Raw genomic sequence first — 72,089 nt, 5'->3', positions numbered from 1 at the left:
GAAGCCTGGCTCTACTCAACAGAGTAGATGTGGGATTGATGTGGGATTGATTCTGATTGATGTGGGAACCTGTCATTGGAGACAGCAGTTGGTATTGATGAAAGTTGCTTTAAGAGTGGTTTTTGACATCCACCTCCCTCTTGGGATTTTAATTTTGGTTGTCATTGGCTGCTGGAGAAGGGGTGAGAAACCCAGAACCATTGGGAGTGAAGTCTACTAGTATGAATCTGGAGGTGGAAGCACTAGAGAACACCATACTCCCACAAATATCTGTACTTGTTTGGAAATCTGTTCCCCAAGGTGAGTGGGTGAAGTTTGTTCAGCTTGGTTTAGGCAGGTGTTCTGAACTATAAAATAAAAAATATTATGTAACTGGATGTTGAGTTAGACATTTATGTAGTCTATTTGTGGGGGATAGTTTAATGTTGTTCCTTTCTATGATTTGTATACATAGCATTTAACCGATGATATAGGATTATAGAATCAAGAATTCAGGGTTAAAAGGGCTCCTAGGAGCTATTTAATCATCAGCCAATTAACATGAAGAGCCTTTTACATGCCCACACACTATTTGAAGTGCTGGGGATACTTATACAAAAAGCAAAGACAGTCTCTGCCCTCAAGAAACTTGCAATCCCATGAGAGAAGACAACACACAAAAAGAAAGTTGAAAGGGTTAAGGTATGATAAAGTCCTAACAACTTGAGGCATGTGAGAGATGGAGAAATCGTTCAACACCCTTTCTTAAATGGAAACTTTGAAAACAGCTTCTTTTCTCTGCTCTCTTCAGAGAGGAAGAGATCTGAGTACTAAGGCTGATGCAGTGTGGTAATTATTGTTAAGTGACAGAGCTAATATTTGGACCCCAGTCCTCTGACTCTAGAATTAATACTTTATCCACTGACTGAATAATAGCTTTGAAAAGTGGCAAGTAAAAGAGACTGAGATGATTATTTTGTCAAGACATGGATGTCTGGGATGAACTCTCTCCTTAAATGGAGGTTTAGGTAAGGTTGATAAGTCCATTCTTTAAACAGAGAGGCAGAAGTAGTGATGAAGTTGTCCAAACAAAGGTTGCTGAGACCTACAGGATGTTGAGTTTGTCCCAATAAGGACTTATTGGGACTTAGTTCCTTAAGTGATGTCAGACCAAAGATTTTGCATCCCATCCAACAACCAAAAGGAAGCTACTTAAGATTTTAGAGTACAAGAGTAACATGATCAGACCTAAGTCTTAAGAAATCATTTTTTTTTTGGCAGCTTTGCAGATAATGAATTGGGGAAAAGAGAAATTAAAGGAACGGAAACCAGTAGATAATCATTCAAATGCACTAGGCAAAAAGGCCCTTGAACAGTATGATAAGAAGGGAAAGGGAGGCAAAGAAATAAATATTTTATATAGTATTTACAACGTGCTGTATTACAAAATGCAAGCAAACAACAGCAGAAAGAGTGAAAATGCTGCGTTGTGGTCTACACTCAGTTCCCACAGTCCCAATTGCTGTGGGAACCTGTCATTAGAGACAGAGGTTGGTAATGATGAAACTTGCTTTAACAGTAGTCTTTGCCATGCATCTCCCTTTTGCGATTTCAATTTTGACTGTCTTTGGCTGCCAGGGAAGGGGTGAGAAACCCAGAGCCATTTGCATGTCATAGCATTACCTCCCTCATGTCATGGTCCTCTTTGAGAATGAAGGACAAACAACATCAGTGAGTAGATGCAGGAGCTGCCCCACTGAGGACCCAATTAGAAGTCTTCTTTTCTCTTCTCTTCTTTTTTCTCTTCTCTTCTCTCTTTTCTCTCTTTTTTCCTTTCCTTTCTTCTTTTCTCTTCTGTTCTTTTTCCTATTCTCTTCTCTCTCCTCTCCTCTCCTCTCTTCTTTTCCTTTCTCTTCTTTTTCCTATTCTCTTCTCTTCTCTTCTTTCTTTCCTTTCCCATCCTTTCCCTCTGTTCACATAGTATACCATACTCTTACTTGCAGTTGCTCTATCTAAAGGAATATAAATTTTTGATTGCTGAAACCTCACAAGATATCTTAGGATTTATGGGCTAAGAGCAGGCCCTAAATTCAAATCAGGCTCTCTTTGATTGGTCAACAATAGATTCCAGGTCAAGCCCTACTTGGTCATTGTTTAGACCCGGGTTGGTTTAGAGTAAATACAAATAGTAAATGTTTCTAAGGTGCCCAGAAACCTTGAGGGTTTTCCCCTCTCAGATTGATTGATTTGGTTGATTGATTTTTTTTAATCTGCTTCTCCAATAATCTTGTGATGAAGAGAGCCATCTACACCCAGAGAGAAGAGTGTAGGAACTGAGTGTGGATCACAACATAGCATTTTCATTCTTTCTGTTGTTGTTTACTTACATTTTGTTTTCTTTCTCAGTTTTTTTCCTTCTTGATTCAATTTTTCTTGTGCAGCAAGATAACTGTATAAATATGTATACATAAAGTGGATTTAACATATTTTAAAACATATTTAACATGTTTTGGATTATTTACCATCTAGGGGAGTGAGTGGGGGGAAAGGAGGGAAAAATTTGCAACACAAGGTTTTGCAAGGGTACATGTTGAAAAATTACCTATGTATATGTTTGGTAAATAAAAAACTTTAATAAAAAATAATAAACCACAATCAGGAAAAAAAAAATCTCCTCCTCATTTCTTAGTTAGCCTTAATCACTGATTGAACATTATCTCAGAAAAACTAAGACTTATTAGAAACCTTAGCTTAATGAGGGAAGTGAAAAGAACCAGGAAAACATTGTACACAGTAACAAAATTATGTGATGACCAACTGTGATGGGCTTTGCTCTTCTCAGCATTGTGGTGATTCAAGACAATTCCAGTAGATTGGGATTGAAAATGTCAATCACATCCAGAGAGAGAATTATGGAGACTGAATGTGGATTAAAGCATAGTATTTTCATTTTTTTTCTTTCTCTTTTTTTTTTTAACTTTTGGTCTGATTTTTCTTGCACAACATGACAAACATTTATGTTTTAAAAGATAGCATATAGTTAACTTAGATTGTTTGCTGTCTTTAGGAGGAGGTGGTTTGAAAGAGAGAAAATTTGGAACACAAAGTTTCACAAAAAGGAATGTTGAAAATTATCTTTATATGTATTTAGAAAAATAAAATACTATTAAGAAAAAAAGAAAAACAAATAAAAAACTTAGCTTAAAAATGCCAAGACATCCCATTGCATTTGTGCATCCTGATCTATCTCTGGCCACTGGACCCAGATGGTTCTGGAGGGAAAAGTGAGACAGGTGACTTTTCACAGCTCTCCCTCACTTAAATCCAACTTACTTGCACTTCATAGCATCACCTTCCTGATGTCATGGTCCTCTTCTAGAATGAAGGACAAACAACTATATGCCAGGCACTGTGATAAGTGCTTTACAAATATTTGTTCCTTAAAGGTTTGGCAATTGTCAGTGCTATAAAATTATCCATGCATATAATTTGCAAATAAAAATCTATAATTAAAAAAATAAAAACAAACAAACAAAAACCAAATATTTGTTCCTTTAATTCTCACAACAATGCCATGAGAGATGGAGGTTATTATCTCTAATTTACAGTTGAGAACACTGAGGTAAACAGAGGTAAAGTGACTTTCCAGTCACACAGCTAGTGTCTAAAGTGGAATTTAAAACCAAGTCCTCCTGATTCAGGCCCTTGGCTCTATTCACTGGAGGCTATGATGGGAGAAAGGGGGGTGGAGTGAAGCTAGAGCAGTTGTGGGGGTAGAAGCTATACCATTTAGTTATTGTTTGGATATGAGCTGAAGATGAAAAAGAAGAAAGAGTCAAGAGTAGTTCAATGGTCAATGAAGAGTGCCAGGCCTGAAATCAGGAAGACTCATCATCCTGAGTTTACATCTGGTCTCAGACACATACTAACTGTGTGACCCTGGGAAAGTCATTTAATCTTATTTGCCTCAGTTGCCTTACCTGTAAAATGGGTGAGAGAAGAAAATTGCAAATATTCTAGTATCTCAGCCATAAAAAAACTAAAATGAAGACTTGGGCATGACTGACAGATAACAAAACAATATAATACACATCTACAATGTCAAGATGCAACAGCTGATAAAGTACTGGACCTAGAATCAAGTACTGGGCCAAGACCTCACTTCAAAGAGGACCTCTTATTAGTTTACTCACTGTGTGATACCTACTAATTAAGTAACCATGACTAAGTCATTTAACTTATGTTTGACTCAGTTTCCCCATCTCTAAAATGAGGATAATAATAGCACCTACTTTTAGTGTTGTGAGGATAATATGAGATAATAATTATAAAATACTTAGAAAGTCCCTGGCACATAGGAAGCACTGTCTAAATGTTAGTAATGATGATAATGATGATGAAAATGATGATAATAAGCAAGGAAGGCAATGTGCTACGTTCTGGAAATTCAAAGGCAAACAAGTCTTAATGGGTTCATAGTGTAGTGAGGGGGGAAATATACAGACAATTATGTACAAATATGTATAAAATAAACTGGAGATAATTAATAAAAGAACAGAGCTAGCATTGGGGAGACTGGGAAGGGTTTCTTGTAGAAGATGAGATTTTAGCCGGAACTCGAAGGAAACAAGTAAATCCAGGAGATAGAGATTAGAATGGAGAGCATTCCATAGATGGGAGACAATAAAGAAAATGCTCAGAATTGGGAGATGGAGTGTCTTGTGTGAGGAACAGCAGTGAGACCATAAATGTCACTAGATCTCAGTGTATGTGGAGATAAGTAAGATATAAGAAGTTGGTGGGGGCAAACTGATGGTACGTGAAGAAGATCATTGTACACAGCAACAACAAGATTATACGATGATCAATTCTGATGGACGTGGCTCTTTTCAACATTGAGATGATTCAGGCTAGTTGCAATGGAACTGGGACGAAGAGAGCCATCCACACCCAGAGAGAGGATCGTGGGTACTGAGTGTGGACCACAACATAGTATTTTCACTCTTTTTGTTGTTGCTTGTTTGCATTTTAATTTCTTTCTCATTTTTTTTCCTTTTTGATTTGATTTTTTTTTCTGTGCAGCACGATAATTGTAGAAATATATAGAGAAGAATTGCACTTGTTTAACATATATTGGATTACTTGCCACCTAGGGGAGAAGGTAGGAGAAGGAGGCAAAATTTGGAACACAAGTTAATGTTGGAAAATTATACATGTAAATGCTTTGAAAATAAAAAGCCTTAATAAAGAAAAAAAAGGAAAAAAAGAAGTTGGTGGGGGAGAACAGGACACTTAACAAAGGCTTTTCTATTTGATCCTGGTAATGATGGAGAACCATTGCAGATTGTTGAATAGGAGAGTGCCATGATCTGTACTTAAGGAAAATTACTTTGGTAGCCAAGCGAAAGGTGGTAGTACTCTCAAAAGAAATAGTGAGATTTACAAGAAGGATAGATTTATGGTAAAAGATAATCATTCTATTTTGGAATTGCTGAGCTTGAGATTCCCGGGACCTAAAAGAAGAAACATCTGGCAGAATTTCACAATGCATGAATAGTTTTGCAATGAGATTGGAACTGAAGATACAGATGAGGGAGTTAGATCCATAGAGATGATAATTGAGAACTCAAGAGTTGATGAGATTCTCAAGAGTGTGTGGAGAAAAGGGCCGAAGAGCTAGGACAAATCTCTGGGAAACACTGATAAGTGGATGAGAGAATGATAATTCAGAAAAGGAGAGTCTTTCCTGGAAGTGATAAACAGCATCAGAATTTTCAGAGAAGTCAAGTATGATGAGAAAAGTCCATGATGTTGATCAGTTAAGAGATGGTTGGTAGCTTTGGGATGCCAGATTTTAAATTGGGACTTCAAGAGTCTTTTAGTCCAATGTCCTTGTTTTTTTAAGATAAAGAAACTAAGACCACAATACAGAACCAGGGGCCAAACTTGTGGGGAAAGTTGGAATTTTTTCCACTGAACCACAGCAGTTTCCAGTGATCAGTGGGTTCAAGAGCCAGATTGCAAGCAGTGGGAAATAAGTGGGTAGTGAGGAGATAGACAGTGAATGTAGATGATTCTTTCTAGGAGTCTGTCAGTAAAACATATGGGATAATAGTTTGAAAGGGTTGAAATGATTACTTGATAATGCAAGGATTTTCTGTCCCAGTCTTGCCCAATACTCATCAAAGAGTCTAAGAAAGAATGCCCAAAGACCACCCAGAGTCATCTTTGGTGGGAACCTCAAGCAGGTCTTTCTCTTTTTTCAATAAAACCTCACCTGTTCTGTAAATTATGCAAAGGACACAAAACCTTGAGGTAATAAGTTGGGTGATGGAGGTGGGATCCAATAGGATCTCAACAACCAAGTACAATCGATTCAATTTAAAAGGAGAAAATTTAATGAGAATGACATGAAACTCTAGGTTTCAAAATTGGCTATTGCACAAGTACCAAATGATGGTAGTATCCTTTGATCATATTTCATTTGAGAAAAAGGTCTGTGGATTTTCCTGGGCTGTGAGTTCAATATAAATCAACAGTATGACATGGAATTCAACAAAGTGAATGCCCTAGTTTGCATTGGGAACTATAGTATCCAGAATAAGAGAGGTTCACCATCACCTGTTATGGTAAGAACATTTTCAGATTATTGTGTTCAATTCTGGTTACTATATTTTAGGAAGCTCATTTCTTATTTAGCCTTAATCACTGATTGAACATTATCTCAGAAAAACTAAGACTTATTAGAAACCTTAGCTTAATGAGGGAAGTGAAAAGAACCAGGAAAACATTGTACACAGTAACAAAATTATGTGATGACCAACTGTGATGGGAGAAGTGAGACATCCTAGAAATATGTCTTATATGGATTTGGTCAAAGCAACTGATGTTTAGCTTGGAGAACAGAAGAGTGAAGGGTGTCTGTAAATATTTCGTGGCTTTTTTGTGGAAAGCAAATAAGATTTGTTCTTTCTGACCCCAAAGGGCAGAAGAGTAAAACATCTGGGTATAGAAACATATTTCCATATAGATATAAACATATTTCCAAATAGATCCTGGGTATATGTCAGGAGAAAAAAAAAACCTAAAACTAAAAACTTCCTAACAATTACTGTTACCCCAAAATGGAAGAATTTTTCCAGAGATATAGTGGTCTCTCCTTCACTGCAGGCTTTGAAGTGGATGATCCCTTAATAAAGAGGTTAAGGAAGGATGGAATTCTTCTTCAAATAAAGGTTGGATGTGATTGCCTTTGAGGTTCTTTTTGATCTCAAAATTCTGTGTGTGTTTTCCTCTGAGTCAGCTTCTCAGTTAATTTCTTCTTTAAAAAGCTATCTTATAGAAGTGTTCTATATCTAAATATAAAATACTTTTCATCAGGGAAATACAAATTAAAATAACTCTATCTCTTATCTAACAGATTGTCCAATTTGACAAAAAAAAAAAGAAAGTGATAAATGTTGGAGCAGATGTGGGAAAATTGGAACACTGGTGCAGTGGTGTAGTTGTGAACTGATCCAACCATTCTGGAGAGCAATTTGGGACTATACCCAAAGGGCAACTAAATTATGCATACTCTTTGACCCAAAATATCAATAATAGGTCTGTATCCCAAAGAGATCAATCCTTTCTGTGATGGGACAAATATTGGAAATTAGAGGGATACTCATCAATTGAGGAATGACTGAATAAGCTGTGGCATATGAATATAATAGAATACTATTGTGCAATAAAAAAATTATGTATAGGCAGATTTCAGAAAAACCTGGAAAGACTTGTATGAACTAATACGAAGTAAAAGGAGCAGAAACAGGTAAACATTATACACAGGTTCAGCAATACTGTGCAATGATCAATTATGATGACTCAGCTCTTCTCAACAACACAATGATCCAAGACAAGTATAAAAGACTCACAAAGGAAAATGTTATCCATAGCAGAAAAAGAATAGATGGACTCTGAATAGAGATTGAAGCCTATCTTTTTTCCTACTTTATTCTTGCTCGGTTTTTTCCCTTTTAATCTGTTTTTCTTCACAACTGTGATTAATAAGGAAATGTTTTACTTGATAGGATATGTATAAACTATATTAAAGTGTCTACATATTTAAAAGAGGAGAGGAAGAGGAGAAAAGTGAAAAACTGAAACTCAAGATCTTATAAAAATGAATGCTAAAATTTTTCCTAACTTGGAACTGGGGAGAAAGTGAAATACTATTAAAAATAAAATAAAATAAAAAGCTACCTTATAACTAATTCATACTTGAGTGTTAACTGCTAATGACCTGAAATAAATTGAAAGTTATATAATCATTCATTGGACTAGATTCTATACTCCAGTCCCATAATACATGATGCTTTAACCCAAAGGAAGAAATCTTGAATGATGGGAATATCACACACTTTGATAATTTTAAAGGACACATAGTTTTGTTTCCATGCTGGTGACTATTACACATGAGACTAGCTCTGATCATAGTTAATACTCATCAGCAAAATGTCTTTGGCTGTGGTCACCTTCACTGTCACTACCAATTTTATCACTATCTTCCCCATAATTCTCTACCATCATTAATGTCATCACTTTTGCCATATTGTTGCCATCACTGTTTCTTCTGTCATTACCACTGTCATCATTACCATAGCTGCTACCACTATAATTATCACCATTATCATTAGCACCTTGAGCAACACTCATTCCATGGAGCTAAAAGTAGATTATTTGATTTTGGACCAAATACTTAGGAGTTTTATGGAAGAAATGACTTTAATTAAGCCTTGAGAAAAGTGGTCTCTGAAAGGTCCTATTTTAGAATCTACAAAACAGCAACCTCAAAACATTACTGACTACAAACCTTTAAACCAAGAAAACTTTCCACCAACCAAGTGACTATTTGCACTGATATCCCCAAGATGCAGAGAGGCATCTTTATTAATCAGCCATTACAACAAGTCAGCAGTTGAAAAAAATATGCCTTTGATCGTCCCTTCTGGCAGGCTGTCAGGGATCATTCCCCATATTACACATTTATTTTTCCCAAACAAGGTCTTATTTCTTTCTAACATTATTTCCAACCCCAAAAGTTTTACATCTGGAGGTCTTAGGGACTAGTTGTTTAAAAAAATGTTTTCCATTTGAATGTCTTTTGGTTCAATTCAAACCTGCTGTGACCCAACACCCAATGACTAAACACCAGCAGCCAAGTGCCAGCTGTGGTTAGAATTCTCTTTTGCTGACTCTGTAGCAAAGGAAAGTGGGAAAATCAATAGACTTTTATGGTTAAACTGGCCTTGTCAGCTCAGCCCTGTTGTGCCAGTATTAAGCCAAGGAACCATAAGTAGAAATCTATCTCATAAAACATTTCTTTTTTAAAAAGATAAATTATCTTTAAGCCATTACGACAGGATTGTCCTGAATCATTTTTCCATGAAGATTTCTCAGCTGAAGAAAATTAATTCTTAGAATACCACACTTATTGTAAGCTATAGTCCCCACCAAACAGTTCATTTTTGTTTCACAGTCATAGGTGTTCTGCAGTGGGTAGAGTACTGGTCTTGGAACTGGGAAAATTCATCTTCTTAAGTTCAAATCTGGCCATAGACATTTACTAGCTGTGGGATCCTGGGCAAATCACTTAATCCTATTTGCCTCAGTTTCCTAATCTGTAAAATGAGCTGGAAAAGGAAATGGCAAACCACTTCAGGGTTTCTGCCAAGAAAACATCAAATGGGGTCACAAGTAACAGGACAGGATTGAAATGACTTAACTGTAAACTTTCTTTAAGTCTTCTGAATGTTGGAGTCTCTCTCCAACCTCTCTTCAGACTAAGAATTCTTAAGATTCTCCAACTCTTTAGCCATAGCTCCAAGAGCTTTTGCTTTCATTTTTCTTGCCTTGCCTGGGGATTTATCACATTTATTAGCTATCTAATAGATGTGATAAATCACATATCAGAAAGTGTCACCAGCAGCCACCATGTAACACATGATTTATTCTACTATGAACATTCTTTTTTTTTTTTTAATTTGGAAACTCCTATTTCCATCTAATAAATGAACTATCTCTTTGCCAATACTAATAAATTCATTATTCCCTTTACAAAACTTACTTTAAGAAATTTTATTGATGTCTTTTTTGTTAGATCAAATTTATTTGAAATTATATTCTTTGGGGGCAGCTAGATGGTGAAGTGGGTAAAGCATTTGTCCTGAAGTCAGGAAGGCCTGAATTGGAAGTTGTCCTCAGTGTAATTCTGGGCAAATCACATAACCTCAATTGCCTCAAAAATATATATTATTTCCTTATTCTTTATATCAAGTTTCCTTGAATTGAGGATACTTTTATAATTCAACTTTCATTACTCCATCAGGATAAAATAATAGAAAAGAACTCCATAAATGTTTATCAGACTAATGGGCCTACTGCCCATGGATTCTCTACATTATGTTCATGTGAATAACTATTTGATTAGTAACTCATCAGACTTTTTCAAATCCATAGATAACTTTAAAAGATTAGAAAGCATTTTCTCATACAGTGGGCCTGTTGAGGTAGACAGATCAAATATTATTAACCAATTGTTCAGAAGGGGAAAAAATGAACAAACCCAAACTCATAGAAGATAAACGAATTGCTAAAGATCATATAGCCAGTAAGGGGCAGAACCAGCATTCAAATCTGAGTCTTCTTATGACAAGTCCTGCCCTCTTTTCTCTATTCTGTCACTTCTCATGTTGAAGCAACATAGAAAAGTGCACGTCCAAAATGAGAATACTCATCCACAATGGCAAGATCCAAAATGGCATCCAGCTATGCAGCTTGTTATTCTGTAGCCAGTCACTAAATGTTTACTAAGCACCTACTATGCGTCAGGCACTGTGCTTGGGTTACAGAGCTCTCTGTCAGACTCTGGCTCTTCATTTCCTGGCTATTTTAGTACTGTTGGTCCCTAGCCCACATCAAAGAAATTGGAGCTCTGTTTGGAATCAAGCACACCAAAACCAGAAATAATCTAACAAATGAAAAGTTGAGAGAAACTCGTCTATCCCAGCAAACCCTCAGTTCTCAGGAGCTCAAGAAGGTGATAAAAATGTGAATTGGAGAAGCAGGAAGTGCTGATATTAAGAGTCCCGATTAGATAAAGATCCCATGTGGCAAAAGCTATGATACTTGAGGTTGAGTTCCAAGCCCTTCCATTTTCTCCAGCTCCTTTTCTGAAAATAAGTAATTTCTATATCTATTTGACACTGCAGAGACCCCCAGATGTAAAGAATACAATAATTTTCCTTTACTGCTAATGACTTCTTCTGATCTTGAGTTTTTGCTATGCCACAGCAACTGGCAAACACTTAGAATCTTGATCCTTTGTGAGGAGGAACACTGAGCTCCATTTGCAACAAATGAAAAACATTCACAAGCATACTTAATGGGTAAAATTATAATTACCATCTTCAATCTATAGCCAACACCATCATGTCTGAACAAAAAAAAGTACAAGTAATCCACTTTTATGTCTCCAGCCTAACAAAGTGACTTTACATCTGTAAATAGTACTAAAAGTATACTCACCATTTCTCGTTTGGATATTTCCCTTGCCCCCAGGATTAGGGGCAGCCCCTTTTATGGCATAAAAGATTTTGGATTTTTTTTCATATCACACTCATGCTGAAAAAGTCTTGAACATGGCTCCAAATCCTATCTCTGACACTTCTTATGTGTGACTACTATGCTCCAGTAACCAAATTTTCTTGAGCTTGAGTTTCCTCATCTATAAAATGGGATAATAATAGCATGTGGGAGACAGTGTGTACAGTAGTTGGAAGTGTTGCAGCATATTGGAACCATATGTAAGAAAAACTGATTGCTAAATTTTCAATGCTAAATTTTCAATGTAAGCATCTACACCATGGAAATCAGTAGATAGTATAATTAAGGGTTTAATTTTTAGTTCTGTTGATTGTCTAGACTAAGGACGTGATGAATAAAATGTTAATAATGCAGATTTAATTTAAAAGAATGTTGTGGCTACTTTTGGTTTCCCCCCACCTCAAGAGCTGGTTAAATATTTACATTGCATCCCTAATGAAAAGCCAGTCTTGGAGTCAAAAAGACTTGGATTCAAATTCAGTCTCTGACACATACTGGCTGGCTGTGAAACCATGAATAAGTCATTTGACTTCTCAATACCCCCAGTCAGTTTTCTTAGACAGGAAGTTATAGACAACTTGTAATTGTAAGTTTCTGCACAGACAGAGAAAATTTCCACATAGGTAGTTCCCCATGGTAATAAAAGTATAGAACCAGATTTCTAAAATATATTGTATAAGGGTTGTGTGGATCAAGGGAGATGACATATATGAAGGTCTTTTTAAAACTTTAAAACACTAAATAAGCATCAATTATTATGCTAGATCCTCAAAAAAATGAAAAAAAAAATTAAAAGAAAACATTGCTTTGGATGACCCATTGTCCCAAATGAACTTATAGTACTCTTATCAGGTCAAACAATCCCTCCTTCTGACTTCTCATTTTTGTTAATGACCCAGTCACTCTTTAAGAGCCAAAACCATAGTTGGCTGTTTTCTTTCCCTCACATCCCATGGCCAATCCAGATGATTCTACCACTCCAATGTCTCAGACATCCGTTCCATATTTTCCATTCCCATTGCCAGAACTCTCAATCAGGTCCTTCTTACCTCTTCTTAGCTTAGTGTGTCAAGCCTCCAACTGATCTCCTTACTTATGATGTCATCTTTCTTTTCCAAATGTAATATCAACAGAACCAGCATTTATTTATAGAGCACTTTGAGATCTGCAAAGTCTTTTAAAAATATTATCCATCTCATTTTATACTCACAGCAACTCTAGGAGGTAGGTGCTATTATTATTCCCATTTTGTGAATGTAGTGAGGCAAAAGCAAAGTAACTTACCCAACATCACACAGCTAAGAATAAATGTCAAAGCTAGACTTGAACTCCAGGTACTACTGTGCTCTGTCCACTGAACCACTTTGCTGCCACTAGTATATTATAAAAATATCACTGGACTTGTAGTCAGAAGATTTGGGTTGAAATCCTGGTTCAGCTACTTGGACATGATCTTGGACATGTTGTTTGGGCTCTCTAGTAAGTCAGTTTACTCCTCCATAATGTGTGTGTGCACGTGTGCACATGTTGTAGCTGGAAATATGATTTGTTTCTTCTGTTTCATCCTACACACCCTTCCAGATGTCTTCATAAAACAAAACTCTTGTCATGTTACTCCCTTTCTCAAAAACATTCAAGTGCTCTTCATCTCCTTAATCTAGTGTTCAAGGCTCTTTATAACTTGGCTTCAGTCCACCTTTTTCACTCCTTTCACATGTCCTTGCACAGATATCATGGGCAGCACCACAAAACTCTGGGAAATGGTTCTGTCAGCACAGGGAAGTTCTATCCTTCCCTTTGAAGCGGGGGCCAGCTGGACGAGTTGTGTATGCATGAACTCCCAGGTTACTGAACTCATCTTCCCACCATAGTGACTCATGGCTGACAATAGTGAATCACACAGAATAGCGTTTGCAGAAAATTTATCACTGGAGACAAACCAAGAATGTCTTTCCCCTCCATGGACCCCCATCCTAAATCTGGCCATTATTCTCACAGACAGCCTTTGGCAAGAATTGTTTCCTCCCATATCCGTCTCTACCTTTCAGCCAAGAGCACCAACTTTGGGAAGGCAGAGAACATACCATGTCTCCTACAATCTGATCCTCTGAGATCCAGACATCATCTCTCTAACCACTTCATAACCGTGGTCCAGTACGTCTAATAGGGCATGTCCAGTGGACACCTTGGAATTGGCTTTACAGTTAAGACCTGGGGATAGAAGGTTATCCCATCATTTGGATTAGTAGAGAATAAGGTGAATGTTAAGAACACAAATCTATCTAATCCTGTCCAAATCTCTCCTTATAAAGAGGATCTTTGAAAGTCTGTACAAGAAAAATGGTGGAGTCATCTTTGAATCAGAATTTCTATTTCCATTCCTTGTCAGCTATGACTTTGAATAGTGAGCTGAAACTTGAGTAAGAAAATGTAGGTTCAAATCCCACCCAGGAGATCATAATCAAGTCATTTAAATTTTGACCTTCAGTTTTCCCATTTGAAAAATGTGTGAGGGGCAGCTAGATGGCACAAGGAATAGAACACTAGCCCAAAAGTAAGGAGGACCTGAGTCTAAATTTGGATTCAGACACTTTACACTGACAAGCAAGTCACTTAACTCCAACTGCCTCATCAAATAGTAATAATAATAAGGGATTACACCTATTAATATGGATAAGATGCAGCAAAGATTATCAAACTTATGGTTAAGTGGCCCAAGCTGGCCAAGTGTTGCCCAAACAAGACTAAAATGTAATTGGGAAATATTTAGCAAAATGAAAAATACAATATAAAATAGATAATGTCAATTTGTGGTATTCTAAGTAATATATGACTCACCCTTTTATATTTGAATCTGACATGGCTGAGATATAAGCTCCCCATGGATCATAGGATCCACATAGTTTAGACACGGATCAATGGTTTCTTCTACAAAATGAGAGGCCTGAACCTGACAGTAATATTCCTAGGTTTATAAAGCCTTCTCCCTACAATGACTTAGTGAAGAAAGAGGTGCATTAACCTTACAGAGTATCTCTAAGGTTCTTCCCATTTTCTAGGATCCAATCTGATGATTTCATGATGCAGAATAAATGTGCAACCACAGCAATTAATCAGCAAACATTTATTAAACTATATCTCAATGCCTTAAAGGGACTGGAGATGCAAATACAGAAGTGACACAGTCTCAGCCCTCAAAGAGCTTACTCTTTACTAGACATAGGACCATCTGGCTCAAATACGGTGCTGTGTAGATTAACACTAAGGGCAATTTCCAAGCAAGGGTGAGCTCAAATAGGACACCTCCCTTTACTCCCCATCCCTGCTATTTGTTGACTCTGCAATTTTAGGTGAAGTTAGACCTCACCCAAGGGACCCAACAGTCACGTCTGGCACTGAGAAGGTGGATTATTGGAGCTAAAAAGAGTAACGTTAATAAGGTAGCTATTCCCAAGAACAGGACTAAGGAGCAAAAATTGGGCACAACTGCTACCTCCTCCTTCCCATTCCTTCCAGTGTCCTTTCTCCCCAGCCAGAGGTACTAGAGGTTTACAAGCTACATGCCAGATACTACAGACTTCTATGGAATAGCAGGAATCTGGGGACTACTTGCCCAGAGGATTAGGCATCTGTAAGGAAAAGGCAAAACACCATTCCGCCCCACCCCCCAGAATAATACAAAGCAGCCAGGATCAGCTGAAATTATTTTACTGATTTCCAAAAGTGACAGAAACAAGTTAACCACAAAGACAATTCCCACTCTCCCCACCCCATCTATGAAAGACAAGATGGTGCTAGCGTCGCATTTTAGCTTTATATAAATAATCTTATAAAAAATAACAAAAACTCATCAAGTACCACGAATCTGACAAATCTAGAAAACAAATTAACAGGTCTCAAAGTGCATTGTATATGGCCAAAGTGGGGAGCGAGGAAGTGAGGGATTAGGGGAGTGGGCAGGTACCAGTTGGTGCCCAAAGTCCCTCCTGCATGATAGGAGCAGGAGTCTCTGGAAACCTGGTGCACTTCTGGCCAGCTGTCCACAAGGGATCCTATCATCACAAGCAGAAAAAACTAAGTAACCCTTTTATTTATGTTATTAAAAATAATACCTTACATTTAAATAGTGCTTTCTTGTTTTTCAAAGTGCTTTTAAAATATTATTACTATTTAATTTGCTTCTTGAGACACCCCTGCAAAGTAATTAGAGCAGGTATTATTATCCTCATTTGACAGATGAGGAAACTGAGGCTCAAATAGAATTAAGTGCATTACCCAAGGTTACATGGTGAGTTAGTGGAAGAGATTTCCAAATTTCTTGACAGGCAGCAATACCAGAATCTTATTTAAGAACTAGTGCAACCCTCTCTTTTTGCAGAAGAGGAAACTGAGGTCATGGGAGTATAAATGACTCTTCCAAGATCACATAGTCCTACAGTGACCACGGTAGGGCTGGAGCTAGGATCTCTGGATTTTCACTACCATGTGTTCCTTACCTCAGGATGGGCAGTCTCTCAAATCAAAGCAGGTGCTCTCCTTTATTTAAATAACAGCCATTCACTGGGTAAAGTCATACTTAAAAGCTGCCAAAATCAAGTCCTCAAGGAATTCTCCAGTGAATGGTGATAAGGAGATAGCTTAGAGTATCCCCTCATGACCAATCTGCCTTCAAATGCCCTCATTTATGTTGAGGGAATGTCATAGTATCACAAATCTAGAACTTAGATGAATCTCAGAGACCATTTGTCATTTGGCAGTTGAGGAAACTGAGGCCCTGGAAAGCAGCATGGTTTGTCCAGTTTCATCTTTTCTAGATGCCTCAGTGTAATAGCTTCTACATTCTCCTCAAGTAAATACCCATCAAAGACAACAGATAATGGGATCTTGGGCTCTTATGGGTCCTTTTTCTGGATCTGTTTCCCCATTTGTAAAATGATTACTTAACTGGATGACCTCCAAGGTCCCTTCTAGTTCTGACATTCTATAGTCTAAGTTCTCCTCTATCCTGAACTTTCTAAGGTTGTTGATGAAGTCCCAGGTACATGCCCTATGAGCACATTAGAAAGGAAATTGGAGCCAATTTCCAAGACCCTTTCAGAGGAAATACTTCTCCATCAGTGAGCCGAAATTTTTCCTTCTTAATAGCCAATAAATGTGTCTCTGGTACTCTAGTAAGAAATCAGAGGTCCAGAGTTGCCTTAACCTTGAGCTTCTTTCTCATCCAGAGAACATGCCAAAATAAGGCCCTATTCCAGAACCACTTTTCCGGTCTTTAGAGAGAAGATTTTTAGCCATGGTATAAATCCCATAATGTACATTCTTTTCCAAAAAAGAAAAAAACAACCATTCCCCTCACCTTGGATAGGCGAGAATATATTGGAGAGTAATGCCTTTACATTCTCTCTCTCTCTCTCTCTCTCTCTCTCTCTCTCTCTCTCTCTCTCTCTCTCTCTCTCTTTCTCTCTCTCTCTTTCTCTCTCTCTCTCCCTCCTTCCCTCTTTCACCTCTGCTATAGCTAAATACATAAGGCTGTAGAGTGTTTTTACCTCGAGCCTTGCCTAAGATTTAACAGGAAGTTTGTAGGAGTCACATTTTAACGTTCTCTTTGGTTCACTTTGGGGGGGGGCAGCCCAATGCCCTCACAACTATCTCTTGATTCAAGAACAAAGTCCCAGCCCAAACAGGTATCCAATGGACAGTTAGAACCTCATGTTAGTCCTGAAAACAGGACATAAAATCCAGGGGTTCTGAGATTGTGACCAGACCCCATAACTTCAGTTTGCTTTCTCTAGTGTCTGCAATCATAGAAGGGAGGCTTGTCCAAAATAGGAGAGACTGAGATCTTCAAGCTTTTTCTCTACATTGGGAAATACCTCAGTTTTACCCCTTCCTTCCTCAAAAAAACAAAAACAAAAAACAAAACCTTAATTCTCTTCTTTCATCAGAAGAGTTGATGAGACAAAAATGGGGGTGGGGAGAAAGAAAAGGAAAGAAAGAGATAAGGACAACCAAAGAAGGAAAAAGTAGGAAATGAGGGAGGAAAGAAGTAGGGGAAATAAAAAGGAAGTGCAGATTGGAGGAAGACAGAAAGAAGAGAGGGAAGGAGATCACTGATAAAAAGGGGCCTTTTCCCCACTACCAGTGGTCTCCTAATTCAGGCTTCACAGAAAATTAGAACCCTATTCCTTTCTATATCTCACTTTGCCCCTGCCCTTCATGACCTCCACATCTTTCCTCACTACTTACCCATGACTCATCTGCAAGCCTGATCTTGGACTGTTCCCTCCACACACCTTTCCTTTATTCCCTCATGTAGTTTCCAAAAATCTAAAATGGGAACTTACCCCACTGTCACTGTCCATTTGAGGATTCTCTGGCAAAGGCCTTGCTCTCTTTTTCTTATCCTCTCCACCTTCCCTCTCATCACAATCTCCTCCCTCTCTCCACAGTCAGCTCATGCAGCAATCACCCTGCCTTCCAAGTAAGGGATTTTGCCACAGGCCAAGAGAAAGTTGGGAGTTCCCTTGTCCTTCCCCCAAAACCTCAGACAAGATTCACGCTCAGAACAAGATGAAGATCTACATGGAAACAGATCATCAAGAACAGGTCCTTCCCCTTCTGTTGTCTTTGAAATGGCAAAAAAAAAAAATGAATCTTACAGGGCCCTAGCTTCAGATCTGTTGTATTGCAGCTGACCCTGACACCAGTCTCAGGTTAAAGTATTGCCTGTTGCATCTGATTTTTAGAAAAAAAAAATTTTCCGGGAGAGGGATGGCAAAGGCTGCCTGTTAGATGGTCACAGTCATTTACACAGTGCACTGGGCTCTTCAGTCTGCATCAGTATGGTCAATGAGGCCCAAGTTGAACAGGTTGAGGATGGAGTCAGCTATGATCCGTGCTGACTCTTTCTGGTAGCCTCCTGAGGTCACCATGAGGATAGGGATATTATGCTTTCGGGCAGCCTGGAACACCAGTTCATCCCTCTTCACGATGCCCTGGAAGGGAATGGGTAGGAGAAAGTCTGACATTATTTGAGAGAGGGGACTCTTGACTTAGGAGAAAGGTCAGAAAGATTAGACAGATGAAGAATACTTATTCTGGAAATAGCTGGATTGCAACTAAGGAGAGTCATTAACTCTGCCCTTCCTTTCCCACCAAAGACCCTCAAAAGTGTATACTCCTTTGAGGTCTCATTTGTTTAACTCTGGGTTTATTTTTCTTGTGCAAAAGGAAGCAGTTGGATGAGATGGTACTGAAATTTCTTTGAAGTTCTAAGATTTACAGTCACATGGGCAAAGCCTCCACTGCCACAGGCTCCCTAAGAATACACCCTCCATTCCAAGTGCCTTCAGGCCAAGGACACTGTCCTTTCCAGCATGAAATAAATATCACTTCACTCCCCAATGATCTCCTTGTCAGTAATCACCGAGGTCAAATTCTCTGGTTGCCTCTGTCATCCACTCCATCTAGGTCTGGATCCAATCACATTTCACTGGATGGCTATCTCTTTACCAGACACTATGTTCTCCACCCCCACCCTCTTTCTAATTCTGAAACCATATACAAATCAACTCTATCATTACCCTTATGGAGAGTCAATTTACTTCCTCCCAGCTTCACACACCATCTCAGTAACTTTCCAAATCAAAATACCACTCCTGACCTTATGGGTGCTGTCTCCCCCATAAGAATGTCAGTCAATAATCAGGCAATCAATCAACATTTATTAAGCACCTACTATGTGCTGGGCATTGTGCTAAGTGTGAGGGATACAAAAAGAGGTGAAAGATAGTTCCTGCTCTCTGGGAAAACGACATATAAGTAACTATGCATCTACAATATATATGCAGTATAAAGGGAAAGTCCTCTCAGAGGGAAAGTACTGGGATGGAAGTTATCTTAGAGAGGTGAAGGCTGCTTAGGATAAGTAAGATTTGAACTAGTTCTTGAAAAAGGGTCAGGGAAAAGCTATTAGTCAGAGGGGAAGAGAGAGAACATTCCACTATGGGGCATAAGTGAAAATATATGGTGTGTCACTGGCAAGGAAGAGCAAATAGACCAGGGCAGCTGGACTGCCAAGAATTTGGAGGGAAGCGATGTGTAAGAAGTTCAAAAAGGTGGGGTTTTGGGGGCCAAACAGATTTTAAATTTCATCCTGCAAGGAACAGGATGTCAATAGAGTTTACTGAGGACAATCTCTTTGGCAGCTGAGTGGAGGAGAGGATGGATCGTGTAGAAGGACATTAGTTCTCTGAGGAAATGAGTGTTTTTTACTTTTGTATTTGTATTCTCACCATTCAGTACAATGAACAGCACATTAAGTGTTTCACAAATGCTTCATTCATTCATTCATTCCTCCCTCCGTAGGAGTTAAGATCTTTAAAGTTAACTCAGAATACTCCACTGTTACTTAAGTCAGTTATTTCCTCCTAATCCTCAGGGGAAATATGACTGCTTTTCAGAGACCTCTGAAACCTTCTGGAATAAGCCCTGAGGGCTGGGACTCACCCTGGCAGAAACCGAGAGTCCTCCCAGAGGGTCACCCTCCAGGACGTCTGTGCCCGCATTGTAGATCACCACATCAGGCTTGTGCTCTTTTAGCGCCTCTTCCACGTGTTGAGTCACTTTCTGCAGGTACTCTCTGTCTCCTGTTCCCCACTCCAGCTCAATCTTCCGTTTGATGGCACCTAAAAATCAGGGACAGCTAAGAGAAGCTTTAGCAGAGGCAGGGGCCGCATGTCGTCAACACAGTCATCTCCACAAGGTGGACTCCTAGCAGAGACAACAAATAAACCAGGGGCTTGCTGACCAGTTTCATCCTACTGGCAGCAAAATGTCAAGTAGGAAAGATGTGCCTCTGGCACCTTTTCCCTCCTACCTCAACTCCAGGTGCCCATGCTTCCTTTCCTTGCACCTCCACTCAGCAAAACTTACCTATCTGATCCCCCATCCCCTTGGGACTCTGTCTTCTGATAGAGGAAAGGAAGGGAGGAGGTGCCCCAAAGAGGCACCAAGAAGTCAGAAGGAGTAGTACAGCACAAAGAGAATTGGGTTTGTATCTAAAGGTGGGGACCCAGCTTGGCCATTTAAGCACTTTTCAAAGATTCATTTTCCTTCTCTTTAAAATGAGGGACTGGATAATCTCTAAGATTTCTCCTAGACCTGATATTTACTGTGTCAAAAGCAGCAGGGAAAATAGGAAGGAAATAAGCATTTATATAGCACCTACTTTGTGACAGGTTCTATGCAAAATACTTTTTACAAATTTGATCTCATTTGATCTTCACAACAACCCTGGGGAGATAGGTCCTATTATAATCCCCATTTTACAGTTGAATAAACTTAGACAAGTAGAGGATAAGTGTCATACAACTGAGGAGTGTCTGAAGATTTGAAGTCAGGTATTCCTGACTCCAGGCACAGCACTCTAACCACTGTGCCATCAGCTGCCTAAGCAGGGGGAAAAGCAGCTTAGTATAATGGATAGCGGAGATTTGGGAGTCAGGAAATTTGGCTTCAAATCCTTCCTCACTTATTGTGGTCCTGCACAAGGCACTTAATCTTTTTGCCTCAGGTTCCTCATATGTAAAATGAAGCTAATCAGAGCATGTACCTCAGAGAGCTGCTATAAAGATCAATAATATATGTAGTTGAAGTGTGCCAGAAAGAACACTGGATTTTAAATCAGAGGACCCAGGTTCCAATACCAGCTCTACTACTTGCTACCATGTGGTACTGGGCAAGTCTCTTCTCCCTCCAGACACATCTATAAAGTGAGGATAATGAACTAAAGGATTTCTACGGTCTTTCCCAACTCCAGATCCTATATCCTCATAGATGGTAAACCTATAAAGTCAGGCCCAGCCAGCACTACCAATCTGAGCTATATCAGCTGGAATTGTTCCCAGTTCACTGTCCCAAAAGAAGGTCCTGCACAGCATGAGGAGGAGGGGAGGCAATAGTACCTCTTCTCATCAGGGAGTCGGGAAATGCCATAAATTATCCAAAAACTAAGGCTGGGTAATAAATACAGACCATTCCTAAGATGTAAATATCTTCTTTATAAATACTTCTTCCCTACAATATGCTCACATGCAAATGAAAAGGGAATGATCCAGAGCAGGGGATGGGAAAAAGATTTTCTTCTGAGATGTAGCTACAATGGAGGGGCAAGTACACTTCCTGCTTCCCAAATTCCCAGCTGGGACTTAAGATATATTCTCCCACAGAAACAATGAGAAGCTCTAATAGCAACAGTCAAGTATTTCATTTATAGTGGGGACTAGATGTCTCTAGGGGACCAGGTGGGGACCTGAATAGCCCCTCCATCATTATTCCCATGGGAAAATGAATTCAAAGTTGCAAACAACTGGCCTACAAATGACCTTTCACAACCCAACCCAGATGGGTACATGTGTTTGTGGGAGCATAAGGGAGAGGGTCCCTATACATTTGTTTTTATGAATTTTAAAAATATACATTGGTCTTTTTTCCCCAATCCCATTTTGATATTGCTACCTTATGCCAGTGCCACAACACCTCATTCACAAAGAAATCACACTCCAGGACCACCAGTTCAACAATTTAGCAGACTTACGTTTAGCAAAACTATCTCCTGGATAAATGTTGCGATTATAGATATCCATGATGTACACCCGACTGTCGTCCATGAAATCCCTCTCATGGCCATTCCCCTAGGGGAAAACACACCACTAGTGAGCTTCGTCATATCAACAAGTCAGCAATGCCAAGGCCAAAATGAAGAATACCAAAATTAATGTATACTGTGTCAATCTTCTAGGTTTGTTGTGAGAATCAGATGGAAAAAATGGGTATAAAGTACCTCACAAATGCTAAAGTTCTGTTCAAAGAGGAGAAGTTATCACCATCATTGTTATCATATCATTATTATTATGTATAGGGATTGGAGCTGCAATTTCATGGGCATAGGGCAAAATTTCTTAAACCCTCATATGGGGTCATGTAACTGAATGTGGGGGGTGTGAAATTATGATTTATTACTCATAAGTGTTTAGCTTATATACCTATTTTAATACCCGGGGGACTGTGAAAGATTTCTTGGATGAAAAAGGGTTGCAAGTAGAAAAGTTAAGAAGCCCTGGCATAGGGCATGAGCAGTACTTTCAATCCAGTATTGACCTTGACTGTTGCCAGAAGGGAACGCCACCCTTGGATGTAGATGGTGACCAAAGATGGTGACCCCAAGCCTTTCTCCAGCTCTCCCTATGACATTCAGCAATATCTTATCCCTGGATAACTCGATGCCTTCTGATACTGTGTAGGTGTATGGATAGGAGTGTGTTTGTGTAGAAGTTGTACTCTCCTGATGGTGCATGTTGATGGGGAGAAAGGATCATGGGAAAGCATGAACTGTGGAGACAGGGATAGGGGACCCACCTGGTGTGCATCCAGGTCAATAATGGTGGCTTTTGAGACTCCTTCCACTCGTTCAAATAGAAACTGCCCAGGACAGAGGAGGGAGAGAAAGGGTAAGCAGAGAAATAAAACACTCACCAGGCAAATAACTGAGTAGATGATCATTTAAAATCCCCAATAGTTTAGGGAACGCTCTGGACATTACATCCTTGACCTTGTAAGGTTTTTACCTAAGAATCGAATGGCCAACACATTTCAGTGAAATATTCAATCTGTCAGTGGTCCTTTGGAAGCTGTGAGACGCAGTTGGGGAAAGACCCTCTACTAATAGTTCACTGACAAAATTCAGAGTTGGATGTTTCAAAGCCTTGTGTTCATAGCAGGTGCTTTATACATACCAGTTAGTATTATTATTTTCCCCTCTAGCCCAGAACCTAGTGAAGACTCAGATCCTAAATTTTGGCTCTCATCAGCTTCCAGCTATACCCAGCGTAACAGTGAGAGTATTTTTTACCCAAAGATATGTTCTCTATCTCACAACTTATGATCAAATTCAGAGTTTCAAAGAATTAAGAAGAGTCCATTCTTTCTAGACTTTTTTTTTTGGGGGGGGGAAGGTCAGATTTGCTTTATAGCCTCTTTCCTGTATTTTTACCTCTTCTTGAGAATACACTCCAATTTCCTCTAAGTCAGTTTATTCCCACTACTTCCCAAGGCCTGGCCTCTGATACTTCAGAGAACTGGATGCTACTACTATGACCTCTAGGCCTATTTCAATCACTGTTGGATTAGATGCTTAGGTCCCTTTAGCCTTCTGATCCAGATAGTCCCCTTCCCTGTGGCTTTCATTGAAAGGCATCGTGTCTCCACAGGCCTTACCTTGATAGAGAGTGAAATATCAGCATAGGCACAAAATCCCCCTCCCCTGTCACTGGAGCAGTGATGGAACCCACCACCTACAGGAAAAAAAAACACATCACTTAATTGGTGGTTCTCTTTGGTGCCTTTGTCTCCTGCTGCCAGAAAACATCCCTCCCTCTCCTACCAGCTCTAACTCCCTAGTATCTCAGCTTCAGAGAAGGGTCCTAGGAAAGGAGTAAAGGCTCTTCTAGTTACACTCTTGCCATATTCTCACCCCTTTCTAAGATCCTCTCTTCTCTAAATGGCACTGACAAGTTCCATTGACAGATCTTCCATGAAATGAATGATCCATGCAGAAGAAAACTAGAATAAGGTCATAGCAAATAGACCTCTCATAACCTGGTTTCCCTAAGTTATCTCAACAGTCAGTCAATAAGCATTGATTAGGCACCTGCTTTGTTCCAGACACTCTGGTGAACATCGAGGTCACAAAGAAAAGCGAAAGAAAAGCTCTCAAGGAGTTCACATTCAAAGTGGGGTGAGATAAATGCAAAACTATGTACTATGCACTGTACACGCAAAATACAGAGCTATAAATAGACATGGATTATGAGTATATGAGTATATACACACATGTATATGTGTGTGTATGTATATGTATGCATAGTGCAAATGGAAAGGAATGTCAAAGGAAGAAAAGGCATTAAGCAGTGACTAGGAATGGGGGGAATCCTCACTTTTGGCTGTTTTCCACTGAAGACTACCCCATCCAGGCCAACCTTTCTCCTTATGCCATCTTTTCTACCTCTCGCCCTTTTGCACACTGTTCCTCACTTGCCCTTTCCCCAAGTGACTATTCATAACATTTCTTATTTCTAATTTCACATATAATAAAGTATTAGAACTGGCGGGCACAGGCAAATTTATTAAAAGCTAGAAGGGGCCTTAGGAACTACCTAGTCCAACTTCTTCCCATTACAAATCAGTAACTTGATAAAGGATGGTGACCCACTAAGGTCACATAGTCATTCACATGCTTCCACTCTTCAAAGCCTAGCTCAAGTAGCGCTTTCTGCAAAAGGCAGCACCCACTGAGCTTTCTCTTCCTTTACTTCCCATCACATTCATAGCCTATATCTTGTGATCCAGCCCTGGCATTGTCTGTGGATCTCATCTGTCTGACAGATAAGCTCTTCAAAGGCAGGGTTTGTGGCTTCTCCATTCCCCATGATACAGGTGAACAAAAGATTGACTATCCAGCAAGTGCTCCAAAAACACTTGCTTAGATACCATTCTTTCTATGACTGGGCCCCTTTACACATTCTACAATCTGGGCAAATTATCCTTGCTGATGATACTCAAACGGGACACTCCCGCTGCCATCAATTCCCCACTCCCATGTCCTTGCCTTTGCACTAGCTTTCCTACAAACCTGAAATGTCCTTCTACCTCGTCAACACCTCTTGGAATCTCTAGCTTCCAAATGAATTCCAAGATTCAATGTAAGATATCCTAAAGGAAAGCTTTCTTTATCCCACCAATTTTTTGTGCCTTCTTCACCAAATTTTCCTTTTATCTATTTTTGTCTGTGCCTATATATATGTATATATAAATGCTGTTGATTGTAAGTTCTGTAAGGAAAGGGGCTGTCTTATCTTTGCCTTTGGATTCTTAGATCCACAGTATCTAACACAATATCCAGCACATAGTAGTTACTTAAGAAATGTTGTTGGTTGAGTAGCTAATGAGGCAGATAGCCCATCCCTTGATATAATTGGAGTAGAAGGGCTAGGGGACATCTTGGCATCTAGGGGTAGAGGGATTTCCTCATGTCTGAATCCTCCACCCAATCACTGTGACAAGGATGGAGGAGAAGGATTCTCACTCAGGCACTGCTGCTGCGAATCCAGATTTCAAGTTTGCAGCCCAAGCTCTCGGGACCTAATCAGGTCAATAATGGGCAGACAAAGTGCACCCTCTGGTGGTCTCACTGATCTACAGCAGCATGGCAAGCCATTTAGTTTAGAAGGGAGCTTGTGTATGCACAGGAGACCAGAGTCACCTTCACTTCCTACCTTTCTGACCAAGGCCAGAATAAAAGAATCAAACCAACCAAAATCTCCATTCCTCCCCATCTCCGTTTTGCCCAGTGCAAGTGATAACAACAATAATAATAACTTCATATTTATATATTTACATATATATACATATTTATATAGTGTTTCACATTTACAAAAAGCAGTCGGTGAAGACTCTAACATTCACTTTATCGCTCTCTAAACCTCAATTTCTGCACCTGTAAAATGGTAATATCTGCATCATCTACTTTACAAAAGTATTCTATGGAAACTCCATAGAAGTACTGTAAGTCCAGCACATGTCCTGGAAAAACTCCAGTAAACAGCTACATAAATTGAGCTTAGTAGTAGTTGTTGTACTAGTAGTAACATTCAAGATAACAAAAGACAACCAACCCATTGCGTCCTCATTTTAATGACTGAATAATGGGATGAATCATCAAAGAAATCCCCCTACACAGACCTTGAGGAGGAATAGCAAAAATATATCCAGTCAACCTGCCAATGACACTCTGTGGCTCCATTTGGGTTTTCTTGGCAAAGATAACTGAAGATAACAAACTGAAATTTGCCATTTCCTTCTCCAGCTCATTTTACAGATGAGGAAACTGAGGCAAACAGGATTAAATAACTTATCCAGTCATAGAGCTAGTAAGTATCTGAAGCCAGATTTTAAAAAGTATTAATGTGGGGGCGGTGAAAGGGAAGAGGAAAAATGCTTATATGAATATTTCACAAGGAGGCATTCCTTGAGCACTTACTCAGTATTATTGTATGAAGTGTAAATACAGAAAAGACACTGAGTGGAAATCAGAAATATGAGATGCAATTCATTATCTTCCATTTGCTTCTTGCGTGACCCTTGGCTAAGAGATGAAGCATCCATCTCTCTAGATCCTAGCTTCCAAATCTGGAAATGAAGGGATGGACAAGTGCTCTCTAAGATCCAGGTCTAAACCCCATATCCTAAACAAAGTACAAAGCCAGACATTGGGGAACTGGTTTAGTTCTGAGTGCTGAATTTGGACTCAAGAAGCCCTAAGTTCCAAACCTGCCTCACTTATTAGCTCTAGCAATTTTGGGAAAGTCACTTAACTTCTCTCAGGGTTCAGTGACCATACATACATACATACATATAATGAATCAAACAAGAAAATATGTAAAGCATTTTTCAATCCTTAAAATGTTACATAAATGCTATTTTTATTATATTAATAATCTCATAATCTGTTGCAGTGCTGCCACATTAAAGTTAGCTCTGAACTCTATACTTTTTAAAAATACTGTAGTTTTCTCATTTGTTCAAAATGTGGTATAGTAAAAAGTTCTTTATTACCCTAAAATGTGTTATTCTAATGACTGACCCAAGATAGGCCAAAGAGAAGATGCCAATAGTTTTGGCATGGAAAGTGCCATCCATATCCAGAATGAGAACTATGGAGACCAAAAGTGGATCAAAGCATATGATTTTCACCTTTGTTTGTTTGCTTGGTTTTTTTTTTTCTTTCTCAGTCTTCCCCCCTTTGATCTGATTTTTTTTTGCCCAAAATGACAAATATGAAAATGTTGAGAAGAATTAAACATGCTTAACCTATATCAGAATGCTTGCTGTTTGGGGGAGGAGGCTAGAGGGGAAGGGAGGGAGAAAAATTTGGAACACAAAGCTTTGCAAAGGTGAATGTTGAAAACTATCTTTGCACAATATTTGGAACAATAAAATACTATTAAAAAAAAACAGCAACAAAGAGGAGTTATCTCTCCTGGGCATAAACAAAGACAGAGAAGTTGATAACAGTGATTGTATGGGGAAATCCTCCCAACCTTGCAGGGAGCTCAAGAAACAACCCAGAAATGTGGTTAGGATTTAATCCTCTCCAAGGTCTTGTTTCCTACTGATGACAACAGAGTCTTCCCCAAATATAGTTCCAGTTGATGAGAAATAAAGATAAGAGAACTCTAAAGGACACACTCTCAAGATATGATAATAATTAGTTAGCTTAGCCTGACCCCACAATTCATCTTCTCTGCCTGCTTATGCAACCTGATGAATTCTTTCCAGAGCCACAGATCAACCTGAATGTCCAAATAAGAAAGAAACAGGAGTTTCAGGCTCTTTAAAAAGGAAATTTCAAGTAAGTCAGTGACAACAGATGAGTACAGCTTCCCTGTGGCGAAGACCTGACCTTAAAACAAGAGGCCAGCCCAAGCTCCAGACCAGATCACCAGAGCTCCTGCTGGCTCTGCAAGCTGGAATGATGGCTTTCACTGGAGAGAGACTGTAGCTGACAACAAGGGCAGGCTTCTCTGTGACAGCTGCTACCAAGAGCACTCATGTACGTGTGCATCCTTGGCAACCACCTGCATCATTAGCCCCTCTGGAGTTGGTGTGCCTTCCCCGCATCCCTAAAGTCTCTGCTACACTTCCAGAAGTCAGACAATTATTAAGTATTTAAGTGGTTACTTAATATGCCAGGCAACATACTAACAAGCATTGTAGAGACATGAAAATAACTATTTACATATTAGATACATTGTATAAGTGGAAGGTCATGTTAGAGGGAAGAGATGAAGGCTGGGAAAGGCTCCTACAATATGAGATGAGTTTGGAATGAAGTGAGGAACTGGAGGTGAGGAAATGGTGCATTCTAGGCATGGGGGGGGGCAGCCAATGAAAAGGCATGGGGTCATACCTACATTAGATCAATATAGTTGAACTATTCAGTATGTGGAGAGGAAGGTATGAGAAGACTGAAGGATAGGAGGGGTCCAGATTGTAAAGAGGTTTAAAAGTCAAATTTTATATTTACATATTATATATGAATCTAGAAGTAATAGGGATCCACATGAGTTTATTGAAAGGGAACAGAGAAAAGGTAACATGGTCAAACCACTTTAGGAAAATCACTTTGACAGCCAAGGGAAGAATGGATTAGAGAGAAACCAGACTTCAAGCAGAGAGAGCAAGCAGCAGGCTGCTGTAACTATTACAAGAGGTCAGCCAGGAGAGAGTGAGGGCCTGAAGCAGGATGGTGGCTCTGGAGCTGACGAGAAGGGGACATACTCAGAGATGTTGTGAGGGTGGAAATGAAGAGCTGAGTGTAAGGGAGGAGAAGAGGATGGTATTGAGGACCCTTGATAGAACAGGAGGGGCTTCAGCAAATTAGAGAATATTGTGGTTTCAAATCTGAGAAGGGGAGAATTTCATCCTTCTCCACCTGGTTGTGTGGCCATGGCTTGTGTGTGTGTGTGTGTGTATGTGTGTCCTCCTACCTAACAGAACATATAACCCTGGGAGGATCCTAGCTCCAGAAAGCTTTTAAGAAATGACAGTAAGAGGAGGCATTTTAGATTTCATAACAAACTAATGGGGGAAGAGATTTTTGGGCACAAGGATCTTGCTGGACCCCACAAATTATACCTAGGTGGTGGCTCATTCCTCCCACATATGAAGCCAAACCCAGTGACAAGAGTCATCCATGAGCATTTGGGGAACAATACTATTTATGGGAAAGAAGCTTAGGCTGGAATCAGAGGGCCCCAGTTTGATTCCTGGAGCTGTGTGACCCTACCTCTCTGGACCTGTAAACTATAAAATGAACAGGTTAGATCAGACCTCCCCTAGTACTGGGATTCTGTGGATTTTTGCAAAGGGACAACTCCAACAAAAGCTCCAAATTGTAACCTCTCTAGAGTCCTAAAAGTCAACTAACTGAAGAAGGAGAGACAGGTTCAGACATTCTCTCTCTCTCTCTCTCTCTCTCTCTCTCTCTCTCTCTCACTCTCTCTCTCTCCCCTTCTCTCCACCTTCTCTCCTCTCTCTCCCTGTCTGTCTTTCTCTATGTCTCTGTGTCTGTCTGTCTGTCTGTCTCTCTCACATACACACACACAACACACACACACACACACAGTGAGTCCCACAATGAATTCCCTATTGTACTTACCTATATTGATGGCCCAGCCTCGTTCAATAGCCAGTTTCCCAGCCTTTAGAAAGAAGCACAGAGAAAGAATGAATATCAAGACATTTTACCAGGTCTGCAGGCACCTCTCCTCCTTTACCCAACAATCCAGAAATGGCAATACTCTAAGCCTCCTGGGCAATATTCTTGGCCCATTGGGTAGAGAGCTATGGTGCAGAAAGAGGGGAGGTCTAGAAGCAGCTCTGGATTGGGTATCATCACAGCTAGTTTTCAAACCCCGATCTCCTACTGATTAGCTATGAGTTGGGGGCAAATCAGTTTTGCTCTTATTAACCTCCTTTCTTTGTCTTGTATTGCCTTCCTTACAGGATTACTGTGAAGAAAGCTCTTTGAAAGCCACCACCCCCTAACATGATGGTAAATTATTATAATATTTTAAGGAGGAGAGGGAGGGAAGGAACAGAAGACCAGCCAAAGAAAGGAGCCACCATTGTTCATTCCAAATCCTTCAAAGAGAGAGAAATGACTATTCATTACTATCTGCCTCTATTGGGCACTACCTTGTTCTCCACTTTCCTTAGGATAAATCTACTGAATTTACCTAATCCTGAAAACTATATAACCCTTTTATGATTCAATTAAATAGATATTAATTGAAGACCTATTAGTACAAGTACTGGGCCAGATACCACAAGAGACAAAAAGCTATATAAAACATAGTCCCACCCGGAACAGGGCTTGCAGACTAGTAGGGAGAGATAAGGCATCTTATCTTTGATGTACCAACAGCTTGGTCTTTGGAAATCATGCTATCCCATCTATGACTCTCATGAAAAATGAGAATACCTAATCCATGGGAGGCTATGTGGGTCAGTGGAAGAATATCGAACCTTCACTAACATCCTGGTTCTTACACTTATTTCATGTATGAATGTGGGGAAATCATGTGACTTCTCTAAGAATGTGTAAAAGAAGAAGGTTGGACTAGATGAACTCAAAGGTCTTCCCAGCTCAAAAATCTATGATCCTACAACTTACCCCACAGGGCTATTAGGGAAGGTTATATGAGATCATATAAATGAAAAGAATTTGCTTCCCTTTTAAGGAAATTGTTAGTATTATAATTATCCTGATTAATCAGTTTGTGCCATATAAGCATGTTTAACTTGTATTCCCTAATTATTTCTTATAGATTTACTTTATCTTCCTCTAAGTTTTTTGAGAATAAGCAATATGTCTTCCCTTGAACATAAGGCTGAGGAGGGAGTAGGTGTTCAGCTTGACAAATCCATCTGTCCCAAAAGGAACACACGCATTTCCAGGTATCCAAAATATTTTCTGAGATGGCCACAAACTCAGAGATAGATGAGAACCATCCATACCTAGAATCTCTAGACCAGAAAGGCTTATAGGCTCACAGATATGCACTGGAAAGGACCTCAAAAGTCATTTGGTTTTATTTCTGTTACAGGTGAGAAAACTGAGACTAAGAGGTTCAGAGATTTGCCCAGATTCACAGAGGTGACTCACAAGTGCCAGAGGGGAGATATGATTCTAGGTTCTCTGATTGCAGAGACTTTCCAGTATACCACAGCTGGTCATCTAATGCAATCCAAGCCTACAGCAGGAATTCCTATCATATCCCTCACAGCTTGTTCTTCAGCCTACTGTTGAAGAGACCTCCAGAGACAAGGAACTCATTACCTTCTGAAGAAGCTCATTCAACTTAAGTATAATTGACAATGGGCTTTTGACTCTCCTCTTATACACAAAAAGACCAGTATGGTCATTTATTCCTTAAGGAGCTTTCAGGTTCTAATACTTTCGAAATTCTAGTTGTTTCCTATTAGGTATCTACCTTTCTTCTCAATGGGCCAAAAATGATGTCACACAGCTGCTCAGACCTGCTGATACAGCACAGCAGGAACTCGTCTGCTTGCCTTCATGCCTCATGGACAAATAGTTCAAGACTTCACACCAGACATTGGGGAAACAAGGGATCTGTGCTTTGGTCCCAAGTAGCCCAAGAGCTGAAAATAAAAGGGAAGTTCAAGTGACATCTGCCTTGTCTTTCTAGCACCATCTTTCTCCTCATCACTGGGCCCCTAGCCAACACCACTACCACCTATGAGAAGGAAGAGAGGGCACAGTTGATCTTACCATAATGGTTCCTCCTGTCTGGGTCCTTAGTGGCCTAAGAACATGTCTCTGCACCAGGAAATTAGGAAGACAGATGACGGGTGGAATCTCCGTGATGGTTGCCACTACAAAGGACCACTGGAGAAAGAGACAGAAACAAGGAGCATGCTCAGTGCTTGATGAATGCTTATAGACTATGAACTAATTTCTTCCCAGATTCAGCCTAGTGAGGAAGGAATTCTGCCGACTGCCAAGGGATGGTTTACAACAGCAGTGTTCCACATGGGCATAAATGTAAATTGAATTTTTATAAAATGAACTATACTCCAAATGCTTTGGAAGAACTGCCTATGTAAAGATGTCACATCCAGAATGTTTACTTAGCAAGTTGGATGGTTCCTTTGGGGATAAAAATATTGCTTTCCCCCCTTCAATTTACCTGATTTGTAACTGTTGATTTGACATGGCAGAATTCTCTAAAGTGAGGTCTACCCAAACTACTCAGGCTCTGAAGTTCCATCTAGATGTATCCCTAAGGATTCTGGAAGAGTTACAAAAAATTTCCAAATGGCCTCACTCCCATGAAATAGGATCATGAATACAGAGCTATCTGGGAACTTCAAAGATCATTGAACTTAACCCCCTCATTTGACAAATGAGAAAACTGAGACCCCTAAGAATTTCAGGATCACAGAGATAGCAAATATCAGAACCAGCATTCAAACCTGACTCTCTTCCAAATTCATCTCCCTCATCCCAAAAGAATGTTTTTCTTTGCAAATTGTCCTCCTAGGAAATAGCAAAGTGCAGGAAGTGAGGTAAGAGGATTGCCCATTATGAGGGAAAGGAGTTGATAGATCAACTATTTTCATGTAGAAATGCATCTCCAATATTCACCAAATGACCGCTGGGTGCCTGGATCTGGCCAAGGCATTGCTCTGAGATGAGAAGAGCCTACTCTTCTGATGCTACAGAATTTATATAGATTTTTAAAGCAGAAGATTTAGAGTGGGTTTGGATATTCAGGAGTCATTGAATTCAAGTCCCTCATTTCACCGAGGAGGAAAGTGGGTCTTTGGGGAGTGGGGAGAGAGTATATTCTCTTCCTATTCAAATAACAATGACTCAGAAAGGCACAATTCATTTTTTCCAGGTGTTGGATTGGATGGTCAGGGGTTGATCAGACTCAAGAATAAGTAGATTTTTAGGTTACTCAAGGGCATGAGAGCTGATGATATGTTCAAGAAACACATACACACACACACACACACACACACACACACACAACCCAAAGCTGATATTAGACTCCATCTGAGACTAGCCAATTACATTAGCTTAATTGCAAAACAAACAAAAACAAGAAGCCCAGATCCTTTAAAAATATCAATTGTTAGCTTACATCACTGCCTCATCACAGACCTTCTGGGACAGGGTCCATAAAGAAACCATACATTCTCTCTTAGGATCCAGTCCCAAGTTTCTAAATGCCTGCCAGGGATCTTCACTGAGGAGTACCACTTGTACTTCAGATTCATTGGGTCCAAAACCAAGCTCTTCATGTTCTCCCTCAAACCTGTTTTTCTTCCTGACTTTACTATTTTCTAGATGGGATCTCTAACTTTCCAGCCTCAGATTCTGGGAATTATCTTTTATTCTTGACTCTCCACATCTAATCATGGCCAAATGCTAAAAATTACATTTTCACAACATCCCTTATGACCCTGCCTTGTTCCCTGCTCCCATGTCAGTTCAAGCTGTCATTAGTTCTCATTTAGATAACTACAGTAGCTTCCTAATCTTGTTTTCCCTATTCCAATCTCTTCCTTTCCAATGCATTCTAAACCTGCTTCTAAGTTCATTTTAACATGGAGTGACATTTTGATCATGTCACTCTCCTGTTCAAATATATTCTAGGCCTCCCCATTATCTATAAGAATCAAGCTCATACTTCCCAGCTTGGCTGTGACTGAACATTTAAATCTCATCACTCACTGTTGCCCCACAGATACACCATGTTCCTACCACCTTGGACTCCTCATCATGTGCTGAATGCAGCATTAATTTCCCTATCTTTTCTCCTGCTATTCCCTTCTCCCAGTCTACTTTACCCCTGTGTCTCTCTGTGTGTGTGTCCAGCTCAAACACCATCTCCTCTATGAAGCCTTTGCTTCATCCTCCTCTGATCTATTTAGTTGAATTTGATGGAGTCAATAAGACCCCAGCAAAAGGCCATGTCTCTGCTAGCAACCCAGTGTCTAGGTGAGTCTAGAGAAGCACATTGATAGGAGAAGGCTTTTCTTGAATTTAAATGGAATTTAAATAAGCCTCTGTTGGAGGGGGCCTTACTTAGCTGAATTCTCACAGTTATTCCCTAAGGCAAGTAGGAAAGAGCACTGATGGGATCATCTTGTAATTCCTGGCATTGACAAAATTATCATGACCCCCACAGTTACTCTATCCAATCAGAAGGCCAAGTTATGATATCAACCTCTGAGGTTATTTTTCTCCTAAACTCACTTTTCTTACCACTAAGCATCACAATCTCAGGCACATTAGGAAATGCCCTCGTTCTGGCAGCAAATTCTCTAGGAACTTTACCTGCCTTATGGTGTCCCTTCTCTTGTTATAGCTAGTTCATTAGTACTTAGCTGTCTCAATGGCATCTTCCCCCTTGTTATGCCATCTTCCACCTTGCTATTGTGTCTTTCCATTTGTGCTCTCCAAAACTCTCCTTTTGGGAAATTAGCTCGTTGTCAGCAATGAGATAATATCTTTGCCTCTTGATCTGGAAATGGTCTAAATCTACAAATTCTTTTGAGACACCTCATGATATTGGCCTGAAATCCCAATATATTTTGCGTGTTCAAAATCTTGCCCCCCAACATTTGGTGGACTGTATGGGGAAAGTCATAGAATCCCAAATATTTTGGGGGTTCAGCATTTTGGTACCATCCTCCTACCCCATCAGATTTAGCAAACACATTTACTTAGTGCAAGGTACTATTTAAGACTTTAGGAATACAAAAACAAAGTAGAGAAATTTCCTGCCCTCAAAGTTTACCAAGAGCAGTACAGAGCAGCATACTACAAGTGAAAGTGAAGGGGATAAGGGAGAGAGAAGATAAAGGGCCTGACAAGTGGGAAGGTTTCAGATAAAAGTCTCAGTGTTACCTATACCAAGGCTTTTTAAACTTTTTCTACTCTCAATCATTTTTACAAATTTTTACAAGACCCCAGGTATATAAGTATATAAAATAGTTATATCAATCAAACATTTGCTGATAAAAAACATAATTTTATGACCCCCATATTCACATAATTCCACCTGGGGTTGTGACCTATAGTTTAAGAAGTTTGATCTATAATATGGGTATTTGGCATAAATGATTTCTAGGACCTCTTTCTGCTCTAAATTTTGTGCTACATAAGTGCCATCCACACTCCATCATCTCTGGTACCTAATGTGGCACAATAGAGTATTGGGTCATAACACCTGAGTTTGACTCTCACTACCTACATTCCCAACCTGTATGACCTCAGGAAAATCACTGAATTCCCTGGGTATGTTTCCTGGTATAAAATGAGGGTGCTGGATATCAGATAACCTTTGAGGTAGCAGCTAGGTGAGGCAGCACTGGGCCTAGAATCAGAAAGACCAGGATTCAGATCTAGCATAGACACTGCCATAGGTTATTTATCCAAGAAAATTAGGAGAAAGATGAACATAGCCAGTCCTGGGTGCCCAATTTAGGATTCTCCTTCCTGTTCACATTATCATGAAGAACTTATAGAAAGGAAGAGGTAAGGATCCATAATTACTTTAACTCTTCAGAAAGACATGGACATCATCACAGTGAGCACTCCTTACACTGACACAAAGTGCAACTACTCCATATGCTATAAGACAGTCTTCAGGAATTGCTGTGGTCAAAAACAAACCATCATGGTGGTGGATCTTCTGGTGATGAACCTCTCAACATTGCACTAGGCTGATCCTGTCAACAATCACAGTTAATTACCAGGGCTGCCCTCTGAACCTTTCCAATGTAGTGGACCTACCAGAGCATTATTTATGACAGCATATCCTTCTAAAGTTCAAGGTCATCTTTATGTCAAGACAAAGTACCAGGAGGAAGACTGGAGCAGAAGAGCCTGGAGTATTTCAGAAATAGTCATCTCCCTTCTCCATGTCTCAACTTCCTCTTCTCTAGGATAACAAGTTTAGACAATATCAGTTCTAAGGCACCCTCCAGTTCTAAATCTAGACTCCTAAGGTATGGACACTTGTAGTCCCAATCATTAATGAAACAGGAAGAGGAGAGTTTCATTTGATAATGGATAAAAGAGATATATTTTACTCAAGAGCTCACAGGATTTAGAGCTAGAAAAGGACTAAAGAGATCTTCCTCATGTAGAGATGAGATGGAAGTCCAAAGAGGTTAAATACCAGCCTCAGGTGACACAGTTCAGATCCAGGATCCTATTCCAAGTCCTCTCCCTCCCATAACTACTATCCTATAGACATCAAGTTCAGATGATGGAATAGTTGGAAAACAAATTTAAGGCATCTTACTCATAAGAGAAACTACATAAATATGATATTTAAACGTGGAGGGAATCCAACATAAGAGGAAACATTGCTATGGATTGGGGATTAGTCAAGTTTGCAAAAATTTCTTGGGAATAGGTAGGATTGAGGAGATGCAAAATATCTGAATTATTAGGGGGAAAGGGAAGGCCTTATGGGTAGGAGGAACAGCATGAGCAAAAGTACAGAGGTAACATGAACTTAGTGTGTTCAAGAGGGAGAAGAAATTGTCTTGGCCACAGGAGAAGGTCCATATTAGCAAGTAAGAATACAATGGATAACATTTCAGGTCTGAAGTGAGGAAGACATCTTCCTAAACTCAAATCTGGCTTCAGACACTTAGTAGCTGTGTGACCCTGGGGAAGTTACTTAACTCTGTTTGCCTCAGTTTCCTCATCTGTAAAATCATCTGGAGAAGGAAATGGCAAAACCCACTCCAGTATCTCTGCCAAGAAAACCTCAAATGGAGTCAGGAAGAGTTGAACATTTCTGAAAATGACTCAAAAACAACAATGACTCAAAAAAAAAACTTAAAAGTTTTATTGACATTTTAATCTTTAATAGCTCAATTACAGCCTTTTGTAACATGCTGCATATTTGGGAACCAGCAGTACATAAGTGATACCCTAAATTGTGAATGGAAAGCATTTCTGACAGTGAATATTGATTGCTATCCTTCATTCTTGAAGAGGACTAAAATGACATCACTATATTAGAATCAAGTTACAGTGCGTCTGCCTGTGGCTGATCAGATCAATATAAACTCAGAATGCTCTACCACAGATTCACAAATAGTCCATGTGGACATTTGAGGTGCACTTCCTAAATTTACACTTCTTGTATATGTCTTTGAAGTCTTTTCAATTCTGCTTTGTTCCTAGAGTATAGCACCTTGTCCATTGAAGGCATGCTATGCTGGGTGTCAGTGTCTCCCATGTCATGCAATCTATTCTAGAGTTCTTGAGAGACCTTGAGAGTGTCCTTGCATCACTCTTTTTTCTGACCACAATGTGAGTGCTTGTCTTGTGTGAGTTTTAGGAAAACAGTCTTTTAAGCAAATATACATTTGGCATCCAAACACCATAGTCAGCCCATCAGAGTTACACTCTACAATAGAGTTTGGATACTTGGCAGTTTAGTTTGAGAAAGGTCCTCAGTGGCTGGTGCCTTATCCTGCCAGGTCATCTTCAGAAGCTTCCTGATAATTCAAAAGGAAGCAAATCAGTTTCCTGGAGTGGTGCTGGTGTACGATCCCGATTTCATAGGCATCCAGCGATGAAGTCAACACAATAGCTCTAAAGACCTTCAGGGGCATTTAGGTGACCCGGTGGAGAGAGCACCAGTCCTGCAGTTGGGAGGATCTGAGTTTTAAATTTGGTCTCAGACACTTAACACTTTTTGACTGTTGTGACCCTGAGAAAGTCACTTAACTCCAATTGCCTCAGCAAAAAAATAAAATAAAATTTCCTTTGGAGCTTCTCAAACACTGAACTAGCTCTGAGAGTGCAAGTATGAACTTCATTATTAATGTGTAACACCCCCTCCCGGAAAGTATATTACCAAGGAAAACTTATCCACAACATTCAAAACTTCTCCATTTACTGTAACCAATGGATCCACATATGGATGGTGTGATGCTAACTGATAAGAAACACCTGTGTTTTCTTGCTGTTAATTGTTGGGCCAAAATTAGTACAAGTAGCAAACAATCAATCCATATTTTGTTGCATCTCAGCTTCAGAATCTGCATTAAGTGCACAATCATTTGCAAACAAAGAAATCATTTATCAAGACTCCCTTCACTTTAGTCTTGGCTTGTAGCCTTTTGAAGTTGAATGATTTACCACCAGTGTGATAGCTGACCATGATGCCCTGTTCCTTCTCCCTGAAAGTGTTTGACATATGGCTGCCAAGCTAAAAGCAGAGGAGCATGCACTCCATTTGGTGACTGTTGAAGTGCAAGAATATAATCCATTATCTACAATCTGGGCAAACATGGCATCATGAAAATTAATGCATAATACTGATGAACTTCTTTGAACAATAAAATTTTGTCACAATTTTCCATAAGCCCTCATGACTGACAGTATCAAGGGCATTTCTCAGATCTACAAACATTGTGTATGATCTGCTTCTGGCATTTCTCCTAGAATTGTCAGGCAACAAACGTGGTACTGACCATTCTTTAACCGTTTTTGAAGCTTCGCTGGCTCTCAGGTAGTTAACCACTTTCCAGGTAAAGGATCAGTCTATTAAAGAGGACTCTAGGAAGAATCTTGCCAACAGTGACTGAAAGACCCATTTGTGACTGTCATAGGACAATCTATTTCCTTTACCTTTTATAGAGATGTAAAATGGAGGCACCTTTGAGCTCACTAGGGATAACCTCTTGCCATATAATCTAGAAGATTTTAGTGATTTTTATATGAGCTATCCTTATAAATCTCAGCTGGAACAGCATCACCAGGTACTTTGTCATAGGAGAGGAGCCTAATGGCATTCAAAATTTCTTCTGCAATTGGAAATTTGTTGAGATATTGACTTCAATCTGAGGTAAATGGTCAATGGCTTCAGCATTGATTTAATTATGGTCTGGTTAAGAGCATTATGGAAGTGTCAACCCATTTCCCAATTTCATGTCCTTATCATTAATCAATGCAGCTCCATCAGCACTAAGTAGTTGAGATGTGCCATATATCTTTGACCCATAAATAGCCTGCAGGGCATCATAAAAGTACTTTGCATTGTTATTATCAACATTAAACTGAGTTTCATCTGCCTTCTTACTGAGCCAAGAATCCTGCATCTTTCTAAGTCTCACTTGTACTTTACTTTTGACAAGAGATAAATACTACCTTCTTAGAAATGGATGAACTATTCTGCTGGTAATTTCTTTGGAGTTCTCATTTTTCATTAAGCAGCTTCTGAATTTCATCATTTTCGTCAAACCAGTCTTGATGTTTGCCAGTGTTCTGATCCAGATAAACAAATGTAGCACTATACACCAAATCTGTGAAAGCTTCTCACTCTTTTTCTGCTCCACTGTTTCCACAACCTTCCCTTCAAGTTAGCAGAGATGTTCTAATCTATTGACATTGAGTCTACTGGTAATCATTTTGCTTTGTGGTCACTGCTTTTGTTGAAAATGAATATTTAGCTTACACAGGATAAATCTATGATCAGTCCAGCACTCTGTGCCACACATTGTCTGTGTCACTCTCATATCTTGTCTGTCTCTTCTCCTTATAATCATATAGTTTATTAAATACTTATGTTTGCTGCAAGGATAAAACACAAACTTGTATTGCATTTAGGTAAATGTAAGCTAGTGTTGGTAATAGTCATGAGATGCACAAGTCTTAGGTAGTGAGTGAGCACTGATTTTGTTGTTTCTGATTCCATTTCTCCCAAGGACTCCCTGACATGTTTGATAGTCTGTGCCTACTCCAGCATTAAAGTCACCCAGAATTATAAGTTTGTCCTCTTTTAGAATATTGATGATGAGGATCTCTAGGTCTTCATATAATTTTTCTTTCACTTCATCAAGGTTTGTCATGGTGGGATCAGAGGCACTGACAATGGGAGAATGCTGTTTTCCTGAAAGTGGTAATCACATTGTCATGAGCCTGTCATTCACTCCTTTTGACAAGCATACAAGCTTGTTGACTAAATTAGTTTTGATTGCAAAACTTGTAGCAGCTTCATGGTACTCCACTTCACTGTAGCCACTCAAAAAAAATATGTGTCCAGCTCTGACTTCAGTAAGCTGGACTTTATCTGTCAGCCTTGGTTTACTCAGTGCTATCTACTATTTGAATGCATTATTTGCTAATTTTCTCTTAAGAGCTGTCATCTTTCAGTTATACTAGACTTTATATTGCTTGTAAGTATAGACACATTACATGTACCTATATACATGTACTTCTTTGCAGAAGTCTTGGTATTTTTTTGGTGTGTTTCAATGACAGGGTGGGATTCCCTGCCTGCCATGATAAACAGGCCAAAGTTGGTTAACCAGACAATTTTAGGGCAACTTTTCTAGCTCCTTCCTCATACCAGGAGGTGAGCAATGCAGTCCTTTAAAAAGGCTGCTCAGACACATGGGAGGCTGCCAAATCCTACTGTTGCTTCCAGCGAGAAGATGACCCCATGGTCTGGGTCACCTGAGTTGAAGAATTGTGAATACAACTCCCAGTGTATCCGTAGCTGCTGTTTCATCACTTGCCTGTTACCACAGGATTTTGAGACAAGTAAAAATGGTAAAGTGGTATGAGTGATATCTTTTGATTCTTGCATTAATTGGATTTAAGTGAGGTAGGATTACATGAAGTCATCAATCTCAACTCTCTTTTTCAGCATCCTAATCAGTGGCAGGCAGAATCAAGGTAAAGGGTGATAGCTCAAAATGCGGTGAATGACCTTGGGATCTATGATGAATAATGAAGCTCTATGTGCTCTGCTGTGCCTATTTCAGCTGCCTTCATGGCTATTGGAACAAATTCTTCTCATCTGCCTATTCCACTAGGGGAAGTATTCACATGTTTGAGGTAGAAACTTCCCTAACTCACTGATGATCTTGAAACCCCTCAGTTACCTTCAACCTGTTTTAGTCTATCTATGTTGGGGTGTGACTGCTGCCTTGCTACAGCTTCTTGGAGTCACAGGATAGAAATGGATCAGGTAGACACCAAAGGTGGAAAGTGTCTCTGAAAAGCACTCAGCAGCACTTACAACAGAGGTACTAAACTTTCTTGATAATATTTTATATCCTAAGAGAGGAACATGATCAAGGTGGGATAGATAGGGAGGGAATTTAGGGAATATTCAAACTAGAAGGGCCCTACTGGAGAGAAGGTAGGAAGTAGTTTTAGAATAAATAGAAGGAAATAATCTTCTATTAATTTCTATTTCCAGATCCTTGTTTTGGCATAACTCTGGACTCTCAAAAGCTATGCCTGTGGAGTATAAGTTCTGGAAAGTCCTACTGAGAAATGGAAATTCAATGCTGGGCCTGTTTTCTTAAACTATGTTAGCAAAGGTTTATCAACAACAAGGTTTCGTTGCAATGATCTTACCTTTCTTCTTGTCTCTTCTTCCAATAGTGACTCTCCAAGACTAGCTGTTTAAGTTAAAGTGGAATTGTGACCCACAGTTATGGATGGAACATCCACATCAATGACTATAACATCTCCTTAAAGATTTACAGTAAAAGGAAATACAATGCAGAATGGGAATACTTAGAGAATACATTACCTCCAAGAGGTTAGCTATAGCTTCAAAAAGGGTTGAAATAAAGTCATGAGTGATAAGAAGATGCAATAATACATTAGCACAGGGAAGAGAGAATTGGATATTTGAGGAAATATCTCTAATTTCTGAACTAGACATTAAGGAGAAAAGTCAAATTTTCCCAACACATCCTTGGCAAAAGAATAAATGGATTCCAGAAATTAAGTTTAAATGAATAAACATTAAGCATATAACACTATGTCAGGAATGTTAGAAAAGGAAGATGACAGAATAGAAATACTCTGAATAAAACAAAACCAAGACAATTAGCAAAATGGAAATCAGGTTGTATTTGGAATTACAGGTATGGGATTCAAATTTGATCTTTATGGGATCTTGGGTAGATCATATCATTTTGCTATATCTGATTCTCTGGGATTTTAAGAGTTCATCTGTGGACAGGTTTTTCAGAATGCTGGATATGACCTCAGGTGGACCTTTTAACGATTATGACATTAAGATTCAAAAGTTCCTAGCCAAACCTCCAAATGTATCAGTGGATGAACTCTCTCTCTCTCTCTCTCTCCACACATACACATACACACACACACACACACACACACACACACACACACACACACTTAACTATACTAGACCAGTGCATAAGCATAAGTGCCTACTCAAAATAAGCTTGTTGATTAATTGATCATCATCCTTTTTGGGACAGGAAAGAGATGATTACTAGGATTTTCTCTGATATATTCATCTGATCCCATCATCTTTTATGTTATCTTCCTTCCTAAGGCATCCCCCTAAAAGCTTATGTAAGCTATCCACCAGCCTTCTGAATATCTTTCCAAAAAATTTAGACACCTGGGGACAAGGCCATGTATAGTCCGAAGTGTTAGGAGATTAGGATCCAGCCATCAAACATGTTTCTATTCTGTCACAAATCTCAAAAGCAAACATAGAGAAGGGCCATATCCTCAGGGCAAGTAGTTGATAAAGTTTCATTTCAGAATTTGTTTGATTCTTCTTAATTCACAGGTGCTGAGGTAGTAGGATTTCTATTAAATATAATGGTGAGGAGATATGAAAAACCAGCACCATATCCACCTGGCATCCATTTTATGTTTGAGTGTACATATGTGTACACAGTTATGAGTAGACGGGAATAGGAATAATGGACAAACTGCTATGGGTATAGCTTTAGGAGGTAATAAATGGGAGTAGGAGGATAAAAGAAATTAGAACAAATTGTTCTTGTTCTGATGGGAGATGAGATCTTGGACCTTGGCTGAAAAATGCCTCAAGAACTACTTAGTTTAACACATCTCCTCATACTACAGATGAGGAAACTGAGACTCCAAAAAAGAGTAGTTCCAAGGACACACAGGTAGTATTATATTGCCAGAGGCAAAATTTGAATCCATGTCCTCTAACTCTAAAACCAATGCTCTTTCCATTGAACCAGAATCTTAAATAAACAAATGCAGAACATACCTCCAAGTCTGAGTCTAACAGAATTTATCCTCCTGAATTTTGCCCCTAAAATCTCTTCTTTTAGGTCCAGAATTGTCTATTTGTCTTCCTAGTCCCAACACTTGGACTCTTTGTTTTTGTCCTACATATCGTTAGGTGATGTGTTCCTACTCCTGATAGTGATTGCTATTCATGGACAGAAGTAAAACTATATGCCTGAGGCTGAAAAAGCCTCTGGGAAGCTGTGAATTTAGAGTCAGGACTCCTTCAACCAACAAAACTCTCTGGACTTTCTAAGTCTTCAAATCCTTGAAAGGCTGTCGCGTGGTTGACTTGTCTCCAAAGAGAATTACAAAAAGTACAGAACAGAAATTACAAAAAGAAAAAACTTAGGGTTAATATAAGGTAAAATTTCCTGACAATAAGTGGTACCCAAAAGTGGAATGAGCTTCCTAGGAAGCAGAAAGGAGGGGAGAAGAGATTAGAGAGCTTCAGGGTAAAAGATGGATGACCATTTTGAGGTATGTTGTAGAAGGAAGTTTCTCTTCAGTGAAGTTCTTTAAGCAAAGATTGGATGATTTACTTGTCAAGTAAACAGTAGCATTTTTTAAAAAATTGGATATAAGCTAGGTTAGGTTAGATGTCTACTGGGATCTGTTTCAAATATTTTGAAATTCTGTGGTTCTGCTGGGATTTTTCAAACTAACTCTGAAAAAGGCACTATTTAAGTGTGGTTGCGCCAATATCTATCAACACCCTTTCTCTATAATCACCCTAGAAAAGTTCAAAAGTCTAAGAGAACATCAGATTCTAGGTTACCTAAACATTTCCCAGTCCCAACTTATATCACAAACTATAGCTCATTCCATTATATTACAGTCCCACTAAAGAATATAGGTAGTGGTTTGGTGGAAATCATTGTTATAGCATCTAAGTCTTTATATCAAGGGAACCGATCTTCACCAGGACTTGGAATCAAAAGAAACTAAACAAACAAACAACAACAACAACAAAAAAAAACTTGGTCTAGGTGAGATCACTGGACTCATTACAGTGAGCCCCCTTCCTCTCACTTTCCCCCTTAGGTTTTTACCCTCTCTTTCCCGGATTTAAGAACACCAAATTCAAGTTCCTTTTCCCCCAAACTGCAGTCCCACATGTAATCACCCATAACAGTAAATATAGTAAATTTTACTTATCAATCAATATCCAAACTAAATCAGCACTGTAGGATTGCCTTCTCACAGGCAAATTCCAGTATCAACTAGGCTTTTATTAATTCTTCTGTTACCATTGTTATTTAAACCCTGAATACAACACCAATTCACATCACAAACAAAACAGTCATGCAGGGAAAAACCCAGGGGAGCCAACTGCTACCAAGCTGAGAGACTCACAAGATGAAGGCCAGCCAACAGACTACTCTCTTTCTCTCTCTCTCTCTCTCTCTCTCTCTCTCTCTCTCTCTCTCTCTCTCTCTCTTCTCTCTCTCTCTCTCTTCTCTCTCTCTCTCTCTCTCTCTCTCTCTCTCTCTCTCTCTCTCTCTCTCTTTCTCTCTCTCTCTCTCTCTCTCTCACTATCTCTGTGTGTGTGTGTGTGTGTGTGTGTGTGTGTGTGTGTGTCTCGGTCTGTCTGTCTGTCTCTGTCTTTCTCTCTCTCTCACACACACAAAGACAAAGACAGAGAGACAGAAAGAGAACAAAAAGAGTGTGGGAGAGAGAGAGAGTGAGAGAGTGGGAGAGAGAGAGAGAGAGCTCGGTGGCCTGCATGGGATTGTGATAGCAGCTTAATTTGTATTCCTTAAAGGGAAGAGGATGTACAGAATAGAAACAGTTTCAATCACGGGGGTACTTCCAGAGAACTCTCAGGATAGAGTTATGAGTTCCACCAAAGGAGGGAAAAAAGTAAAAGAAAAAGACATTAAAAAATCTGGAAAAGATAAAAATATCATGTTCTAAATTGACAATTATTTAATTAAGGAGATCAGATATTATGACACCTTGCTGAGATATACAGAAATGGGAGTCATTCAGCATCAGTCTTTTGAGCGTCACTGCATTTTCTGCCTTTGTATTCCCAGTAATATTATAAGTTAAATTCTCTCCACATGTGCACATTGGTTTTCATTAACCTGGCAGGTTTTCCTAGTCTGCCTTCCTTCTCTATACATGGAATTCTTGTCATGTGCCATTTCAGCCAAATACCAGGCTGCCAGCCAAAGAGTTGCAGGTCTTTTTCAAGAACTAAGCTTCAGTCTCTTCTCTTTCATTTTTAATGAGTTTTCACTGTAGTTGGCACATCTAGAATTCTCACAGCTACTGGCCAACAAAGGAAACTAGTTGCTGCCACCAGGAAACTAGACAACAGAAACCTGACATAGAGCTGGGAATGCTATAAATATTTCTACATATTCCACATCGTATTTCTTTTGACTGAACTCCAGTATCCCAACTCTGACCAACATATTATATTTGTTATCCTGAAGCCTTTCATTTTATGTGAAATAGAAAGTCATCAAAAGGAGAGAGAGAGAGAGAAAGAGAGAGAGAGAGAGAGAGAGAGAGAGAGAGAGAGAGAGAGAGAGAGAGAGAGATGCTGAGTTCTTGCAGTCCTAGCTCTTCTCCTAGGAACAAAGTTACAGCTCCATGTACCTATGTACCAGTTGATCTCATTGGAAAAATTGGCCCTTTTGTAAACTGAGCCACAGATAATTCAGAATTCAAGTTGAGATATCCTAGCTCTTCTCCTAGGAACAAAGTTACAGCTCCATGTACCTATGTACCAGTTGGTCTCATTGGAGAAACTGGCCCTTTTGTAAACTGAGCCACAGATAATTCAGAATTCAAGTTGAGATATTTTTCCTGTTAAAGGAGAAACTCCCTTCCCACTCTAGGATCAGGCTACAAGGGAATATAGGGGGCTTAACCTCTCTTGGAAGCCCTAATAGAAACATTAGTCAAGGCTGGCCAGAACATTATTTTTTAATAAAAACTTTTTACTTAAAAAATATGTACAAAAATAGTTTTCAATATTCACCCTTGCAAAACTTTGTGTTCCAATTTTTTCTACCTCCTTCCTCACCTTCCCCTTCCCCTCAACAGCAAGGATTCCAATATGGGTCAAACATGTACTATTCTTCTAAACATATTTTCACATCTATCATGCTGCACATGAAAAATCAGATCAAAAATGAAAAAAGAAAAAGAAAAAAGCAAGGAAATAAAAACAAAAAATATGAAAATGCTATTTTGTGATCCATAGTCAGTCCCCATAGTACTCTCTTTGGATGCTATCTGGGTAGCTCTCTTTATCACAAGTCTATTGGAATTGTCCAGGACATTATAAAGAATAAATGATAACAGTACTCCTGGACAGGACATGAGATCTCTTTTTCCTTTACTCTAGATTTTTTCTGCATCATCTCCTCCCAACCATAACTTGGTAAACCATTTTCTGAAAACCACTAAAAGGACAAATTCAACTTCTTATTGTACCACTCTGATTTTACTTCTCAGAATGTCTCTCCCATCTGTCACATTTTTCTTAATTCTATAGCCTCTTAGGATCCTTATCTCCCTTATCTTTCCTCCAATCTACTCTAGATATTACTACCAGAGAAATCTTTCCTAAACATTATTTTTTTTCTTTTTCTTCTTCATTATCATCAGGTTACTACCCTACTCAAAAAACTTCAATGACAATAGGGTTCTCTTTTCTTCTCTCTCATATCTATATATATCTATATAATATATATATTATATATATATAATATATATAATATATATATATAATATATATATATATATATATAGCTTCCATGGGTTTAATTATCATTTTTGTTCAGATAATTCACAGATCTATACAATTAGAGTAATTTTTTGTGCTTGAATTGCTATCCAGTGTTACCAACTGTCTTTTGGACAATTTCAAGCTGGATTTTCCAGAAGCATATCATTCTCAATATGAAAGAAATGGAACTCATTATCTTCCCTCTAATCCCCATCTGTCATCTAGTTTCTCAGATTTACAACACTGACATTATCCTCACTCTCCCTCACCTCCCATATCCAACCAACTGCCAAATTTTATCATGTTTACCTCCAAAATATGTCACATATGACCTCTTTTCTCTATTCATGCAGCCACCACTATAATAACAGCAGCAACAACAGCAACAAAATTTTTGGTAATTTAAACTTCACCAAATCACTTTACAAATATTATCTCTTTTTTCCTCCCAATCTTGATAAGGAAGTACAAATGTTGTTTTATTATACAGGGGAGGAAACTAAGGCACAAAGACTTTAAATAGATCCTCATTACTTCTCAGCTAGATTAATGCAAAGTTTTCCTTATTTTTCTCTCTAATTCAAGTCTCTCCTCTTTCATACCCATAGATGCCATAGCTTCTTTAAATGGAGATCTAACCACATAAGTCCCCTAGTCAATAAAAACCAATGACTTTCTATTGACTCTAGAATACAACACAAATTCTTCTGATTAATTTTTAAAGCCTTTTACAATCTGGACCTAACTATATTTCTAGTTTCACGGCTTATTTCTCCTTATTTAAACTTTAGCATAGACATCTAGAGAGCACAGTGGACAATAGACAGAATACTGGGCCAAGAATTAGGAAGATTCTTCTTTCTAAGTTCAAATCTGGCCTCATACCTTACTAACTGTGTGACCCTAGACAAGTCACTTAATCCTGTTTGCCTCAGCTCATCAGTAAAATAAACTGGAGAAGAAAATGGCAAGCACTCCATTTTCTTGACAAGAAAACCCCAAATTGAGGCACGAAGAATTGAACACAACTATAAGAACTCAACAATAAAACTCTGGGATCCAATAAACTGACAATCTTGCTGATCCTCTTATATAGCTCCCAATCCTACCTCCTTTGTTTGAGTGCACATCTCCTTCACCTCTGCCCCAATGAATCCCTCTCTTCTTTCAAGATACAGTTTCAACACCAGTTTCTACATGAAGCCTTTCAACTTCAACTTAAATTTCCTTCCTTCCAAACTAATATAGGTGTGTGTGTATATATATATATATATATATATATATATATATATATATATATACATACATTTATTTATTTATACACACTTTTTCTCTTTATACTTATCCTGCATATATTTCTTTATGTGCCTGTTGTCTCTTCCAATGGAATGTTAAGTTCCTTGAGAATAGGAAATGCTTCATCCTTTGTATTTTTATTCCCAGCACCTAGCACTGTGCCTGGCACAAAACAAGACCCAGTACATGCTACTGATTGATGAGAAGACCTAAATGCATCCCTACTTCTCTCATCTTCCAGAGATATCTCTCCAAACCCAACTAATAAAATTCCCATTTTTGGGTTATGGCAGCAAAACTGCATGTTAAACACATATATTGAGGATAATATACCACAAGGTTTTATTAGCAACGTTGTCTTAAATATTATCAGTAAGTTATTATTAGCAACTTTGTATAAAGTAGTAGTACTTTGGAAACAGAAAAATTTATCAGATTAGTTGTAAGAGAAATAAGGAAACTAAGAGGATTGGATACAAGGCCAGGAGTTTTGATTAGAGGTTTCAAAGATCTGGAGCTTTAGATAGTACCCAGGTAAGTAATCTATACAGAAGGGAAATAGAGGAAAGACTTTTGAGGAAGAAGAGGGTAATGAACACACTAAAAGAAAGAATGTTAGAAAGTCAAATTTTATTTTTTAAAATTTGTTGATTTTTTTTTTTTGCTGAGGTAACTGGGGTTAAGTGACTTGCCCAGGATCACACAGCTTAGAAATATTAAGTGTCTGAGACCAGATTTGAACTCAAGTTCTCCTGATTTCAGGGCTGGTGCTCTATCTCCTGCACCACCTAGCTGCCCCAGAAGATCAAATTTTATTAATTGGCCAAGGAATAAGAATCCCTTTGCATGTCTATCTCACTTCTCTCCTCCTCCTCAGCCTTCTTCTTTTCCATTAGCAGTTAATGCTATTGTCATCTATTGTCCTCAAACTATTGTGGGAGAGAGAAGGGACTGATTCCAAGTTCCCAAACAGAATTATTTTAGGACAAAGACCCTTCTACCACTGCCTCCCCCACACCACATTCCTTCATTCATTCATTCAGTAAACCTTTATAAAGTGCCTACTATATGCCAGGTACTGTGCTAGATACAGCTGATGCAAGTCAAAAACAGACAGTGTCCCACATTAAATAAGTTTACATTCTATTGGGGAAGAAGCAAAACATGAACAAATAAATAAATAACATATGCAAAGCATTTCTAGTGAACAGAGGGTAACTAGAACCTGGAAAACAGGTGTTATTTAATAAAGACTTGCTGATTAAATTGATGACTTTCACAAACGTTGCCAAACCTTCTCTTCTACTGAATCTAACAAGTTAAGGTGACTGATTCTCTCAGAAAAGTCAAACTCACCTACCTACCATATATCATCACAATTTCAATTTCATTGCCTGAGCTGAAACTATCAATTGGGACTAGGAGGCTCTTTTCAAAAAGTTTTTTCTATCTGTTCCAGAAAAATGCAACCTTCATTTTCAGACACAAAGAAAAGGAGGCTTTTCCTTCTACAAAATTCTTTTCTGATTCCTTACTATAACATACTCATGACCCAGGATTTTCAAAAGCTATTGCAGGAGGTGAGACTGTCTAATTTTTATCTTGGATCTACATTCAGACCACTGATGAGCAGCATTCAATTAAGAGAAAGGATAAAGATGAGAAGATAGCCTTGAGAACATATTGCCTGACTTCTACAAATAAGATGAGGCCAAAAAAGGCAAATGAAGAAAAACAAAGATTTTGACTCTAATTATCACCATTTTCTACAAAAGCTTAGCCATTGTAAAGTAGTTGCCACAGTGAAGAGGCCAAAGGTACTCAGAAACTGCTAAACATATGTAGTTAGCAAACGTATATGCCTTTGCCAAAGAGTTTATAGAAGCCAAGGGTAACAAGAAGTTAGAATATAAACTCATTTGTAAAACAAGGAAGGAAGGTAATGGAAAATAACTAGCATTTATGACCTCTTAGAAGCAAAAGCAAGTCTTTAAAAACTTGGCATGAGCCCCAACACACCAACCTGAGAGCACTTAGGGGTAAAACTGCCTGAGTAATAATGAACAGGTGGGAACAAAACTTCCTATGTTTCCATAATGATTTATTTTTATCATTATCAGTGACTACATTTAAATCCTAAGCCCCCGGGCCTTAACTACACAAGGAAGTTGAAATGGCATTTAAGACATATCAGAAGAAACAAAACTTTGAAATCCTCAAAGGATCATTTGACAAGATATTTCAGAAAGGAAAAGAAAATCAAAACTATGGAAAAATTAATGAACATTTTGACTATCCAAAAGAAGCTGTCAAAGTAACCCTGATAACAAACAACTCATATGACTACATTCTCTTTATAAAAATCACTAGGAGAATAATCTACAAACATACAAACATCATACAAACATAAAAGATAATCTTTATGAAAATATAAGAAAGGAATCAGCAGACTTTCAGAAGTAGTAATGTACTGCAAAACACAGCTCATAACTTTACATTTACCCAATTCTCTGAAAGGCAAAGAGAAAACAAAGTATCTTGCTATCTTTTGTATTTGTTAACTTACAAGCACATGCACAGGCACACACATCCACACACATAGACTTAAAGGCTGTCATGGAACAAGAAGTCCTCAAGTATACATTAAAATCATGTAACAGATCTTGGCAAATGCCAACCACAGAGCTAACTGTTCAATGGCTCCCTGCTTATAAATATCAAGTGAAGCATAAAAAAAGAGAAATGAATGATAATCAAAGTTGTCTGTCTTACCATGGGGGATGACCTATTCAAGGTTCAAATTCCTATAGATGGCAAGGTCCTTCAGATGCAACTGTGTGCAGATAACATTGGGCTGATTGTTATCCAGTCCCAGAACATTATGAGAATTCCTCACTGGGAGCCATAATTACTCAAAAGATATAGATTTAATCCAGATGGAAGAATTAAACAGATGAAAAAAATCATTATCTATACAATTCCAGTTAATCCATCAGTCTCTACATCTGAAACAAGTCTATAGAAGGAGAAAAAAAAAATCTGACTTCAGAACTGAATAGGAGGAAGCAGGCAGGCTAAATGACACATGGGGAAAGTGTGGTACTTTTAACAATCACAAGCTGCTCTTTAGTGCAAAAACTCATCTTTTAAATACAGTTATTCTCTTGGTTATCAAGCCTGCAAAGATTACAAAACTCGGAATACCACAATCTTTAAAGAGCTTAAGTTGAGAGTGACATAAAGCATAATAAAGAGATGTATTTTGGGGATAAGTATTCAGCATATTTGTAACAGTGATTCTTCATGTAATAGATCCTTAAAAAACATATGATGAGTTGACTATATATACAAGAAGTGCCATAAGGAATATCTTCCAGGAAATGTATAATTATAAAAAGCTCTGGGTCAGTCATGTGTTGAAAATAAGGAATAATAAATGACCTAAGGACTCCCCTGGGACCTTTGGAATACACAAAGACCTAGAAAGAAGATCTCTAGCATAGTAGATGAAAATCATACATTGGAAGGATATGTAGAAACTCAGTCCCTCTTAATTACTCACTTCCTTATATATCTATGAACTCTCATCATATAACCTGGAAACACACCTTGAACTAGTTCCTAAACAGGAATCTGTTATTACTAGTCCTTGGTACACCTTACTGGGCAAAGGTCCCAAACTACTATAGTGTGTGACCAGATAGTGCTCTGAGTTACCTATGCCTTTTAGGCACTCCAAAAACCTGCTCTGTTGAACTGAATCTTGTTAATAGGCTGACAGAGACTTCAGGCCAGAACTCTTAAATGTCTGTGTGATAAGAGAAATGTGGCTGATTGCACAAACAGAAAATTAATGGGGGATGAAAGGGAAGGAAGCTCTTATTCAGGGAAGGTTGCCTCTTTTGAAGTAAAAGAACATGAAGTCTCTGTCTGTCTCTGTCTGACAGTTATGTTTGGTGACTTACAAGTTATTTCTAAAGAGAGATCTCTTTAAAATAGGATGATGCAATGGTTTATATTAATGGGCAACATTAATGGCTCCTGGGATGAACGTTGTCCTTCATTCATTTCCATCTTCAACTAGACTTTGACTCATTGTGACTCTTTAGGGTCTTTCTAAGATCTCAAGAAAGAACCTGAAATATTGCCTGTTCTCAAGTCAGACCTCAAACAATAGCTGACAGCATAAAATACAGGAAAGATAAAAAAAAATCATCACTTCAACTTTGGTCTCAATGCAAACTACCCATGGTGTCTCAAGATACTGGACACCCAAGGAAAGGATTGCCCAATTGTATAGGCTCCAGGCCTTCAAACTATCTCCTTCCCAGACTTGGAAACTAATGGGGAAATAGAGAAGAATGTCAAGAAAGTACATAGGAAATAGCAAATGAGATTCATGCCTGGAAACCCATTCCAAACAGGTATGGCCAAAAAGGGACTCCATTTCTCCTTACCTTCAGCTTATTCAAGTATCTTTGTGTGTGTACCACCCGCAGGTCTTCCTCAGTAGCTTCTCTAGCTTCCACGATCATGACATCAGTAAGGAAATTTTCTTCTGTAACCAAGATAAATCACACCCTTTACATTCCTTTACATTCTTTCAAGAGTCAACCTCAGAGGAAAATGTCCTTGGCTTGCCAGCCTAACAACCCACTGGCTATATCCTGGAGGCCTTCAAATCAGCCCCCAGTTTAAAAGTAATTTGCCATTATTATATATACATGAATTGAAGTCCAGAGACTAGGTCCACAGGCTGCTGATTCAATTGATTCAAAATATTTATTAAGAACCTGCTACAAGTGCTTGTTAGGCACTGCAGATACAATACAAAAATAAATAGTCCCTTACCCTTAAGTCCTACTTTTACTGGAGGATAGTATCACATCTTGTAATAGTTTGCCATTTTCTTCTCCAGCCCATTTTACAGATGAGGAAACTGAGACAAACAGGATTAAGTTACACATCTAGGACGTGAAGCTGGATTTGAACTCACAAAGATGAGCTTTCCTGACTCTAGGTCCAGCGTTCTATCCACTGAACCACCTAAATGCCCTGTTGTGCAAAAATCATACTTCAAATATGGGTGAATTAAAAAAAAACACAGGAAGACACATTAAAAAAGAAAGATAGAGATCACTGAAAACAGATTCACCTGAATTTCCTATAGTTTTGCCTCAGATTAGTCTGAACATGTCTATATTTGAGGTCAAGAAGAAAGTCTCTGATTTTACCTTTCAAAAAATGGACGACTTTCCCCCATTTCCCAGCATCAAAAGGATGAAGCTTCTCCAAACCCATGAATGTGATGTTATATCTTGGTGAGTAGATAATGGGCCAGCAGGTCTTTGACACCTCTTGGTATAGCTTGGTGTCGTGAGGCCTTGAGGCACAGACAAAAAGAGAAATGGAAGAATACCAACTCAAAATACACAGAATATGGAATCTTTTTGTTTGTCATTGATGAGCAATAGTAATATTTTAAAATTTTTATTTAATATTTTATTTTTCCCCAATTACTTGTGAAATGAAATTTTAAGATTCATTTTTAAAATTTTTGAGTTCCAAATTCTCTCCCAGCTTCCCTCCACTCCCTCCTCATTGAGAAGGCAAGTAATTTGATATTTGATACTCCCTTCCCCTCCCAAAAAAATAAAGAAAAATTTTAAAAGTATGCTTCGATCTGCATTCAGATTTAATCATATCTTACTCTGGAGGTGGATAGCATTTTTCATCCTAAGTCCTTTGAATTTTCTTGTATTATTATATTGCCAGGAATAATTAAGCCATCTACAGTTGATCATCATGCATTTTATTGTGTACCATGTTCTCCTGGTTCTGCTCATTTTACTCTGTATCAGTTCATGTGAGTCTTTCCAGGTTTGCCTGAAAGCATCCTACTCATCATTTCTTATAGAACAATTATAAAATTATGGAATCTAAATCTTGAGAAGTGGGGAGGTATGCAGGGGCCCTTCAGAAATCATCAGATCCTAAATTCCTCAAATTCTTCTGATCCCTAACAGGCAGGCTATAAGTGCTTCACCGCTTCCTGGCAAAGGCATCTGTTAGAACTGGAATCTTCCAAAAGGAGGTCAAGATTTCCAAGTTCCATATGTCCACTGCCTTTGAAATCAAGAGGATCAAGATTCATAACCACCCTTTGTTATTTAGTACTTGTATGACTATGGGCAAATCAGTTGATCACTGTAAGCCTCAGTTTCCTCATCTGTAAAAAATGAGGGAATTGGACTTAAGGGCTCTTCTGAAGTCCCTCCCTCCACAAAATCTATAATCTTTTGATCATCACAACTGGAAGGTACCACAAGAATTATTATTCCCATTTCACTGATGAGGAAAGTGGGGCTGAACAAAGTGAAGACATTTCTCCTTTAGCTGGTTGGTATGCGTCTGAGACAGAACTGATACCAAAGTTTTTCTGATTTGATGCTCAGCACTGTGAGTGATGCCAGAGTGTACATTGTTCTATTAAAATGTTCTAAAATTCAGTCTTAACAAGACTACTTTGAGAGATAAGAGTAGGGTGTTGTTTAAAGCCATCATAAAATAATGACAATACAACTTCCCCCTCCCCCTTATTTACCTCATTAGGTTGTTATAAAGAAAACAAAATAGGTAAGGAGGCATTTGGAAAAACACGATACTTTAAAATATTAAAACTACATAAATGAAGAGATTGAAGCTATTTATCATAGCCTTTCTATTACCACATTTGGTTCATGCATATGATCAACCCACCTGCTAAGGATGCCTCAGTAGTTCTAACCCTAAACAAACACCAAGTCCTTAGCAATATCTCTATTATGGGCCACCAGATGATTAATTCTAGAAGGAACTTAGAGATCATGCAATCTAAGCTTCTTATCTCAGGGAAGAGAAAAGTGAAACCCAGAAGGAGAAAGTGATTTCCCCCAAAATCATAAATTCATAAGAAAGCTAGAAATAGAAGCCAGCCATCCCTGGTGCTATGTTCTTTCCAGTGCACCATACTGTGATTTTTAAGACTGCTTCAGAGTATTCTGTGGGGATGGAGAAACGGCCTAAAGATGAGGAGCAAGATGGCTTTCTTTGCAGTAAAAAAGATGAATTTGAAGGAAAGCTACATTTCAAACCCTGGCTTCAACTATTACCACATGTGACCTTGAGGAAATTATCTACCTCTTATTTTCTCTTCTGGAAGGTAAGTAGCGATCCCAGCTAGGCTACCTAAGTTCTCTAGATTCCAAACTACCAAATTCCTAAGCCAGAGACCCAAGCTCCTTGAGAGTCTCATATTTTCTCTCCCTGGTCACAGCTGCCATATGTTCCCCTCTAACCTGGGCTCAAAATCGCTCTGGGCCATGGCGTTTGCTCTTCCCTCTCCTGCCCCATCTTTGGAACCAGTCGCTGGCTGTCATTTTGCAAAAGGCCCATGAATCCCCGTGCCAACCTCTGGCAAGGGCCACCAGCCCAACTCCCTTGCCCTTTTTGTCTTTCTTCCCAGAGAACAGAAAAGGCGTGGATTGAGGCTACATTCCCAGAGTCCCTGTATCAGGCTTTTCCTCCCGGGGGAGCAGTTGGGGGCGCGTGGGAAAGGAGACTGGGACTCAGAGCCACTTAATTCCCCAGAGAGCCTCGCGCCTGGGGGGAAAAAAGCCCGCGGGAAGAGACGTGCCTCTGCGGAGGGCAGCCCTGAGGATGCAAGATCTGCAACTCGGCAGCCCCCACCAGAGACCAGGGCCTGTCACCTAGGCCTGTCACTTCTTCCTGACCCCCGCCCCTGGACCAGCTGTCAGTCCACGTGGTGGCCCCCACCTCTCCCATGCCCCGAGGAGGAGGCGGGGGCATCCAGCTTCCACTTTCGGAGCCCAGCTCCACGACTGCGATCTGGTGGGTAGGGAGTTAGGGGGGAAGGGGAACGGGGCCCACAACGCCCAGGTACTTGGTCAAGCTGCCAGGCAAAGGGACGAAAAGCCTCCCCGCTCCCCCAGCCCCGCGGGTCGCTCCCCCGGGCCCCGGTGCCCCAGCCCGGGCCCAGCTCGCTCGTTACTCACATCCCCCCGCCGGGCCTGCGGCAGACCCGCCACCTGCAGTCACCGCCCGGACTTTGCACTGGGCCAAGCAGAGGCCGGTGGGGAGAGCGCGGGCGGGGGCAGCAAGGGGGACACGCCCCCTTACGTCACCGGGGCCGGGGCTGGAGAGAGCTGTCGGCCCCTCCTCAAGGCTGCATCACAGAAGGCTGAAAGCCCAAGTCACGCCCAGTGCTGAGCTACGGCCCCACCTCCCTCAAGTTCTCCTCCCCTTCTCAGTTCCAGGAGGAGGGACTACAAGGAGGCCCTCGCCCACCGCGAGAAATCCCCAGCCTGAAGGTTTCTTAGTGGGGTTGTGGCTGTCGTTTCTCCTTCTCCTTGAAAACGATCATGTCATCAGGGAGGTGATGCTGTGATGTGCAAGAGAGAGGGATTGAAGTGAGGGAGGCTGTGCAAGGTCACCTGCCTCACTTTCCCCTCCAGAGCCGTCTGAGTCCAATGGCCAGCCACAGATCAGGATGACTGAGGATGGCCCAGGATACAATGGGAGATCTTGGCCTTTTTAAGCCTATTTAATTGGTCTTAAGTATGATGGGGCAAAGCTCCCGGGGGGGGGGGGGCGCGGGAATTAAAGACACCCACAGCAGAAACCAACCTCGGATGGGTGGGACAGCTTTTCATTGTTCGCAGCTTCTGGCCGCAGAAAAGCATCAGCCTCTAAGGTTTTGGAAATCTCTATCTAAAATTGGATCAAATGATCTGGAGATGGAATAGAATTGAGGAAATAGTTACCGCTGGATCTGCAGATGAGACAACTGAGGCCAAAATAACTAGAGAGACTAGAACAGTGGTGACAGCAGAGGGAGGGAGGAATTCAAATCCGGTTTTTCTACTTCAAATCTAGTACACACTCTGCTATCTTAAATTTTCTACTTCAAATCTAGTACACACTCTGCTATCTTAAATTTTCTACTTCAAATCTAGTACACACTCTGCTATCTTAAAACTTGAGTATCGGAATGTTAGAGCTGTTTCAGACTGCAGAGCTCACCTAATCTGGATCCCTCTTTTTATTTTTTAAGTGAAAAATTTCATATTTTATTGTTTCCAATTACATGTAATAACAATTTTAACATTCATTTTTAAGATTTTGAGTTCTGATTTCTTTCACTCCTTCCCTTTTCTTTTCCCTCCTTGAAAAGGAAAGCAATTTGATAGATTATACACATGCATTCATGCAAAACCTATTTCCATATTTTTATGCTATGAAAGAAAACATGGACCAAAAAACAAAATACCACATGCACACATACAAAATAAAGTTGTTTTTTAAATTATCCTTCTTTTTTAAAAGATGAAGAAACTAAGTATCAGTATTAGGGAAGTGAACTGATTTGACTCCTTTGCAGTAACTCAGTGAACTTGTAGTGGATCCCTGCAAGGATTGTTGGTGCTCAGGTTTTCTCACTCCCAGTCAATACTTCTTTACAGTGGTCCCCATAGAATCCTGTCAAGGGGAGAACTCCATGTTCCTCCTCATCTGAGCTCTTTTCTTTCATGCTTAGTAGATGGTCCTGAGTTTTAGAAGGAGGGAATAGAGAAGGGGGGCTGGATAGCAGGATTGCTGATAGAGGAGAGGAGGAGGGAAGGTCAAGCCACTCAGAGTGAAGGAATAGCCTTTGCAGATTGTGACACTATCTTGAGGAGGCTTAATGGAAGAGAATCAGAAACAGGAAAGAGAAGGTAAAATAGATGAAGGAGAGCAATCATAGGAGTTAGCTATGTGGGAGGAGAGGGGGAGAGAGGTCAAATAAGGACAGAATTTCATATTTGGACCTAGAGGGGCAATATAGTAAAGTGATAATTAGACCCAAGCCTTGATCCCCTGAGTCTTTGCCACTCCATCTGAGTGGTAACAAAACTAGAGAGGAAGGAAATGAGCATTTATATAGTGCCAAGCACTTTACAAATATTATCTCGTTTGAGCCTAACAATTACCTTGGGGTGTAAATGCTATTATTCCATTTTACAGTAAAGAAAATTGAGGCAATCAATCCTAGGCTCTATCAATTGTACCACCTAGCAATTTCTAGTAGAGTGCAGTAGAATGGGTAAACTAGATTTGGAATTCAAGGACCATGATTCCACTATTTACCACCTATGTAATTTTGAGTAACTTACCCTCTTCAGGACTCAGTTCCTCATATGTAAAAAGAGAGGACTGGATTAGATATTCTCTGGGGATTCTTGAACAAAATGATCTCTGTAGCTTCTGGATCCTTCTTATAATTGATTCTCTTATGGACATATTTCTTTTACTTATCTTTCTCTTAAAGTTGGTATCTTTTGGTCTTCATAATAGTGCATCCAGGCAAATTATAACAAATAAATGATACTTTCACTGATCTTTCCTTGAAATCAGAAGTCTGGGTATATTAAGTATAAAGAATTAAAATAGGCATCAATCACATTGATGGAATTTGTCCTGGGACATGACCCTGGGTCACATAGAGAATGAAATTATTTCCTAGGAAGGAGTCCCTTGGTGACAGCCAACCAATTTACAGAAGAATGGAGAGCTGGTACTTGTTTAGGCATTCAGGGTATTTTTCTAACTTATTCAATAGGGTTATAAGGATGTGAACCTTTAGTTGGATCTTTTGATGACATTTCTCTTTGGAGGCTGTGTATATGTCTTTTTAGAGATGCGGGTTAATTATTGGGATGTACTTCATGGTATCTCATGGAGTAGGGATCTCACAGTTTAAAGCTTATTTGGGTATTGTGGATAAGAGTCACGTCTTTCTTTGTTCTGGGTCTGTAAGTTGGAATGGGTAGAAGAAAAAAGGGAAAGCCTATATAGGCACTGAAGCCTAAAGGTACATGGATATTGGATGTGTTCTTACCCAATAGGCCTGAGAATTCCTGGATTCTATCATTTAAGACAGGAGGAAGAATTTCCTAGATAATGTACATTTCATAGAGGATTTAGGACCCAGATTTCTTGTGCAGAAAGAGAATTACTAAATATCACCATCCTTAGGCTTTCCACTCTGCAATTTCAAATTTAAGAGTTCCAGGATCTAATTTTCTAGAGGGAGAAAAGAGGATGCTTTAGCAAGACTATCCTTTAAATAAGATTACAGCAAAGTAAAACTATACATAGTCCTTAAACCTGGAGGACAAGTAAGGGACCAAATCTACAACATAGGGAAACAAAAGACCTAGACTTTATCTTTCACAATATTATTGTATATCACTCAGTCAGTAAGCATTTTAAAAGTGCTTTCTTTGCATCAGGGTGAGTTATAAAAATATTTCTGTTCTAATGGGGAGTTCCCTTTCTAGCAATCCTAAGAAATTGCTAGATTTCCTTCCATGTGAATCCCAGAGCTCAGGAAAATAATATAATACCATAATTAGTGGAGGCTTGCATATCTCTTAGTGGTACAAGTGAAATTCATCAGAATCTTTAAGAGTTATCCTTCTAGAAATCTTAAATTCATTTCCCTTCCAAGGGATCCAAAGGATCATGTTATGAACCTGAGGAACCATTTAAAATTATGAGGAAGACTGAATTTAGCAGAGGAAGGAGAATTGTAATAAGTTTGTTTTTTTTCCAAATACATGTAAAGATAGTTTTCAACATTCATTTTTGTAAGGTTTTGCATTCCACATTTTTCGCTCTCCCTCCTTCCCTTACCTCCCTCCTCTCTCAAAGCAATCATTCTGATATAGGTTAAATATATGCAATCCTTTTAAACATATTTCCATAATTCTACCAAGTGTTTATGGGTCACTGTGACGCCTCTGGGTTTATTTGGTTTTGATTTTGGAGGGTTTTTGGCATAGAAAGCTGTGATGAATTTTCTATAGGGTGAATAAAGGCTCTATGTAATACATATATATGTGTGTGTATACCTTGAGTGTTTGTATGGGAACATCAATATCTATGGAGATCTGAACATTAGAATATTTCAAGAGCCCATGTTCCAGTTGTTCCCCAACTTTTTTTCCTTCATACATCAAAATGTACATGTTTTGTGTCCCATTTCTTCTACATCTAGCTCTCTATTAGACATGCAACAAAATTAGGTCTAGTAATTATTTAATAGTACAATCTTTAAAATCCATTCAACAAACATGTATTGAGAACTTACCACATGCAGAGCATTTTGTTAGGACTTGAGTGAAATACAAAATTACATAAGACAAAATTCCTACTCATGGAGTTTATGGCCTAGTAGAAGTATACAATAGTTATAAAAAGCCAGAATTCAAAATAATATGAAAAGAAATACAAATTAAAAGACTAGAATTCAAAATGTAAATTAAAAGGCTGAAAATCAAAATAATTCAAAAGAAATAAAAATGAGAAGGCTAGAATTCAAAATCATGCAAAAGAAATGCAAATTAAAAAGGTATAAATCAAAAATAACAGAAGAGAAATACAAATTAAAGTCTAGAATTCAAAATAATGCCAAAAGAAATGCAAATTAAGAGGCTAAAAACAAAAATAATACAAAAAAAACCATAAGTAAAGTAGTGTGAGGTCTAAAAAGCAAAGAAACTTCCTGAAGGAGTTTACACTTAAACTTGAAATGTAAAAGGGTTTTAAAATATGAATAAAAATTCAATAGGCAGAGAAACATGGGGATAATAATATCCATGCATGTACTGAAAACATAATAAGCAAAGGTATAGCATAAAGCTAAGTTGTCTTGTTTGGTTGAAATATAAGATATGTATGAGTTAATAGAATGAAGAAAAGCTCAGAAGAGATGTGAAGTGTTAGACTGTGGAATGCCTTGAAAGTTTGGTTGTTACTCTGGGTGTTAGTAGGGAATCACTTATGAATTTTGACCAGAAGAGTAAAATGACTCTCTGAACTCACAAGGCAATTATGAACATAGATTCATGCATGGAAGATCAAAGTCAATTTCCCATTTTACAGACTTGGAAGCTGAAGCCCAGAGAAAGTGACTAGTAGCATAGAATAGTAGACCTTGAATCAGGAAGACCAGAGTTCAAATACAGTTTTTAACACTGAACTGTGTCATTTTAGGCAAGTCCTTTAACCTCTGTCTGCCTCATTTTCCTAATTTATAAAATAAGGATAATAATAACATCTACATACTAGCAAGTTGTGAAGATTAAGTAAGAAAATGGTAAAACACTTTGCAAATCTAAAAGCACTATATAAATTCTCATTTTTATAATTACTGCCTAAAGATGATACAACTGATAAATGAAAATGGTAAAACTCTTTGCAAATCTAAAAGCACTATATAAATTCTCATTTTTATAATTATTGCCTAAAGATGACACAACTGATAAATGTGTAAGGCAGAATTTGAATCCAGGTCCCTCTGATTCAAATCCCAGTGCTTTATCCATTAAACCACACTGCTTATAATAAATAAGTATTTACTATGAGCTTACTAAATTCAAATCACTTAATTTCCTCAAACCTCAGTTTTCACGTCTGTAAAATCAGGATATGGGACCATATAGTTTTAAAGTCTTTCATACCTCTCATTCTATATTTAAAGAAGATAATTCTGGGAAGGTTATTCAGAATGAGTTTGAAGATGTAGAAAAGAAAGGAGATAAAAAGAACTCTTGAGAGAGTTGTCAATAATCTACTAACTTAGGGTCATGGAACAGTGACAGTTCTATATTTTAAATGCTTTACCTGAAATTAATAAGTATTGTGAAAATTCCAGGCCCTCAGATGTACTAGATAACTAGGTAGTACAGTAGATACAGATGAGCCTGGTGTCAGGAAAACTCCTCATCTTAAGTTCAAATCTGATCTCAGATATTTGATAGCTATATGACCCTGGGCAAGTCACTTCATCCTATTTGTCTCAGTTTCCTCATCTGTAAAATGAACCAGAGAAGGAAATGGCTAACTATTCTAGTATCTTTGCAAAGAAAATCCTAAATGGGATCATGAACAGTCATGAAAACAACTGAAAAACAAAGGGCGTAAGAATGAAGAGATGCTTTAATTAGGGAGGCTTTCCCAGTGCCAATAAATAAAAGCCACAGATCATTTAATGTAGAAATCTGTCCATATAAGACTATATCTCTGAGAAAGATTAGCCCCACTCAAAACATTTCCAAAGGGCAATTACTGATGGTGTCGTCCATGCTCTCCATTGTACTTCTCTCAGACAAATTCACTGATGAAGTAGCTTCAATGTACTCACCTTAGTACTTGCCTCTCAAGCTCAAAATGGTCCCATTGCCTGCCAGTTCTCACTGAAGAAGAGAGATAGCATGATATACTAGATTAGCATTGTGTGGTGACTCATGATCAATAACTGCTTCTAACTCACTGTATGGCCTTAGGTCAGAGTATTTTTCTGAGTCTATTTTCCCTATCTGTACGCTCATATATTTGGAACTGTGTACTACAATACTATGCATTTATCCATTTACATACAGTAATTCAAAATTTACAAACATTAAATAGATATTATGAGTATTATCCAAATTTTACAGGTTAGGAAACTGAATCTCAGAGATTAAATGACTTAACCAAGTTTAAATAGCTAGTAAATATCAGAGACAGAGTTTGACAGGTTTTCCCGACTCTGTGTCTAGCATACTAGCCATTTTGCCACAAGCTTCTTGCATTGAATTTATCAGAATCCAAATCTGCTTACTACTTGCTACCCCCCTAAATGACATTAGATAAGTTACTGGCTCTGTCTGGACTTCAATTTCATTATCAATATAGTGAGGGAAAGCATCAACTAAATTATATTTAAAGCCCCAGCTCTAAATGCTATGATATTATGACTAAATGATCTCTGAGGTATCTTTCAGCCCTAAAATTATGAGTCTAGCAGTCTAATCTCCCCTTTCAGAAATTAATATTTGGGCTTGGATTTGGCAGTTCATTGTGACAGATGCCTCAGTGGCAAGCTAGAGTTCCTTAGCAACATGAAGACATTGCCCAGAGATAACATAGCAGTCCTCTGACATTTCCTCTTAATTAGCTTGGCTTTCTGTACACATGTGTGAGGACACAGTCTGCATTCTGTGTCAGCCTCTTATACCTATACACACCTTCTTATTTTTCATGTATCCCTTCCCATTCTTTCTGAATGATCCTCCTACTTAGAATTGGAGTGCCTTTGATAGGCAAGACAGAATTTGAAGAAAACTGATTTCCAGTTAATTCCCTTCATGCTGCTGCTGCTGCTGCCAATTACTAATATTTTATAGTATTTTAAGATTTGCATAGTACATAATGTATTATCTCATTTGATCATCACAATAACTGTGAAGGTAAAAGCTATCATCCGCATTTTATAGATGAGGAAACTAAGGATGAAAGAGCTTGTCTATTGTTGCATAACTAGTGAATATCTGAAAAGGAATTTGAACATAGGTCCTCTAACTCCAAGTCAACCACTTTATCCATTATACCATACTACCTCTCTATATTTAAGTTTTGTTTTGTTGAGTTTTATTTCTGGATTATAGTATTTTGTTTATTAATTAAGGCGGGATTTGAGCAAAAAAAATTATTTTTTCCTCCTTCTTCCATGTTACCTTTGAAAACAAAAGAAAATATAGAGAATTGGCTCAAATGTTTAAGAATATAAGACCAATTCAAAGGATATGAACAGACAATTCTCAGATGAAGAAATTGAAACTATTTCTAGTCATATGAAAAGATGCTCCAAGTCATTATTAATCAGAGAAATGCAAATTAAGACAACTCTAAGATACCACTACACACCTGTCAGATTGGCTAAGATGACAGGAAAAAATAATGATGATTGTTGGAGGGGATGCGGGAAAACTGGGACATTGATGCATTGCTGGTGGAGTTGTGAACGAATCCAACCATTTTGGAGAGTAGTTTGGAACTATGCTCAAAAAGTTATCAAACTGTGCATACCCTTTGATCCAGCAGTGTTACTACTGGGATTATATCCCAAAGAGATTATAAAGAAGGGAAAGGGACCTGTATGTGCACGAATGTTTGTGGCAGCCCTTTTTGTAGTGGCTAAAAACTGGAAACTGAATGGATGTCCATCAGTTGGAGAATGGCTGAATAAATTATGGTATAAATATTATGGAATATTACTGTTCTGTAAGAAATGACCAACAGGATGATTTCAGAAAGGCCTGGAGAGACTTACACGAACTGATGCTGAGTGAAATGAGCAGGACCAGGAGATCATTATATACTTCAACAACAATACTATATGATGACCAGTTCTGATGGACCAGGCCATCCTCAGCAACGAGATCAACCAAATCATTTCCAATGGAGCAGTAATGAACTGAACCAGCTATGCCCAGAAAAAGAACTCTGGGAGATGACTAAAAACCATTACATTGAATTCCCAATCCCTATATTTATGCACACCTGCATTTTTGATTTCCTTCACAAGCTAATTGTACAATATTTCAGAGTCTGATTCTTTTTGTACAGCAAAATAACGTTTTGGTCTTGTATACTTATTGTGTATCTAAGTTATATTTTAATATATTTAACATCTACTGGTAATCCTGCCATCTAGGGGAGGGGGTGGGGGGGTAAGAGGTGAAAAATTGGAACAAGAGGTTTGGCAATTGTTAATGCTGTAAAGTTACCCATGAATATATCCTGTAAATAAAAGGCTATTAAAAAAAAAAAAGAATATAAGACCAATTGAAAAATGGTCAAAGGATTTGAACAGATAATTTCCAAATGAAGAAATTAAAACCATTTCTAGTCATATGAAAAAATGCTCTAAATCACTATTGATCAGAGAAATGCAAATTAAGATAACTCTGAGGTGTAACTACACACCTCTCAGATTGGCTAAGATGACAGGAAAAGATAATGGCGAATATTGGAAGGAATGTGAGAAAACTGGGACATTAATACATTGTTGGTGGAACTGTGAACTAATTCAACCATTCTAGAGAACAATTTGGAACTATGCCTATAAGGCTATTAAACTGGGCATACTCTTTGATCCAGCAGTATCTCTACTGGGCCTGTATCCCAAAGAGATCATAAAAAAGGGGAAAGGACCCAAATGTACAAAAATGTTTGTAGCAGTCTTTTTTGAAGTGGCCCATCAGTTGGCAAATAGCTGAATAAATTATGATATCTGAATATTATGGAATAATTTTGTTCTGTAAGAAACAATCATCAGGCTGATTTCAGAAAGGCCTGAAAAGACTTACATAAACTGATGCTAAATAAAGTGATTAGAATCAAGAGAACATCATACACAGCAATAACAAGATTATACGATGATCAATTCTGATGGACGTGACTCTTCAACAGTGAGGTGATTCAAGCCAATTCCAATAGATTTGTGATGGAGAGAGCCATCTACATCCAGAGAGAGGACTGTGGGAACTGAATGTGAATCACAACATAGTATTTTCACCCTTTTTATTGTTGTTTGTTTGCTTTTTGTTTTCTTTCTCATTTTTTTCCTTTTTTGATCTGATTTTTCTTGTGCAGCATGATAATTGTGGAAATATGTATAGAAGAACTGCACATGTTTTAACATATATTGGATTACTTGCTGTCTAAGGAAGTGGGTGGGAAGGGAGGGAGAAAAGGTTTGGAACACAAGGTTTTGCAAGGGTGAATGCTGAAAACTATCTTTGCATATATTTTGAAAATTAAAAAGCTATTATTTCAAAAAAAGAAAACAAAAGAAAAGTAAGGCTTTTGTAACAAATATACATAGTCAAGCAAAAATAATTTGACCACATCTCTCCATTCTCAAACTCATTTATCTCAATCTGTCCCCTAGTCCATCCCTTTCTGTCTGGAAATGGATAGCATCTTTCATCATGCATGCTGAGGAACTGACCAGTGCTTCACAAGCATTTATTAAATGCTTACAGTGCTAAACAGTGGAGATAGAAAGGCAAAAGTAAAGATCTTTCCCTCAAGAAGCTTGTATTTGAATGGAGAAGATAACATGGACAAGATCTATGAACAGAGTAGATAGAAGATAATGTGAGAAAGTCTTTGTTCAAAGTCACTCAACCAGCAAATAGTAGAGTTGAATTTGAACTTGGATCATCAGACTTCAAACCCAGTTTTCCTTCTGCTATATCCACTGCCTCTTGTACTTAAAATCTTTTTAGAATCAGGGTATGTTATATTTGAAAGGGAGATTAGTGAATATAGTTCACTTTACAAAGTAGGAAATGGATGCTTTCAAATCTCTTGTGCCTTAGAGCAGGGGACTCTTTTCACTTAGCGATGACAAGGGAAATTATTTCCACTTAGAGTCTTGGTTCAAAGTTACATCTCCCAGTAGTAAGTATCTCAGATGACCTTCCATAGGGATAAGACTAGTCTTGTGATTTCATTAGTTTGAGGTGTTTATAAAGCACTTAGCACAGTGGCCAGAACATGGTTGGTAATTAATAAATGCTTATTCCCTTCCTCCTTCCCTATGAGAAACTGCTGGATAAGGAAACTCCCTTTTGTCAATGAAGGTCAGCACTTAGCACCAAATCATAATTTCTAGAGAGGGTTATCTAAAGTCAGAAGGGTAAAGTGATTTGCCAGGGTCACACTATAGGTGTCAGAATTTAGCACATCGTGCTTTCTAGCCACTATACCAATGATAATGTCATCTACATCTGGGAAGCAAAGGTCACAGACAACAATGAATTCATCAGTCTTTGATGTGGTTGAAGTATTTCTTTTTTTTAAATATATTTTATTTACTTAAATTATTATTAAATTATTTCCAATTAAATACTTCCCAATTATGTGTAAAATTTTTTAATAATTTTTTTGAGTTCTACAGACAATTCTCAGACGAAGAAATTGAAACTATTTTTTGCCATATGAAAAGATGCTCCAAGTCAATATTAATCAGAGAAATGCAAATTAAGACAATCCTGAGATACTACTACATACATGTCAGATTGGCTAGAATGACAGGGAAAGATAATGCACAATGTTGGAGGGGATGTGGGAAAACTGGGACACTGATACATTGTTGGTGGAATTGTGAATACATCCGGCCATTCTGGAGAGCGATTTGGAACTATGCTCAAAACTGTGCATACCCTTTAATCCAGCAGTGTTACTACTGGGCTTATATCTCAGAGAGATCTTAAAGAAGGAAAAGGGACCTGTATGTGCAAGAATGTTTGTGGCAGCCCTCTTTGTAGTGGCCAGAAACTGGAAACTGAGTGGATGCCCATCAACTGGAGAATGGCTGAATAAATTATGGTATATGAATGTTATGGAATATTATTGTTCTGTAAGAAATGACCAACAGGATGATTTCAGAAAGGCCTGGAGAGACTTACATGAACTGATGCTGAGTGAAATGAGCAGGACCAAGAGATCATTATATACTTCAACAACAATACTATATGATGACCAGTTCTGATGGACCTGGCCATCCTCAGCAACGAGATCAACCAAATCATTTCCAATGGAGCAGTAATGAACTGAACCAACTATGCCCGGAGAAAGAACTTTGGGAGATAACTAAAACCATTAATTGAATTTAATCCTATATTTATCCCACCTGATTTTTGATTTCCCACAAGCTAATTGTACAATATTTCAGAGTCTGATTCTTTTTATACAGCAAAATAACGTTTTGGTCATGTAATATTATTTGTATCTAATTTATATTTTAATGATTTAAATCTACTGGTCATCCTGCCACCTAGGGGAGGGGTGGGGGTAAGAGGTGAAAAATTGGAACAAGAGGTTTGGCAATTGTTAACGCTGTAAAGTTATCCATGCATATAACCTGTAAATAAAAGGCTATTAAATTAAAAAAAAATACTATATGATGATCAATTCTGATGGACATTGCCCTCTTCAACAATGTGATGAGCCAAATCAGTTCCAATTGAGCAGGAATGAATTGAACCAGCTACACCCAGCAAAAGAACTCTGGAAAAGGAGTATGAATCACTACATAGAATTCCCAATCCCTCTATTTTGTCTGCCTACATTTTTTATTTCCTTCAAAGGTTAATTGTACACTATTTCAAAGTCCAGTTTTTTGTACAATAAAATAACTGTATGGACATGTATACATATATTGTATTTAACATATACTTTAACATATTTAACATGTATTGGTTAACCTGTCATCTGGGGGAGGGGAAAGGAGGGGAAAAATTGGAACAAAAGGTTTTGCAACTGTCAATGCTGAAAAATTACCCATGCACATATCTTGTAAATAAAAAGCTATAATAATAAAAAATTTTGAGTTCTAAATTCTCTCCCTCCTTCCCACCTCTACCTTCTTGAGAAGGCAAGCAATTTAATATCAATTATACATGTGATGTCATGCAAAATATATTTCCATCTTATGCTGACAAAGAAAACAAACAAACAAAAAAACCACAAGAAAAATAAAAGGTTTTTTTGGTTTCTTTTTTTTTTATTTGAACTTAAAGAGTTCATCAATACTCTCCCTGGAAGGAAATAGTATTTTTCATCATGGGTTCCTTGGAATTGTCTTGTATCATTGATGTCTTGATCAGACTAGCTAAATCTTTCACAGTTGATCATCTTTATACTATTGCTGTTACAATGTACAATGTTCTCTTGGTCCTACTCATTTTACTTTGCTTCAGTTCCTATAAGTCTTCTCAGGTTTTTTTGAAAGAATCCTGCTTATCATTTATTATAGCACAGTAGTATTTCATCACACTCATATCCCACAAATTGTTTAACCTTTCCCCACTTGTTAACTATCCCCTTGATTTCCAATTTTTTGCCACTATAAAAAGAGCTTTTATAAATGTTTTTGTATAAATAGGTCCTTTCCCCTTTTCTTTGATCTCTTTGGGATACAGACCTAGTAATGGAATTGCTGAGTCAAAGGATATTCAGTAGATCTTTGGGTATTCTTCCAAATCAATCTCCAGAATGGTTAGATTAGTTTACAATTGCACCAACAGTGAATTTGTGGACCAGTTTATCCACTCCACCTTCAGCATTTTTCATTTTCCCTCTTCTGTAATTAGCTAATCAGATAGTAAGATGACATCTCAGAGTTATTTTAATTTGCATTTTTCTAATCAATAGTGTTTCAGAGCATTTTTTCATGTGACTACTGATTAATTTGATTTTTTTTCTTCTGAAAACAAAGTTTTCTTTGACCATTTATCAATTGTGGAATGGCTCTTATTTTTTAAAATTTGGTTCAGTTGCTACATATTTGAGAAATGAGGCCCTTCCAACAGGATGATTTCAGAAAGGCCTGGAGAGACTTACACGAACTGATGCTGAGTGAAATGAGCAGGACCAGGAGATCATTATATACTTCAACAACAATACTAGATGATGACTAGTCCTGATGGATCAGGCCATCCTCAGCAACAAGATCAACCAAATCATTTCTAATGGAGCAGTAATGAACTGAACTAACTATACCCAGAAAAAGAACTCTGGGAGATGACTAGAAACCATTACATTGAATTCCCAGTCCCTATATTAGTGCACACCTGCATCTTTGATTTCCTTCACAAGCTAATTGTACAATAATTCAGAGTCTGATTCTTTTTGTACAGCAAAATGATGTTTTGGTCATGTATACTTATTGTGTATCTAGGTTATATTTTGATATATTTAACATCTACTGGTCATCCTGCCATTTAGGGGAGGGGGTGGGGGGGGGTAAGAGGTGAAAAATTGGAACAAGAGGTATGGCAATTGTTAATGCTGTAAAGTTACCCATGTATATATCCTGTAAATTAAAGGCTATTAAATAAAAAAAAATAATAATAAAAAAAAAAAAAAAAACTTAGGAATATTCCATCAAAAAAAAAAAAAAAAAAAAAAGAGAAATGAGGCCCTTGACAGAGAAAATTATTGTAAACATAACCACCTCCAGTTTATTGTTTTCTTTCTAATTTTGGCTACATTAGTTTTGTTTATGTTTCTTCATTTCTTGCCATCAAAATTAGCTATTTTACTTCCTGTGATCCTTTCTATCTCTTATTTTGTCATAAATTCTTCCCTTATCCATAGATCTTATAGGTACATTTTCCCATGCTCCCCTGATTTACTTATGATATCTATATCTATATTTATATGTGTATTTATATATATATATATATATATATACATATAAATCACTTATCTATTTGATCTTATCTTTGTATACAGAATGAAATATTGGTATATGCCCAGTTTCTGCCAAATTGCTTTTCCCAGCAATTTTTGTCAAATGTTTTTTACCAATCTCTGGTTTATCAAACACTAACTACTGCCATATACTGCTATGTATTGTGTATCTAATCTATTCCACTGACACACCACTGTATTTCTTAATATCAGATTGTTTTCATGATTACCAGTATGAAATATAATTTGAAGTCTATTTGCTAGGCCACCTTCTTTCACATTTTTCATTGATTCCTTTGATATTCTTTATCTTCTTTGTACTTTCAGATGAAATGTTATTTTTTTCCAACTTTATGAAATAATTATTTGGTAATCTGATTGGGTTATCACTGAATAAGCAAAGTAATTTACATAAAATTGTCATTTTACATTGATTCTCCCATGAGCAATTAATAATTTTCCAATACTTTTAATGTCTTTGTGTGAAAACTATTTTGTAATTTTGTCCATAGGTTGAATCATTTCTTAATTAAATTCATTTCCATTAAACAAGAATCTATTATCTGTTATATATTAGGCACTGAGTAGGAACCAGAAATACAATGACAAAATTGAAAATGTTTCCTATTCTCAAAGAGCTTACATTGTATCAGAACTATATCTCTATTTCTATCTATATACATATACAAAATAGTTATAAAACTAATACAAAGTAATTTGAGGAGAGAGAAGGGAATATTAAAGGCTTCATGTAGGTGAAATACAAGCTGAGTTTCTAAGAGAGCTGAGGAGGAAGTACATCACAAAAGTGCAAGACAGCCTATTGTTTGACATGAAGATAGGAGATGAAGGCTATATTTGGAGAAGGGCAAGAAGGGCAATCTGTCTAAGGCATAGAGTACAGAATGATAATAATATTTGTACTTCCAACCATCTAAGAAGCTCAAATGAGATCAATCCTGTAAATACTCTGTAAAAATATAAAGTACTCTATAGATATAAGTTTAAAAGAATGATTATTTTCAGAGGGTCAGGAGTTTAACCATTTAATTTGTTTCATTTTTGAGAGACTGGAATCAAAACTTACATTATTTTTCATTGATGTCTAATGAGTGGGATGCCAAAGCAAAGAAAAACAAAATAAAATAAACAAAAAAAAAATCCTTTCCCTCTTGGTCACAAGATAACAAAGATTAATCCCCATATTGTGATGAAAGATATTACTTTGATGCATCTGTAATCCCATCCATGTAGGAGCCCCCTCCAGTGGCCAAATCACAATTCATTTTTTCTTCTTATGTCCCTGTTAGATCCTTCCAGGAGTCTTGTCTAATTTCAGCTATGGCATCCATAGCACTGCCATCTCACATATGAGACACCTCAGAAAAACTACCTCAGTTTCCAGGTATTTTATGGGTTCATACCAACTCAAAATCATAGTTAATCATTAGTTTTAATTAATGTGTTAATTTTTCTTTATTAGGCCCAAGACACAATTACTTCAAAGCTATCTAATGGTTTTACTAACCAGTGAGTGGGAAGAAACAAGAACAT

At 38.4% G+C, this 72,089-nt stretch overlaps 1 protein-coding gene across 2 annotated transcripts; it reads right to left on the bottom strand.

Annotated features, from left to right (window-relative positions):
* Window positions 1-15,317: 15,317 nt before the first annotated feature.
* HDAC11 (histone deacetylase 11) lies at window positions 15,318-56,563 on the bottom strand. Of its 2 annotated transcripts, XM_003762518.4 has the most exons (10): window positions 56,459-56,563; window positions 53,639-53,787; window positions 52,862-52,962; window positions 32,042-32,158; window positions 29,903-29,945; window positions 23,902-23,978; window positions 23,044-23,106; window positions 22,223-22,319; window positions 20,134-20,312; window positions 15,318-18,620 (listed from the first exon to the last, which is right to left on the bottom strand). In XM_003762518.4, coding segments are annotated over exons 1-10 (996 nt in total). In that variant the 5' UTR covers window positions 56,461-56,563; the 3' UTR covers window positions 15,318-18,452. The 2 variants fall into 2 exon arrangements, with proteins under 2 accessions (XP_003762566.1, XP_031812550.1); XM_031956690.1 differs by lacking the exon at window positions 53,639-53,787 and having other exon boundaries at window positions 56,459-56,560.
* Between the last annotated feature and the right edge of the window lie 15,526 nt (window positions 56,564-72,089).

This window comes from Sarcophilus harrisii, chromosome 1 (assembly GCF_902635505.1).
Source record: "Sarcophilus harrisii chromosome 1, mSarHar1.11, whole genome shotgun sequence".
Lineage (NCBI taxonomy): Eukaryota > Metazoa > Chordata > Mammalia > Dasyuromorphia > Dasyuridae > Sarcophilus > Sarcophilus harrisii.
The sequence above is the reverse complement of the archived record's forward strand: the minus strand, read 5'-3'. Positions and strand labels throughout refer to the sequence as shown.

Coding starts and splice junctions, on each gene's coding strand:
- HDAC11 (XM_003762518.4), bottom strand. Junction 23,979..29,902: donor AGGCTGGGCCATCAATATAG/GTAAGTACAATA, acceptor TTTTTCCTGTAG/GTGGTGGGTTCCATCACTGC. Junction 20,313..22,222: donor AGGAGATAGTTTTGCTAAAC/GTAAGTCTGCTA, acceptor CCTGATTTTTAG/GTGCCATCAAACGGAAGATT.